Raw genomic sequence first — 70,826 nt, 5'->3', positions numbered from 1 at the left:
CAGAGTGGACTGTCGGTGGTTATAGCTGTGTCTGCTCTGCAGAGTCCTCCTAAGAAAGCAAACACAAAGTCTCTGATTCATCATTTACCTGGGCTTTGTTTCAGCATGTCCACTGAAGCTCTGCTGAAACTTAAACTGTTGTTCGAGACCATGGCAGGGTTTGAGAGTGGAGCCTAGCTCTGGGTGAGGTTCCTCAAGGTGTGGTGAGCTAATCTAGCAGCTGCTGCTGCTGCCAGAAGGGACAGGACCACACAGGGAATGGGAAGCAGGAGCCAGCCCTCTCTCTTTCTGTGTAACCAGCTCTTACATCAGCTCAGCTATGTGTGGGACTGCAGCCTCAAACGATGGGTCACATCTAACTGAGGCTGCTGGATAGCAATTTCCTGGTGATAAGTGAAGGCAAATGGAGTCATAATTTGAGCTGCTATTGTGTTTTCTAGCTTTCATTCACCACCAAGACTTGTCATCAAGATTAATTTCATTAAAAGTAAGATCCTTTAGATTGTGCAATAGCCTTCTGCTCCAGAGCTGTCTTTTTTATGTATTAAAAGTAAACAATGGAAGGAGATTAGATGAAGTTCTGAGCAAGAGAAACAAACTATTTGATGGAAAGGGTGGAGTTGTGTCTAATTATGGCAGGAGATCTACAGACTGTCCACCCAGAAGCACCTGGTACAATAAAATGTCTTGCCCAGAGATCAGTAGGAGACTTTTACTCTTAAGGTCATGGCTAATGTTGGAAAGTTTTTCACTGCACTTGATGCTTCATAAGTGGCCACATTTAGCTCATACCTCAGGTTAAACTCTAGCAGTTGTTCTATCACCTGATAGAACAAGTCTCTATCTCCCAGCAGAGAAGGCAGATTGGGAAAAGGAGAGAAGGTCTATGGGTTAAAATGAAAACAGATCTAATGAGACAGCAAAACTGAACCCAATGCCAGCATAAAATGTATAAAATTATACTCAGCCCAGCAAACTGGAGCAGGCACACAAATGGGAGAGCACTCCTGTGGAACAGGAGAAGGGACAGATGCAGGGTCAGGAGGAGTCCAAGCAAAAGCAGGAGCCTAAGCAGGAGACTCCCCCCTCCTCAGCAAACTTCCCCCTTTATACTGAGCATAGATTCATAGAATGGTTTGGCTTGGAAGGGACCTTAAACATCATCAAGTTCCAACACCCCTGCCATGGGCAGGGACACCTCCCACCAGCACAGGTTGCTCAGTGCTCTATCCAACCTGTCCTTGAATACCTCCAGGGAAGGGGCATCTACAGCCTCCCTGGGTGACCTGTTCCAGTGTCTCACTACTCTCACTTGTAAAGAATTTCTTCCTAATATCCAGTCTAAATCTCCCCTCCTTATGACATTCCTGGTATGAGATACAACTCTAGCCAACTGGGGTCAGTTGTCCTGGCTGACTCCAAACAGTTAATGGCCTGCAGCCCATGGCTGGCCTGGGATTCTGTCCCAGCAAAACCAGGTCAATAAGGAAATCTCTTTATTCCCTCCCCCAACTCATCATTTAAGACCCATGCCTACCTTCCTTCCTCATATCCTTTCCCCTGTTTCTTTTCCACTTCCCTATCTCATCTTTTTGTTCTCCATTTTGTATCCCCTTGTCAGCCCAGCATGTGACCAGCTTGGACAATAAAGTGATGGAGAAGGACTCAGCTCTGTAAGGTTCACTGGGGTCAGTGCCCACAGCGACTGTCCAAGGCTGCCAGAAGCTTTGGGAAGATACTTAGTTTGTAAGTAGCAAATCATCAACATTGCCAGGGTATAAAAAAGAAAAAAGGGAAGGAGCAGCCCAGGATGTGGGGTTGGTCAGAGTTTATCTACTGGAAATACTGATCCAAACCCATACAGAAAATAAATCCTGTAGGTCAAGTCCTGCTTGCATCCTTTTGTTCAGGAAGCATTTGACTGTCCTGGGGGAGGTGGGATAGGTTTGGCTGGTTTTGCTCCCCAAGATGTAGTGGGTTTGGATTTTTTTCTCTTCTTCTAGATCAGAACAGGAGGAATCCAAATTCCATCTCCTGTTTTACTGTGGTGTTAATGAGGTCATGTAATGGGTGCATTCAGCACTTTGGACTCTCCAGTCCAAGCTATCATAGGAATGGCACACGGAGTATTTGCGATTCATCCAAATGGAATGCAAAGGCTTGGGGCTGCCTATGGAGGATCCATGCTATGTGCCAGCTGGATCTGTGGAATGCCAGTGCCTGTGCAGCTTTGCAGTGCCTGCAGGGAGCTAACCATAGCCACAAGGCTTAGAATCCCAGGATCACGGAATCGTTTAGGTTGGAAAAGACCTTTAAGAACATCAAGTTCAGCTGCTGACCCAGCACTGCCAAGCTTCTGTGCCTGCTGAGTGTGAGGCTGTGCAAAACCACTGCAGAGATGGAGATGTAAAACACATTGCACATAGCTTAGGTTATCTGAGTCTTTTCAGCTTCTCCTTGGGGAGGTTCAGAAAGAACTCATGATGGTTTTACTTACAGTAATGAAGCACTGGAGCAGGGTGCCCAGAGAGGTTGTGGAGTCTGGTTTTGACAGTCCTCTCGGTCAAGTCTCAGCTTTGAGGTCCTTTGTACCCCTGAGGACAAGGAGCTATCACAGGAACCAGTGCAGAGGAGCTGGCTGGAGTGTCATGGAGGTGACTCCTATGCAAAGCAAAGGACCAGTGCAAGCTGCTTCACATTTCCCCCCAGCATGTTACTATGAATCATGGATTTGGCTCCTGGGCTTCTCCGTGGTCTTCTCCATGCAGTTTCTTGCTGTGACTGAACTGCTGATAGGTTTACATTCTTCATTTCTTCAGAAGCTGGCTTATTAAAATGCTGTTTACCTGTGAGAAGGTTCTTCACATTAGCATAATGAGAGGGTTTGTGGAGCTCTGGTCTCTTAGGTCAATTGGCAATTCCTTCCCTTCCTCCCCTTTATGGCAACTCATAGAATCATTTCAGTTGGAAAAAAACCTTTAAGATCATCAATTCTCTAGCTCTACCAAGTCTGATGCTTAAACCATGTGCCTCAGAACCATATCTCTGCAGCTGTAACCACCTCTATGGATGGTTCATGGCAATCCATCGATTTTTTGTCCTTTACATTAAAATCTTCATGATGTGCATCTGACCAGTTGAAGGCTTCACTCACAAAATGGCAGGAAATGGAAATTTTCAGGTAAGATTTTGGAAACATTAGATACCTACTCAAAAACACTAAAAAAATGTTATATCTCTACATGAAAATAGACTGTTTGATACTACACAGAATGATGGTGGAGGGAAGAGATGTGAGAGGATGAATTCCTTGCTGCAAACCAGCCTGCAAAACAGACTGTAACCATCTACTTCTCTGCAGTCTTCTTTTCCTTGCAATGGTACAAATGGTATCAAACATTGCCCATGCTGAACTTCCATCCTTTAAAGGATGGAAATCATCCTTTAAACCAGCAGCTCTTAATTCTGTAGATGGTGTTGGCCTTTTTCCTCATACTTTGAGATTGTAGGAATTCAGTGAAAAATACACTAAAATCTGCTTTGGTGTGAGGGGGCTGGAGGCTGGGAGCAGGCTGCCCAGAGAGGTTGTGAAGTGTTCTCTGGATAGGTTCCAAACCCACCTAGATGTTGTGATCCTGGGCAAGCTGCTATGGGCATCCCTGATTTAGCAAGGGAGGTTGGACAGGATGATCTCCAGATGTCCCTTCCAATCCCCACCATGCTCTCTGAATTCTCCTTTTTTCTCAGGTATTTGCCCTTTTCCAAAGGGATCAATAATCCAATTTGTCTCTCTGAGCTGTGTGTTCCTGTTTGGGGAAAGGCATCTCTGTTTGCAGGCTGCAGAGGCATCAAGCTGAATTTGTTGGCTTTGTTTTTAAATTGTTTCCATTTCTCCAACAGAGCCAGGACCCTGCCAGGGCACAGCAAAACCAGAGGTTACTGCACCAGCTCCCATGGGGCTGATGGGGGAAGAGGAGGACAGTGTGAGCTTGGTTTCCTGGAGAACTGAGGTTCATGCACATGCTCTTTCTGTCAGTACTCTGCAATAATTTTTAAGCTCACTGTGTGTCTCAGCCAAGTTTGAGCTGGGCTGACGGCTGCAAGTTCCAGGAAAAGCCCTTGTGCTGAGTAGAAGATTCCAGTAATTGCCCCACCTAGGAAAGAACCCTGCCTTGGCTCATCATCACATGGATACTGCCAGGCAGGGGTCTTAGAGCTGAAGGATGTGAGAATGAAGGCAAAAACCTTTCCACATCTGCAGCAGAATAAGGGTTCTGCTGCTCATGGAACAGCTTGATTAAGGCTCTTATCTTGGCATTGTCCAGGATAGTCTGTACAAGGATATTGACCTTGGACTCTTCCCTGAACTAAAAACTTCAAAGAGTGGAGATTCAGCAATCTCTGTTTAATGGATGTGGTGGGGAGGGTTGGGAGCAGCCACCAGGCAAGAAGTGACAGTGGTTCCCCAGGGTCTGCTGTGAGATGCTTGGAGTGCAGATGGAACCCATGATGGCTTGGTGGTGTCCACTTTGGCAGCCCCTGCTAGCTCATGTCCTCAGCAGCTTGGTGATGTCCTCTTCAGCAGCCCTTTCTCACTGATGTCTTTGGCAGCTCAGTGATGTCCACTTTGGCAGCCTCTGCTAGGTCCTGTCCTTGGCAGCTGGGGACTTGGCGTGTCCTGATCTCCCACGCCAGCATGGCCTCTCACTGCTCTCATGACATCACCTTGGCATGGGAACCACACTTGACTGGCTCAGCAGATCAGCCACCCTTGGCTTACAGTAATGTTTGGGTCCATTTCAGGAAAGAAGTTTGCTCTTGGAGAAGAATTAAGACTTTTTCTCTGCAAATCCTTCTGACAACAAACTTCTCCTGAAGAGCCAATAGCAGATAGCTCAGGCTCAGCCTGGAATCAAGCAGAGCCAAGCTCTCTCCAGCAGTATTGTTCATCCCTTCTATCGGATTGCCAGCACCAAAGCTGGTGGAAGAAGAGATGGAACTATACCAGCAATCCTGGAATTACAGCTGGTAGGGAATTGGGATGTGTGGAGAGAGGAGAAGGGTACAGTTAAGCTGCAGTTCTGGGGATTTTTATCAGCCTTTGAGCCTCTTCTTGACTTTTTCTGTTCTCAAAATAGGCAGCCTGCCTGATGCCTCCAGGAATTCTGTTGTTCTGAACAAAAAGCAACTTTTTGGTTATTGCTTCTGAGCATTTTCAGGTAGATGCACTACCCACCCATGCCCAAAGTGTTGCAATGGGTCATTCCTAATTTTGTAGCTAATTCTTGCAAATTAGTTGCCCTTGCTTTCTGAAATGCTGTAGAAGTTTTAATGTCCTAACTTAGCACTTCTGATATATTTCTTGGTCGCTAATTAAACCAATCTGCTGCATTCCAACAGGTGACAGGCAGGCACTTCCATTTTTCTCAGATGTGTCTGTGTCACAGACTGGCTTGGGTGGGAAGGGACCTTTCAAACTCATCCAGTCCAATCTGCAACTAGTACAGGCTACTCACAGCCCCAACCAACCTGACCTGCAATGGTGCCAGGCACGGGGCATCTTCCACCTCTTCGGCAACCTAGACCACTGTCTCACCACCCTCAGTGTCAAACATTTCTCCCTTCTCTGCAATCTGAATCTGCCTCTTTTATTTTCAAACCATCACCTCTTGTCCTGTCACAATAGGTCCTGCTTAAAAGTCTGTCCCCAGCTTTCTTCTCATCCCCTTTAAACCCTGAAAATGGAGCCTTCTCTTCTCCTGGCTGAACAATCCTAACTCTCTGAGCCTGGCCTCATAGGAGAAGAATGAAATGAAGCTTCAAAGAAAACATTTCATTATTACTCTTCAGCACTTTGCTGACATTGATATTGTCTGCACCAGCAGACATGTTGCTGAGGGACATGGTTTAGTGGTGACCTGGCGGTGCTGGGTTAACAGTTGGACTTGATGATCTGAAAAGTCTCTTCCAACCAAAATGATTCTATGATTCTACGACATAACATGGTGCCTGCCCATTATTTCTTCCTCAGTACCTTTCTAAGCCACAACTAAATCCCAGTAAAAATATAGTGGTATCCTCCCCAGCCCTGTTTCTATAGCCCTTTACTGAAATCCTGAAGAATAGATGAATGTATTCACTTTGTGCTGAGGAGCCATGAGAACTGTGGACTTAGATGCAGTTAGCACTCAAGAAAAACAATCGACTCAGTTCTATTTTCTGTAGATCAGCCACAGAGGGTTGATGCAATAATATCAGTACAGCGAGGTGAGCTGCAATTGCACTGAAGCAGAAGCATTTAACTGTGCCAGCAACATGCATCACAAGGCTTCACCATGCCCTCATCTGGAGAATTATCTCATGGCACAAACTGCCTGGTGTGAAGAGCTGCAGGTGAGTCCATGGACTGTGTATATGCAACATTCAGTCCTCATTTTGGGGCAAAACATGGACTTAAGTGATGGATGCTCTCCACAACTCCCTGACAGGATGTTGGAGGAAGGTGGGAGTTGGTCTCTTCTCCCTAGTGTCAGGTGATAGAATGAGAGGAAATGGCTTGAAACTGTACCAGGGAAGGTTTAGGTTGGGTATTGGAGAAAAAAAATGCACTCCTGTAAGAGTGGTGAGGCACTGGAACAGGCTACCCAGGGAGGTGGTAGAAGCACCATCTCTGGAAGCATTCAAGAAACCTGTGGCTATGGCACTTGGGGACATGGTTTAATGGCCATGGTGTTCTTAGTTTGACAATTGGACTTGATGATCTTAAAGGTCTTTTCCAGCCAAAACAATTCTATGATCCTTTGTGTACAGATCCTGAGCTCTGGGCTAACTCCCTTATGGTGTGAAGAGTGCCTTCTGCTGCTGGGCATTGTGTGGTTTCTGGATGTGCAAAAACCAGCAAGGTTCTGAACTCTGCAGCTCCTGGCTGCTAAATTCTAGCAGTGATACAATGGCTCATAGGAATATCTAATTCCAAATTTTCTGTAAGGTATTCCAGTGAGGTCTTCTTATATTTAGTTTCATTTCTTCCATTTACACTCCTGTTGCTTCCAAGTAATTTCTAAAGGGAATTCACATTTTAAGCTGCAGTGGTAGAGGATTTTAGTGAGCGTTACTGTGCAGAGTTGCTTACAGTAGAGGAAACTGAGTCCTGGAAGCTTCATACCTTTTGTATTGAAAGACAGGAAAAACTGAAAGCTCAGATGGTGTTGAGTAATTCTCAAACCACATATGCTTCCCTGCATTGTTTTGGACAGTGGCTTCATGCCAAGCTCCTTGCAGCTCTGTTCAAAACAGGGTAATACAAACCCCACAAAAAGCACAATTTCCAAATCATGTTGGCTGTCCTGCAGCAGCCTTGGTTCAAGATCAAGTGTGAATCCTGACTGTTGGCACCATCAAAATTCTCCACTGCAAACTTCAGAGATTTATTTATTTATTTGGCTTGGTCTGCAAAGTTTTGAATCTTTCCTTCCAACCCCTGTGACTCTGCAGAGCTGAGCACCAGGGGACAGCTCAGACGTCAGTATGTCAGCATTCAAATTATGGGTCTTCATGTTGCAAAACAAAAATCCGGCTGAGAGGAAGTCCAGAAGATCCTGATCTCTTTCCCTTATAGCTGTGTGGTGCTGTAACTCTGCTCCCTCGTGTACACAGGGCTCCTGTGTTTAGCCAAACCCAAATCCATGGACACAGGCTGTGAAGTGACCAAGCACGTACTTTATGGCCAAGGACTCCACCTATACCTCTAAAACAACCCACAGAAGTTAGAGATCAAAGACTCATCTGTAATCATGTGTTGGGAGGCAGCTTGACGTTCTCACCTGACCTAGTTGTGACAACTCCACCTGTTTTATGCATAAAGCAACTTTTTGATGTCTTCCCCAGCTGGTGGTTGGATGTTCTCCTGCAGAATCCCTGGCAGCTCCCCCTCTGTGTTGAATTAGAGGATACAGATCCCAACAGGCAGATGGTACAAAGTGTACATAACCACCACCAGTGCTGCACTAGTGACATGGGGCTGTGGTGCATAAATGGCTGCAGAAAGCAGCTGAGGAACATCACGAGTCATGTAGAGAGAGGCAGAAGCTGTTCTTGGGGCCATGCCCCGTGGTGTGTCACACTGTGCAGGAAGCCAGGAGGAAGGACCAGATAAACCAGTTATGTGTGGCCATTGTCTGAAGGCATTTGTTCTGCTTTAAAAATTAATGCCAGGTCAATGGCATCCTGGGGTGCACGAAGAAGAATGTGGCCAGCAGGTCAAGGGAGGCTCTCCTCCCCCTCTACTCTGCCCTGGTGAGGCCGAATCTGGAGTATTGTGTCCAGCTCTAGCTCCCCAGTTCAAGAGACAGGGAACTACTGGAGAGAGTCCAGTGGAGACTTCGAAAATGTTGAGAGGCCTGGAGCATCTCTGTGAGGAGGAAAGGCTGAGAGCCCTGGAGCTGTTGAGCCTGGAGAAGAGCAGCCTGAGAAGGGATCTGCTCAGTGTTCAGCAAGTGCCAAAACATTAGGGGGTAAGAGGCTGGGGCCAGACTCTTGTCAGTGGTGCCCAATGACAGGACAAGGGCCAACGGGCACAAGTTGGAACCCAGGAGTTTCCATCTGAACGGAAGACAGTGTACTCTGACGGACAGAGTTAAAAAAGCTGCGTCCTGGAATCAAAGCCAGAGCAGACAGGGCTCATGCTCCGGCTGCAGCCAGTGGCTGTGGCTCCCCCTGCCGGCTGTCCCGGCTTTGACTCAGGCACAGCGCGGCCAGCAGCACTGCAGCAGGGATCAGCAGCCAGTACTGGGCATTGGTGAGGCTACACCTCCAACACTGGGGTCAGTTTTGGCCCTTCACTCCAAGGACATTAGGGGCTGGAGCAGGTCCAGAGAAGGGCAACGAAGCTGGTGAAGGGACTGGAGAACAGGGCTGGTGAGGAGCAACTGAGGGACCCGGGGGTTGTTCAGCTTGGACAAATGGAGGCTGAGGGGAGACCTCATCTCTCTCTACAGCTCCCTGAAAGGAGGCTGGAGCCAGGCTGGGTTTGTTCTCTTCTCCCAAGGAACAAGTGAGAGGACAAGAGGAAACGGCCTCAAGTTGCAGTTGGGGAGGTTTAGGTTGGCCATGAGGAACAACTTCTTCCCCTTGAGGGTTGTTAAAGCCTGGCTGAGGGAAGTGGTGGAGTGCTCATCCCTGCAGGCGTTTTAAAGCCGCGTAGATGTGGTGCCGAGGGCCATGGTTCAGTGGTGACCTGGCAGCGCTGCGGTAGCCGTTGGCCCCGGTGACCATTTCAGTCCCTTCCCGCCCAAACGCTCCCAGCGCTTTATGACCCCAGGGACCCTCGCCCGCGCGACTCTGACGCCACAGCCGCGGCGTCTCCCGCCGCAACGCGCGCCGCGCGCGCCACCCGCACAACCGCCCGCGCGTCCCGCGCGCCCGCCTGCCATGATGCCGCCGCCGGAGGTGCCGCCGGCGCCGCTCCTCCCCGCGGAGGACGAGCGGGGGCGGCCCCGGCAGCGCTGGGGCGTGGCCGCCGAGCACAGCTCGAGCTCCAGTGGCACCCCCAGTGGCGGCGGCGGGGCTGCGGCTGTGAAGGTGCCGAAGCCGCCGAAGCCGCGCATGCTCCGGCCGCCGCTGCTCGGCGTGGCGCAGGGGGTGGGTGGAGAGCGCATGCGCGGGGAGTACCCGCGGCTCCCGGCTCTGGCGGCCATGGAGCGGAAAGGTGAGCACCGTGTGGCCCCCTCTTATCCCCCCGTCATCCTCGGGGCTGTGCGCATCGCTCTGTGCCGTTTCTCACGTCTCTGTCCCCTTCTCTCCTTCAGTGCTGGCGCTGCAGGCGCGGAAGAAGCGAACTAAAGCTAAGAAGGACAAGGCCCAGAGGAAGTAAGTGCAGCCCCCCCGGGCTCCCCCTCAGGCAGCAGCTCCCGCCGGCACCGCCACCGCTTTGTTAATCCCCGGCCCTCCCCGCGGGGACGGGGCTGCGAGCCCTGCGGCGAAGGAGCGTGCGGAGGCCTGGGGCTCGGCGGGTTTGGGAGGCGGGTTTAATTGGAGGCACGTTTGGCGGCACAGGCGGGAGCTGGCGCTGCCGCTGGCCCGGGGCGGCGGGTTTTGTGCCGTCTCGCTCCTCGCCGGGGCTGCTTGTCACTCTTTCTCGCCGTCCGCGGTCGCGGTTCCGTTGGCGGGGGAGTGGAGCCGTCTGGGGGTGTGAGAAGCCTCTGGATCCCCTCCATTCGCCCCCAGACTCCATGGTGGAGCTGCAGCCTTGCGCCGTGTGGTGCCATGCCCTTGCAGCCTCCTTCCCCCGGCCCTAGGACGTGCCAGTGGGAATTTCTGGCGTCCCTTCTCCTTTCTGGATCTTTCAGAGCAGCCTTTGGGAACCACCTTCTCTTGGCTCTCTTCCTCCTCATTACTTTTTCAAAAATTGATTTGAATCTTGCCGTCAGAAGCCTGCGATGTGTTGTTTGCCTCCTTCTCTGATGCTCTTGTGTGGCTTCTCTCCTACCGCAGGAATGTCCCAAGCCTTTATATGTGGTGAGCTTTTGGCTGCAGATACTAAGATCTCCAGTAAATACTAAACAATGGCCCCCAATAGGCTGCATTCAGGGCTGCTTGGGGGGGTTCCCTTCCATTGAAAGATGATGTAAATCCTAGAGCTGGTTCTGTGTGCTCAGTAAAATGCTGCTGATTTGTGTAAAATCCCTGCTACCTCAGGAGGTTTTCCACTTGCTGGTGCCTAGGAGCCAAAGGGATTTAGTGAGTAAAGCTATAGGGATGGGAATTTGAGGGATTTCTCCTTAGGCCTAGACTAATGCTTTCTTAGTCACTTCCTCAGACAAATCACAAAGACTTTAAAATATTTACTTGTTGTCTCCTGAAGAGATTAATTTGTTTTGAGAGGAGGCTTCTGAAGGGTGAGGACCATTAACTAAACTCTTTGGGACATGTGTGCTGTGTTTCTGTGCTCTCTTGTATGTGCTCATAAAGGTCTTTTCCAACCAAAATGATTCTAAGATCATCAAGTCCAACCATTATTTAACTCTACCAAGGCTGGTGCTAAACCATGTCCCTCAGCACCACATGTCTGCCTCTTTCAAGCATCTCCAGGGATGGGAATTTAATTACCTCCCTGGAGAAGCCTGTTCCAGTGTTTGAGAACCCTTTCAGTGAAGAAATTTCTTCTCATGGCCAACCCAGACCTCCCCTGGTGCAGCTTGGAGCTGTTTTCTTTTGTCCTTTCACTTGTACCCTGGATGAAGAGACCAACCCTCACCTGGGGCCGGTCTCCTTTCAGGGAGTTGTAGAGAGCAATGAGGTCTCCCCTCAGCCTCTTTTTCTCCAGGTTGAACACCCCCAGTTCCCTCAGCAGCTCCTGCCCAGCCCTGTTCTCTGAACCTGCTTCAGTCCCTCAATGTCAGAGTGAGGGCCCAGAAACTGAACCCAGGATTTTGAGGTGTGGCCTCACCAGTGCAATGTTCTGGTATTTCTCAAGGACAGCATGAGTACAATTTTTGAAGAGCTCTCCTCTTTCCCTAGTGTTGTTTGCATCCTAATTTCTGAATGAATAATCCTTTGTTTAATTCTATACCAGTTACTTTTTCTTGTCCAGCTGCAGACAAACAATACTGACTCTGCCAGTAGAGCCCACAGTTGGAAAGGGAATTCTGTGTGAATTCTGAGGTTGCTGAATGGTAACTCTCAGTGCTGGCATGTTTGCTTGGGGGTTTCTTGTGTGTTTTAAAACCTTTTGAATAATTTCTTTTTAGGTAGAATGGGTTAACTGCTTTGCTGGTTAGCTCTTGATTTTGCCACTAAGGTTGATTTGAGTGCTAGTTAGCTCTTGGCTTTTGTCACCTAATTCATAAAATGCTAAGTTTTATCTTCTAAAACTCCAATTTTCAACTCTTTTCTGGTGCTGTAGGTTTAGTAGACCTTGCCTCAGCAATTAAATATATTCTATGCTTTGTTATACAGCAAAAAGAACCCAGGCTTGGCACCTAACTTTAAGTGTAGTTCCATGACATTTGTGCTATTTAAATACAAAGCTGCTCTAGTTAAATCTTCTAAAATAAGCTTAACTGGGTTGTTGCAAGACTTTCTCCATTAAATCTAAACCTGAAACCACATAAAATGTCCTTTTAACATCTAATAGTCCATGGTAGTTGATCAGATCACACACATGTAATATTTTTTTCCTCTCTCTATGGAGGGCAGTAAAAAGCATGAAACAATTGATTTTTAAAAGGTTAAGGTTGGTAAGGATTGGGAGTGATCTTATTATGGGTAAGTATAAAAATGCAGAGAATGTGCTGCAGGGATTTAAAACAATTCATTGTGTCTTTCACTTTAGAAATGAACCAGCCATGCCTGCTGTAGGTTTCCCTATCAACCCAATCGGATTCAAAACAATTAAAAGCACTTGGAAAGATTAAAATAATCCAAATGGGTCATGTGTAGCACAAAGCAGGGAAGTTACTGCTGGTTTTTCATCACTCAGTTGCTAAAATTGCTGCTGTTGAGGTTCAGACAGGACCAGCCTAAACTGGTTATTCACAGAAACCTCTTGTAAATACTAATCACAGTTCTGAGACTTATTTTTCTTTTCTAGGAAGGTGAGCCAAGTTCTTCCCTTTCCACAAGTGCAGGATGTTCCTATTTCTTCCCATCCTTCCTATTTGATATCAATATCAAGGTGAAGGAGGGAGTGTGTTTATCTCTTGCAGAAAGAGAGCAGGCAAAGTTTCTTGGTACTACCAAGGTGTGAGGTACATCTGTCTTCTCACCCCTGTAGAACTAACCCAAGTCTTTTAGCAGCCTGGAAGAATCCTTAAGCCAACTGTCCCAAATCTTTGCTTAGGAAGCTTCTGCTTGCTCAGCCTGTTTCTTGGTTCCATTGTGGAGTTGTGTGGTAGCTGTGTACCTTTGCCTAGCTCCTATTTCCCTGAGAATTGAGGAGGAGGAGGAAGGGCAGGGAGGGTGACAGCTGAATGCCTCAGAGGGACAAAAAACAAACCCAGATAGAGGGAAGATCCTGACTTTGTGTTGACTTCCACTGTGGCCTTGAATGAAGCATTGCTTTTTTGCAGCCTCTTCTACCCCAAAAAAAAAAAAAGGCAAGGAAATACAACTTCAATTGCTTCAATCTAAATTATTTTTAGGAAATGAGAGGCAAGCTTCTGCTTGGCCTTTTCCTCAATATTAGGAATCTGTCAGGAAATCCACACGTCAAAGCTGCTAATATAACCCAGGGAGTTTGGTACGTAGGCTACTGCAGAGGGTGTGCCTGCCAAGATAGAGCTTTGCTGAAAGCTCTCTGGAAGTATGTGATGTATTAATTTTATCATTTCATGAGGTGTGAACATCTCAGGCACTAACAGTCAGTTGATCTGCAAAGGCGCTCAAAAAAAAGGCCTGCCTTTAAAGAAGGAACTCGTGGGCTCCCAAGCTTTTCCTTCTTACTAAAACTTCAATAACTTAGCCTGAAGTAGGCAGCTCTATCTGCTGACGTACATCTGGGTGGTTATTTTGGCCCAGTTGTCAAAATTGCAGATTTTTTGGAAGTTGTTTGAAGCATTTTTGAATACTGGGTTCAGTTTTGGGCCACTCACCACAGAGGACGTTGAGAGGCTGGAATGGGTCCAGAGAAGGGCAAAGAAGCTGGTGAAGGGTCTGGAGAACAGGGCTGGGGAGGAGCAGCTGAGGGACCTGGGGGTATTCAGCCTGGAGAAAAGGAGGCTGAGGGAAGACCAACTGGCTCTCTACAACTCCCTGAAAGGAGGCTAGAGTGAGGTGGGAGTTGGTCTCTTCTCTCTAGGACCAGGTGAATAGAAAAGAAGAAATAGCTTGAAATTGTGCCAGGGGAGGTTTAGCTTGGAGATGAGGAAAAACTTGTTTGCTGCAAGAGTGGTCAGGCATTGGAACAGACCAGCCAGGGAGGCGGTGGAGTCGTCATCCCTGGAGGTGTTCAAGAGGAAATGTGTGGACATGGCACCTGGGGACATGGTTTAATAGTCATGGTGGTCTTAGGTTGACAGTTGGTCTTGATGATCTTAGAGGTCTTTTCCACCCAAACCAGTTCTGTGGCTCTGTGATTCACTAATACCTTTGGAGTTCAGCACTGGCAGATAAATGTGTGCAGGGTGTTGTTGCCCTGGTCCTTAGGAAGGCATGATGATGCATGAGGCTTTCCTGAGGCCAGGTCCTGTCCTCGTTCTTGTATGATGACATAGAAAACTGAAAGCAGAGTTGGGGTGTCCTGGTGGTTCCTGAGCAGTGCTGAGTAGAGATGTCCATGGTTCAGCTTTTCATCGACCACAAGGTGGCTGCTTCCTACTTCTCATGTCCCACGCACAGACCAAGGCATGGGTGTGTTTGCAATGCTGTGGTGCAGTCAGTGTCTGTTCAGGAAGCTGTGCAAGCAAAGTGCAGATGCAAAGTTTGACTTTTTGAAGGCTCCACATACTGGGGTGCCCAGAACTGGGCCCAGGACTCCAGATGTTATGTCACCAGGGCCAGTTAGAGGGGGAGGAGAACCTCCCTTGACCTGGTAGCCACACTCTTCTCCAGGAGGCCATTTACCTTCTTGGCCACGAGGGCATGTTACTGGCTCGTGAGGCACTCGTCCACCAGCACTCCCAGGTGCTTCTTCACAGAGATTTTCCAGCAGGTCAGCCTCTCCCATGTACTGGTGCAGGAGGCTTTTCCTCCCCACGTCCAGATGATCATAGTGGTCCATCAATTCCAGTGCCTTTTGTATTTCAGGAGAAGTTGGGCTGCTTCTGCACAGCCCCAGCAGTTCTGTGTGAGGAGAGTTGAGCTGTTGTGTCTCAGAGCATCAATAACTGCAGAGCTTGTGGCAGCTGTTCAGTTACAGTGTGTGGCTTGTTCTGAAACATGCACATGAGCTGAAGTACTGCTGGGTTTGTCCTTGGTGGTGATCTTAGTTAATCCTTTCTTAAAGGCTTTCCTGAGAGGAGGGGATTCTTTCCCAGGGTTTTCAATAGTTTCTCCAGCTTAGTGTGCTCCTGCAGGGAAGGCAGTGGCAGAGCTGAGCTGGCACAGTACCTTTGTCTTGCTTCCTCTCCCCCTTCCCAGATGCCCTCAATAATCAGTATTTTCAAGAAGCTGCTTTACAATTGTCTGGAATTTTCTAGGCAAACTCTTAACAGGCAGTGAAAGCTCCCTTCTTTCTTCCTCCTCACTAGAATTGCTGTGAAGATAGAGGAGGAAATTGGTTAATTTTCTATCTATACACACTGGGGAGCAGAAAATTCCTAGTGGAGCCTGATACTTTCCAGTTCGTTATTGCACGTCTTGCTGCTTCCATTTTCCTGCTGGTTTTGAGGAGCCCTGGGGTTCTGGCAATTCTTTCCTCAACTCCCTTGTTCAAAATTTTGCCTGGAATCAGGATCTTGGGTGATGTTTTTCTTCAAGTTATGTTTTCCATCGTCAATACCAGGACTGCATCTTCCCTAAGTATTTTGAACAGAAGTTTCAGGTAGCTTCAGAACACATCACTCATGGGATGTTTTCATTCAAATACTTCTGTATTTGACAGACTGTGACAAGACACAGCTGAAGATCTGTTGGTTTCCATGGAAGTCCCATGGTGTGTAATAGCTGGAATAGCAGACAGTTCTACAAACAGCTCATTAAGTGCTGGTATGGGGGAGTGGGTCTAGGGAGCAAGAAACTTGATTGCCTCTGTTATTTGGGCATTAGTACCATCCTCCTGAGACATCATTATTGCTTCTCTTCAAACTGAACTCCCACAGATTTGCTCAACCAAAGTATATCTTGGTGCCTCTGAGGGCTGATCTGTCAAAACTAAATGTTAGACCATCTCCAGCCCTCTTGAAGCTCTCAACAGGAGTGTTTCTGTAGCTCTGTGATGGCTGTTGTACAGCAGCAGGTGCTGTGGATCCCTCACTGACAGAAATACCTGTTATTCATTCACTTTCAGCCCTATTTTTCTGAACAAAGCACAAAATAATGTGGGTTATGGACTTGTAAGTCTCCCACAATTTAGAATTCCTCCAAATCCCCTCAAATACTGAATTTCTTGAGCAGAAAAGTGCAGTGCATACAAGCAGGGAAGTAGTTTTAGTATTTCAAACATGAATTCCTATTCAAGTTTCAGTCTAACACTGATGGATGGTGGCTTTGCCAGCAGATCTACACATGAGCATGGTGGAGGCTGGCACCAGCAGCAGGCCCTCTGCCTAGATGTGCCTTAACATGATCTAGAAATTACAGGCAGGCTAAGGAGCAGTAATGAGATGCAATGAGATGCAGTCTGGCAAGCAGACTCCCCTTAAAGAGACATTGTCTTGGTGCATGGGTGTGAAAATGGGAGAGAGGTTTGAAATCCTGGCTTCTCACCATGCCATATGGAGTGTGGTTTTCCCCCTCTTCCCAGAGGAAAACAAGGAATCCTTTGCAGCACTTGAAGGTATAGCTGGCTGCAGTTGGTGTTTCACTCTGGAAACACCCACTCTGGTGGCTGGTTAAGGTGGAAAGCACCAGAGAATCACAGAATGATGAGGATTGGAAGGCACATGTGGAGATCATCCAGTCCAACCCCCCTGCTAAAACAGGGCACTCACAGCAGCTTGCCCAGGATCACAATGGCCAGGGGTGGTTGGAATCTCTCCAGAGAAGGAGACTGCACAACCTCTCTGGGCAGCCTGCTCCAGGGCTCCAGCACCCTCACAGCGGTTTTTCCTGTGTTGCGGTTTCTATCAGGTGCCCCTCATTCTGTCACTGGGCACCACTGAAAAGAGACTGCCCTATCTTCTTGACACTCACCTTTAAGTTACTTGTAATCATTGAGCAGATCCCCCCTTGGGATGTTCTTCTCCAGACTAAACAGCTCCAGGTTCCTCACAGAGGTGTTCCAGTCCAGCATTCTTGTAGCCTCTGTTGGGCTCTCTCCAGTAGGTGCCTGTCTGTCTTGAACTGGACACACAACTCCAGCTGTGGCCTGACTAGGGCAGAGTAGAGGAGGAGGTGAGCCCCTTCAGCCAGAGTCCCAGGGTTTGTTGGAATAGTCTTACCTGCATCTCCTGCACCCTGAGCTGGATTAGTCATTTGTTTTACACCTGCTGAATTGGGTACTGTTTGGGGATGTTTCCTCTATGTAATTTGGGCTCTCAAATCAGGACTGACTGCTCATAAAGGTTGTGCTGCAGGCAGCTTAAAAACCATTTAGGAAAGCAATTTCCTACAGACAGGCATCATCTCTGTGAGGATGAAGGGACTGACAGACTGAGGTGACGAGGAGAAAGGAGAGATCTTTTTAGTTAGCATGTGTGTAAGAATGAGAGGAATGAGAAGGGACTAGGACAAAATGTGTGCTGCCTCCCTTGCTGGGAGGGGTCTGCTTTGGTATCTGTGTGAAGCAGGTTGGTAGGTAGCAGGTTGCTGGGCAGCATTTCTCCTGGTTTGGGCACAAGGGAAAATAGTAATTTCCTTTACAAAATAAGAGTTTGGAAGAAGTTGCCAACACTCCTCAACAGGAGAACCAAAGACCTGGCCAAGTGATTTGTTATGTAAGTTGCTGGGGTGGAGGAAACCAGTTCTGAGTTTTGCTGGTGAAGCTGCATGTGGAGACTTGGCTGTTGTGGTGGCTTGGCTGGTGAGTTACAGAGAGCAGTGAAGGAGCCCAGGCTGGTGCTACTCCACAGCACAAAGGACACTGCTTTGCACTGCACTGTCTGTCCTAACGGTCTCCCATCTTCTGGTCCTCCTGGTGCTGTTGGACCTACCTCAGCACAAGTCTGTAAGGACATGGAGCAACTGAGGCCTCTTGATCCCTTTTTTACCTTACTTTTACTGTGTGACCCAGAAAAGTGATTCTGTGGGAAATGGGCAAGAGGGCACAAAAAGTTTTTATTCCAAACTCTTTGAACACTTCTGTAGGCCACAAATGAGTGACTGAAACTGAGCTCCTGCAGATAACTGTTCCTGTCCCTGCCTTGCAGAGGTGAGCAGAGCTGTCAGTTGATGGGTTCAATGGATGTGGAGCAAAATCTTGTCTGCAGTGGAAAATTTTGCACGTTGTCAACACCTAATGTGAGGTTTGGCAACACTGAAGTGTTAACAGGATGTTCAAACTTGATCGAGCTTTTGAGGTGAAAATATTTTTAGTTAGACAGTCTGAGTGCAATTCTTTAAACCCTTTGGTTGAAAGCTGGGGAGTCAGCTTCAGAGCTTTCACTACCAAGCAGCCCTCCCTGGCAGAGAAAAATCTCCAGTGGTTCTTTGTTCTGTCACGTTGTTGCTGACTTGTTTCCCTATCACTTACATAAACCAGCAGGATAAACAGGCACAGGAAATGACTGGTAATTCTTCTGCATCATCAGAGCCTGATGTTAAGTGCCTGCTGCTGGGGAAAATGCTCAGTTCACCTTCTTAAAGAAGATTTTACTCCTCCTCCTGCATTTTTTGGTTACTTGTAGGCATAAAGGCAAAATTTTTCTTGTCACTCTGGATGGGGAGGTTTGGAATTACTTCAGAAAACTCTTCCTTTGAACACCCTGTGCTAGTGTTCTGGTATCAAAAGGCTTGGACTGTAGGCAATTACCATCAGCCTTGTCTTCACCTGAGCTTTGAATCCAGTGGAGTATTGAATAGGCAAATAAAACCGGCTGGTTCAGGAAGATGGAACAAAGTATCTGACTGAATTCCTAATTTCATTAGAGGGAAGATTGAGACAGGTAAACATCAAGAGGAGGAGATGAATCTCGTTATGCTCAGCCCCCTAACCTGAGTGGATTTGCAGGAGGATGTGCTGAGAGCAGCCCCAGCCTTGCTGCAAGGCCCTGTACCTGCAATGCAGTGCAGTGCAGCTGGGTGGTGGAGGCAAAGCCCTCTTCTCCCTCACCCTCTCACAAAGCTGTGCTGCGTTCCAGAAGAACCAGCCCCTCCACTGCCACCCATGTCCCCCCACTTCCCCCCCACTCTGGCACCTGGATTTTAATGGCTCTTTCGAAAACTGCTGGGCTGTCCTCGCTGATATCCTTACCCATGGGCGGCCGTGCTTCCTGCAGGTAAGTTGCCCTCTTCTCTTCTTTTTGTCTTGAGAATTGGCAGTCCTTCAGGCATTCCCCAGAGGGTCAGGACTTTTGGGAGGGTCTCTGGATGTGGATTCCCACGAATTCTATAGGTCTAGTGTTTTGCTTTAGCCTTGCTGTGCCACATTGTTGTCCCTTAAGTGAAACAGTTGTGGAGAAAGACCCTGCAAATCCAGTTAATTCTGCTGGCTAATTAGCACATTGAGAGAGCAAAAGTGAAAGGTGATCAAGGTGGTGTTAAGTAGAACGGAGGTGGCTACAGAAAAATAAGTACCCTGGAACGCTTGCTTTTGTTTTTTTAATGTGCAAACTCTTCACCAGTTTTTCCCAGGGTCCTTCTGTATTTTCTCTGCCTCTTGCAGTGTTGCAGACAGCTGTCCCAGCTGTCATCTTTAAACACAGAGTATGGATTTTTCTGCTGTCTTTAGCAGTCTTTTGTGCCTTTTAGAGTACTGTCTGTGAGAGAGGAGCAGACAGAGGAGGGTTATGGGTTTGTCTATCAGTTTTTCTTTGGTATTAAGACCTGTTCTGCAGTGATTAAGTCTCTTTTAATCCCTGTCTGCAGCTGATGTAGTCACTCTGGGGATAGAAGGTGGTGGGATGCAATGAGTTTTTGCAGGAGGGTGCAGGGATGAGCTATGTTTTGGGGGTGATTTTGTAAGGAAAACAGCCCTGTAGAAATGGACGTGACCTGAATACAGCTCCCTGCCACACTACTTGGTGGAACAGATGATAATGTAGAAGGGAAATGCTTTTGGATCCCCAGGACAGACTGGGATGCAGACTACAGGGTGTGTCGTGGAGCAGGCTGTCAGCAGCATGACTCGTCAGCCCCTTCTTGGGGGCAGAAAGGGCTGTAGAAAGCTACCAAGAGAATGGGCTTTATTTAGTGCTTCCAGTAACTTCTTCCTTGATGCATGAAATGACTATTATTAAAAAGCACTGGCACTGCAGGATGGCGTGAGCCTGCTGTCTGCATCACTGCCTCTTAAGCTGAATTTCCTTTTGAACCCCTTCTAATCCCCTGCAGCTTGTGCAGGGACACAAATGACAATCTTGAAGCAGTGCTGGGGAGGACTCTATAGGACTTACACTATGGGTGTGGCTGCTACCCTTAAATTCTCCTTTCTGTCTAGTTCTCTTGACCCTGTCTGTAGGATTTGTTAGATTTGAGCATCCATTCTCCCCTTCAGCCATTCCCTCCATGACCCTTTCTGGCCTTTGCTGCCTGCTCTTCATTTGGGGATCATCTGTGACTTTGTCTGCAGCTCAGCTGTCCCCAAAGGAATGCAGCAGTTTTAAAGTAGCCTTTTGACCTCCAAGACTTTCTTTCTCCTTCCCTTGGTTTCCTTGTTTTTTCCTTCTTCCTACCCCTGACTTGCAATTCTATGCTGCATGAAGGGGGAAGAGTCTTAATATCTTGGTGCTGGTTCAAGCTGCAAGGTTGTTAATAAATGTCTCATTAGCCTGGCAGCAGTGCACTGTCTGACAGTCTTGTTTTGTGCTTCAGGACCACTAATGTGCATTACTTGTTCTGTTCTTGAATGAAAAGGATCAGCAGAGCAGGTTCTGTTGTGCCCAGGGTGACCTTTACAGCTCCTGTTTAACAAACTTCCATTCCGGAGTATAAATGCTGCAAGTTTAGTCATGATCAGACTGGAACGTGCAATTTCTTCCTTTTCATGCTTCATAGATACCTCAGGTGGCTGGAGCTGGCATGTGTAGTGATGTAGTTGATGCATGAAGGCTCAGCAGAATCAGGCTACCCAGGGAGGTTGTGGAGTCTCTTTCTCTGGAGACTTTCAAACCCAATTGGATGCATTCCTGTGACCTGCCCTAATTGATCTTGCTTTGGCAGGGTGGTTGGACTCTTATCTCCAGAGGTTCCTTCCAACCCCTAACATTCAGTGATTCTGTGATGTGTAAATGTTGAAAGTTAATTTTGATGTAGAACTGCTCAAAACTCCTTCCAAGCCTACAAGAAGGGACTGTTTACAAGGGCTTGTAGTGATAGGATGAGGGGGAATTCTTTAGAGTGAGGATGGGGAGGCACTGGAACAGGTTGCCCAGGGAGGTTGTGGATGCCCCCTCTGTGGAAGCATTCAAGGCCAGGTTGGATGAAGCCTTGAGCAACCCGGGCTGGTGGGAGGTGCCCCTGCCCATGGCAGGGGGTTGAAACTAGATGGTTTTTAAGGGCCTTTCCATCCCAATCCATTCTATGAATATGACAATGGAAATACCAGCTTGATCTCGTGGATTAAGATCATGGCCATGATACGATGCACAGAACCCCAGCTGGTAAGCTGTAAAAATTGCCCCTGAAGGTGGACTTGCCTCAGGATATCCACTGCCATAAGCAGCCACTCTCTCAGCAGTTCTGCCTTTTGAGCAGAAGGGGTTGGATTTGGAACAGGGTGGTGGGAAGGCATTGGTGGGATCTGCTGCTTCGCTGGAACAATAGTTTGAGTACAAAACACTTCCGCTAATTCACCCTGACAGGGAAGCTCATTGTAAAGAATCTTATCTGCTGCCTGGACGTCATGGCTGGAAAGAAATTGTTGCCCACTTCTTTGGAGCACTCTTAATGTCTTACACTTCTAAGAAAAGAAAGTTAAAGTTAATATCCTGCACTATCTGGCCATGAAGCCCTGCCCCAGTGGAGAGGGGCTATAGGCAGTGTTTTAGTTAGAGATGTTTGCTTTGTACAGAGGGGAATTGAAGATTAAACTATGTAGAGGTTTAACCATTCCCTGTTGTGTTTTGTAAAGGCAGTAACCAACCCCCTGTGTTACTGCCATGTCTGATTGTAAGCAGGGAGATGCCCTGAAGGAGTTGGAGTACAGAGGAATCATAGAATCCTAGAAGGGCTTGGGTTGGAAGGGACCTTAAAGATAATCTACTTCCAATTCTCCTGCCATGGGGTCTCTGGGGAGACCTTAGAGTAGCCTCCCAGTGCCTGAAGGGGCTACAGGAGAGCTGGGGGGAGGGACTTTTGACAAGGGTTAGTAGTGACAGGACAAGGGGCAGTGGCTTTGAGCTGGGAGAGGGGAGATTGGGAATAAATTCTTTAGAGTGAAGGTGGTGAGACTCTGGAACAGGTTGCCCAGGGAGGTTGTGGATGCCCCCTCCGTGGAAGTGTTCAAGGCCAGGTTGGATGAGGCCTTGAGCAACCTGGGCTGGTGGGAGGTGTCCCTGCCCATGGCAGGGGCCTTGGAGCTGGATGATCTTTGAGGTTCCTTCCAGCCCAAACTATTCTGTGATTCTATAGGAAATCCTCACTGAATGAAAGGCTGAGAAGTGGGTCCAAGAGAGGAGTGTTTGGGTGGGATCACTAAGCGTTTAGGTCACTCTCTTATATGGTCTTTATTTCACTCTAAAAGTGAATCTAGAGCGTGAAGTTATATTTCTTACTAGGTTATAAAGAATTTTGCAATCTACTTTAATACTGCCTTGGGAGTGGGGGAAAAAAAATATTGAAGTGTGAGAGTAGTTTTTGTGAAGGCTGAGTCTTGTCTGCTGTGTTATCAGCAATCCCCCATGTGAGATGCAAGCTGCTGAACTGGAGTAACGTGTGTGAGACATGCAGTGTGTTCTCTTCCAGACCCGACACTCAGCACCGGGGCCCTGCTGCTCAGACAGAGAATGAGCTCCCAGAGCAAGAGGAGGAGATCCTGGGGTCCGATGACGACGAACAGGAGGATCCAAACGATTACTGTAAAGGTGAGAGCTTGCCTGTTCAAGGTGCAGAGTTCTCAGTGTAGTCAAGAAATGGAAGCTTGAGGAAGGGAGATTTAGGCTGGAGATTAGGAAGAGATTCTTTAGAGTGTGGGTGGTGAGACACTGGTAGGGGTTGAGCAGGGGGGTTGTGGATGATGGTTGTGATGATGATGGAACACCTGTCTGAGGGTTTTCAAGGCCAGATTGGATGAGGCCTTGAGCAACCTGGGCTGGTGGGAGGTGTCCCTGCCCATGGCAGGGGGGGTGGAGCTGGATGATCTTAAGGTCCCTTCCAACCCAAACCATTCTATGCTCAGTATAAAGGGGGAAGTTTGCTAAGGAGAGAGAAGTCTCCTGAAATTCCCTCAGTTTCCCCTCTATTATAGAGAATCAAAATAGGTTCCCCTCTTCTTTTTGTGTTGTTTTTTTTCAAACTGCATGATGATAATAATATCTCTTAAGATAGCCTGAAATGAAGAAGGTATTCTCCAAGCTTCCTTTTGTTATCAGTCAAGATTTGAGTTGGAGAGCTGCTTTTAATGCATGTGCTTAAAGCTTTTAGCTTCTCCTCTATGCCAGAGGGCTTTCAAAATGGGCAAAACATTCAATTTCTTTCTGATTGTCATCAGAAAAAGGACACATTAGAGAGGGAGGATAACCTCCCTTGACCTGCTGGCCACATTCTCCATCCACCACAGGATGCCATTGGCCTTCTTAGCCATCAGGGCATCTTGCTGGCCCTTGGTGAGATTGTTGTCTACCAGCACTCCCAGGTCCTTCTCCACATTCCAGTTAACAATCACAGATTTTCTTCCTTCCATTCTCTGCCATTTCCCTTGTATCTGTGTCTGGCTTTTTGTGCCTTTACTTCCAAGCTGCTGATTACAGCAGCAGTCCATGATGGGAGTCACTCAAGGTACAGAGAAGAGACTTTCCTGATTTTGGTGGTGATGTTAAATGGCCAAGTGCCTTTCAGTCGTGAGAGTAATTGCAAGGGAAGCTCTGTGGGTAAATGGCTGCAGAGCTTTTTCATGTTACCCAGCATGCAAAAGCAGCGCTGGGATTTAGCAGCAAGCTTCTGTTCCAGAACACCATAAGCTCTGTTTTCCAGCCTAGCAGACTTGCTTTCACTGAGGGAAATAATTCTTTTATGGTGCTGCAGTGATGACCTACATTGAACAGAAGTCAGTCACTCTAGTTCAATTAGATGAGAACTCCTCAATCAAGCAGAGGGCTGCTCACAGCTCTTCCTCTCACCTTGCTGCATATTGTAGCAAGGTCCAATTAGAGAAGTATTTGCATTTGGTTGTATGATTAAAATTTTGAACACATCAAATAAGTCTGCCTCAGGTTGTGATGCTTGTTCACATACCTGCTCTTCAGCACTTGTGTGATTTCTTGATGCAACTCTTCCCACTGTGTCTCCAGGTGGTTATCATCTTGTGAAAATAGGAGACCTCTTCAACGGCCGCTACCATGTGATTCGGAAGCTGGGATGGGGACACTTCTCCACTGTGTGGCTGGCTTGGGACATCCAGTAAGTCCTTCTCTCCTGGCACAGCATTGCACAAACACGAGCAGAAAGTATCTTTAGACTTGCAGGTTAAAATACAAACCATACCTATCCACATCCTAACACAGAAGCTGCTTTTCATACTGTGCATGCCAGTGTGGGAGGGAGTTAGCAGGACAAACCACATCTGTGGAAAGAGGGCTCTTGTGTTCAGCAGCCTATGACCTATTATTTCATTTTATGAGCAATGACTAATGTGGGCACTTTTACAAAAGAGACCCAGAAACAATCTTTAGGAGTGTTTAAACATCATTTTTCCATGATGCCTTTAAGTAGTTCTCTTGTATGCAAAAGAATTAGGGTAATCCTGGAGTATAAGTTCTTTGAGTTAATAGTTTCCAATTTGCTTACCCTTCATGCACAGAGGGAGGAGATTTGTGGCAATGAAGGTGGTGAAGAGTGCAGAGCATTACACAGAAACAGCACTGGATGAGATCAAGCTGCTAAAATCGGTGAGTGGAGTGGAGTGGGGCTCCAGTTTTGTTTTGATGTTTGTAAATTCATTCTGGGGATTCACATCAGTCATGCATTTGATAACTCTTCCTTATGAGGGGGGTGAGGCACTGGGACAGGTTGCCCAGGGAAGTTGTGGAGGCTTCTTGCCTGGAAATGTTGAAAGCCAAGCTGGATGGGGCCTTGAGCAACCTGATCTAGTAAGAGGTATCCCCTGGCAGGAGGGTTGGAGCTAGATGATCTTTAAGGCCATTTCCAGCCCAATGATTTCTGGATCATCGAGCTGCAGTAGTGCAGCTCTGACTTCAGAATATTCTCTTGCCCAGTAACTGCCTCAAGGAACACAAAATGAATCCTTTTTTTCTCTGCAGGTCCGCAACAGTGATCCAAATGATCCCAGTAAAGAGAGAGTTGTGCAGTTATTAGATGACTTCAAGATTTCAGGAGTTAATGGTTCACGTATCCTTTTGTGGAACAGAGACCGAGAATGACCTAAAGCTGGGAGTCACTGGGCAGCTGTCATATCAGGGTGCTGAGCAATGCCCAGGCATCCATTTCCCTGCCTGAGGAACCTGCTGTAGAATCACCTGCCTCAAAGCTGCCCCCTGAGCTCAGCTCCAGAGTGATCATCCAGCCTACATTATGTGTGCAGTCATGGAGACAACGCTGCTTAGTCATGCTTTAACCTGAGAGGTGAGCTGGCTGCATCTGATTTGGGAATCAGGACAGAATGGCTTTGTGGCTGAGGTAGCTGTGGTGAGAGCCTGCCTGTCACAGCTCCTCCATTTGCACACCCTGGAAGTCAAGCAGCACAAGGTGATTTTTATCAGTAGCTAAAACCAGCAAACCCATGCAGTTTCTGACTTGATAGTAAGGTTGTTTCTTGGGCACCTTGGACTTTCTCACCATTGTTGGGATGTTTAAAGTGTATTGCTCTGAAAATCTCCTGTAGTTCTGATAACAGCCTTCTGACAGGCAGTGATTTGTCTCAGGTCTTAATAATGCACCTTTCCAGTTTGAAAGGTGAAGTGCATGTTTCTGCTTTGTGGGACCTTGAATTTCATTTCAGGGAGAATTCCTGGGCTGTTTGGGAGAATCAAGCTGTAGGTTATAAACACCCTAATGCTTTTAGCCCTGTAATTTCTTCATTCACTTTTTTCTTCTATTGACTGCTTTTAGGTTTGTTTTAGTTTTTTAACCAAGGAATGGTATCCAGAGGGACCTGGACAGGCTGGAGAGGTGGGCCCATGCCAACCTCCTGAAGTTCAGGGAGAACTTAGAACAGGCTTCCAGTACTGAAGGGAGCTACAGGAGAGCTGAGGAAGGACTTTAGACAAGGGCTGGGAGTGACAGGATGAGGGACAATGGCTTTGAGCTGGAAGAGGGGAGATTGAGACTGGAGATGAGGAAGAAATTCTTCAGAGTGAACGTGGGGAGACACTGGAGCAGGTTGCCCAGGGAGGTTGTGGATGCCTCCTCCTTGGAGGTGCTCAAGGCCAGATGGGATGAGGCCTTGAGCAACCTGGGCTGGTGGGAGGTGTCCCTGCCCATGGCAGGGGGTTGGAACTAGATGGGATGGTCCAACCCAAACCATTCTGATTTTTCTGCTACCTAGTACCAGCTTCATCTTTGCATTTCTTTTGCTCTTGTAAAACACACTTTCAGCCAGTGTAGAAGAGAAGCAGCTTTGTAAACTCCTGGAGCTCTGGTTCCTAGAGCAAAGGCACAACACTGAGTAGGTCATCAGAGTGTCTGCAGCAATTGAGATCTTTTAGACAAAAAGCAGAGAATGTCAATATTGTTGAACTCCAGGAGTGTCAAAAGTTTGTTTTGCTGGTAAAGAGGCAAAGGAGGGTGGAGAAAGTAACTGTAATTGTTCTGAAGATGACTTAAGAGATGGAAATTTTACTATCTTTTCATGTAATGTGGTACAGAGAGATCTGGCATCAAGTGTTGTCTGGGGAAGGAGCCTAGGCTGGTCCAAAACACACAGTGTTGGCTGGAAGCTGTTTCAGGCCTAGCAGCAAATACTAATGCACACTTGCTGGGGTAACTGACTCCCACTCAAAGCAGGAGGAGATTGCTACAGCTGCATTAGGACCTTTGTCCTAACCAATTCCATCCTGCATTTTAGGCTTTACATTCCAGCACTGATGTGTAGGGTAGGATGGTGTAAAGGAAGGTGGCCTCTCTAAGCTGTGTCAGAAGGATGAGGATTCTTCCATATAAACCACTTAACTGCTAGGGATTTCTTTTGATTCTCAGTCCTTGGAATTCAGGTCTCCTCAGGCTGGGATGTCCATCTTTTTCCTTGACTGAGTTCCAGATATCTGTATGGTGTTTGAAGTTCTAGGACATCATCTCCTGAAGTGGATCATCAAATCAAATTATCAGGGGCTTCCACTCCCTTGTGTCAAAAAGATCATCAAACAGGTGAGTTCCAGTTCTGACTGGGTGTTCCCCTCAACCCAGTGAGAACTCTTGCACTAACCTTCCTCAGATCTAAGAAAACAAGGGTTAAAAAATCAGTGGTGTATTTCTCAGGCCACAAAATCATTCTTGTATTAGTATTTCCTTTCTCTACTGGAAAAACCTTCTGCCACAGATATTTATCTTCTGACACTTAAACCAGGGTATGAGGCCAGCTTTGCCTTTAACCTCTTCTCACCCTGGTTATTCCTCTTAAGTGCAACTAGTTTCTTAAAACCCTCTCGCAGTAACAGTGCTTGGTGATGATGAGAACAAGACAAACCTGTTCTTCCTCCTGGGTGGTTGCCCAAGTGGAAACACCTTTCTGCATGTGAGCTGGAGGGCTGGAGGAAAGCATGATTTTGTTGTAGGGTGTGAAGGGTAGATTTTCAGCTGTGGCAAGTTGTAGAATCAAAATCATTTCAGTTGGAAAAGATCAAGTCCAACCTCCATTCTCAAGCCTGGTGCCAAACCATGTCACACCATGTCCCTCAGCACCACATCTCTCTGGCTTTTGAGCACTTCTGGTGATGGGGATTCAACCACCTCCCTGGAGAAGTCTGTTCCAGTGTTTCAGTGAAGTTTCTTCTAAGATCCAATTACATTCTAATATTCTCCCCTGGTGCAACTTGGGGCTGTTTCCTATTGCCCTGTCACTTCTTCCTGGGAGAAGAGACAAACCCCCACCTGGCTTCAACCTCCTTTCAGGGAGTTGTAGGGAGTCAGAAGGTCTCCCCTCAGCTGCCTTTTAACCCCAGGCTGAACACCCCTAGTTCCCTCAGCTGCTGCTCACCACACCTCTTCTCCAGACCCATCCCCAGCTTCACTGCCTTTCTCAGGACCTGCTCCAGCCCTGCCACGACTTCCTTGCAGAGAATAGATTATTTAAAATTCATAGCTAAACCCTGGATCTGAATCTGGTTTCTGGAGCTGAATAGTAACCACTGACTACATTATCTCTGATCTGGAGTAGTGCTCTCAAGCATGGGGGCCCTTCAGCTTCACCGATTGTCACCCTAGGAACTTGTGCATTTTCTCTGTTTTCAATTTGCTCATCCTTTGCTTTTTCTGATGGTCTCTTCCCTGCTGTCCTGTGTGCAGGTTCTCCAGGGTCTTGACTACTTGCACACCAAGTGTCGGATCATCCATACAGACATCAAGCCTGAGAACATTCTGCTGTGTGTCAACGATCAGTACATCCGCAGGCTGGCTGCAGAAGCCACAGAGTGGCAGAGATCTGGAGCTCCTCCACCATCTGGCTCTGCAGGTGCTTGTCTCCTGAAAACTTGCTGTTATTTCCCACCACCCCACTACACCCCAAATCCTAAGTGAGTCCTAAGTAAGTCCAGTGGAGCACTAATGCAAGGACCCAGCCAAATGAATTGTGGAGTTAATAACTGAAATATGATCGGGAGGCAGTTATTTGGGTATGAACAACAGAGGGAGGATACCTGCATGCTGGCACCTGCTAGGCTGGCACTGATACAGTGGTAGGGCAGTGAGTCTTTATAGCACACACTGCCCAAGTGCTGGTGCTCTCAGCAGAGTGCTGGAGTGAAATCATGGTGAGGAATCTCTCACTTTTTCTTCTGGAAGTTTATTTCCTTGCACTGCAGGAGGCTGGAAATGCATTTTGTGAAGGTCTCCAGATGATTTACTACTTGTCAGTTTGCAGAGGTTTGAAATACTTGGAGCAGAAACAGCTTCCTTGACCTACTAACACCTGTAGAAATCTCTTGTTCCTAGGTCATCATGAATATCCACAGCCACCTGTGTGTAGTTTCCAAGAACCAGTGTGTATCCAGTATGAAGTGAAGGGCTCTGTCAGTCAGAATCTCACACCACCAATATTTAGCTGAACCCTGCACAGTGTAGTTTAGGGAAGCTCCCTTAACCTCAGTATTTTAATGTTTTGCTTTGCATTTTCTCTTCAGTGAGATAATTTACTGCATAATATATGTAGTGGATGAAGCTGCATGACAGGGAGCTTAAGACTTTGATAGCAGTCAAGCAAGTCTACTCTGGAATTTTAATGGGACGTTTACTCCATGTTTTTCCTCATTTGTTTTGTTCTTGCTGTGCTTCTGTAGAGAAATGGAGCCTTCAAAATATCATTTGCTGAAGAGTTTAGAATGTTGTTGCCAAACCATGTAGGAAAAAGCTTACTTGAAGATTATGATGCAGCTGGAGGTTCTGAATATAAACATAACTAATCTGATCTTCCTTTCCCTTTCAGTGAGCACTGCACCACAGCCTAAACCAGTAAGTGTCATGGTTTTCATGCTTAAGTATCTACTGCAGTGTTTGCTTCAGAATGCAGGCAGCATTAAGGGAATGCAACTTTATAACAGAAGAAAAAGTTTGATTTGTGTTTGTCATAGTGTGGTAGTTTCAACCCAGCACACATAGACATAGGCATCAGGTTCAATGCTCTCTTGGAGTTGTTGACTCATACATCACCACAACAGACAGCCCTCTTGGAGGGCTCAAGGCCTATGTGAAGGTGACTGAGCAGTCTGAGATCCTTCATTTGGACAACACTGTAAAGTTTCTCAGGTCAGGACAGAAATGCACTGATAAGAGCCAGAGACAATTGCTCCAAAAACCTTGATAACTGCTTTTACTTGGGAGGAGAACTGTCTCCAGGGTTATCATGCCAGACTGCTTCCTCGGCTCTAAATTAAAACTTGACATGTTTTAGATGGATTGAAATATGAAATGCTAAGCCAGATTTCTCTGCTTGCTCCTGTGTAGGCTGACAAAATGTCAAAGAATAAGAAGAAGAAGTTGAAAAAGAAGCAGAAACGACAGGCTGAGTTGTTAGAGAAGAGAATGCAAGAGATAGAGGAGATGGAGAAAGAAGCAAGTCCTGGGCAGACACAGCCTGAAGAGGAAGAAGAAGCTCAGAGCCCTCTGGAAATGCTCATAAAAGTTAGCCCACCAGAGGAAAATGTCAGCAAGAAGACAGGTATGGACTTGAAGTATTGCAGAAGTAGCATATTGTTGCCCTTTTCATGCTGGGTGAATCAAGTGAACACCTTTAGCAGAGGCAGCCAGTGTGATTTATTTGGGTTTATTGGGTTCTGCCCCTCTGAAGAGACTTGGAAGTCTCCTTTTGTAAACTGAATTGTGTGCAACTGCACTTCTGAGGGCTGTTGCTTTGTTTAGATACCTTGGGCAGCAAAGGTGAGGGGTTTGGAGAGCAGATCTTACGTGCAGAGGCTGAGGGAGCTGGGCTTGTTTAGCCTGAAGAGAAGGCTGAGACGAGACTCCTTTGCTCTTTACAGCTACCTGAAAGGAGGCTGGCGTGAGGCCAGTCTTGGCCCCTTCTCCCACATAACTAACAGGACAAGAGGAAATGGTCTCTAGTTGTGCCAGGGGAGGTCTAGGTTGGAGATTAGGAGAACTTTGCAGCAGGAGTGGTCAGGCTGGCTGGGGAGATGGAGTCACAGTCCCTGGAGGTGTCCAAAAAAACGAGTATCTGTGGCACTTGGAGATACGGTCTAGTGGTGATGGAGGTGTTGGGTAGAAGGTTGGACACGATGATCTTGGAGCTCTTTTCCAACCTCAGTGATTCTATGATGCTATTCTGTGTTTCTGCTGTCCTCTCCTGTTGCACCCTGTAGCCGAGGTCGCTGCCCAGGAGCAGTCGATGATGGAAAGCAGCGTGGAGAAATGCGCAACGGAAATCAACTGCAACGGAGTGCTAGCGACGACAGACTTCCCAGACCCCAGCAACCAAGGCTCTGTGCGGCTGGAGGATGACCTTCACAACGCCAATGACTGTGGTGAGCACCCTGCCACGCAGCAGCAGGAGAACTTCCACAGCTGTAACTACAGCCAGCGTAACGGCGAGGCGGAGGGCAGGCCTCAGGAGGCAATGTCGGACTCCTTCGTGCCCTTAGCCTCAGAAGACTCCATGGTGTGCCAGCCCACGTCCAATGAGGAGCAGGAGATGAACCATTTGCAGGAGAGCATCCGGACAGAGACCCCCTCAGAGGACGAGAATGAGAATAACAGCCCTGCAGACAACAAAGGTAGAAGTGGTCTAGATGTAGTCTTGGGCAGCCTGAGCAGGTGGCCCTGCTCAAACAAAAAAGTGGAGGGGGGCAATCTCTTTTCAGTGGTGTGCAGGAATAAGACAAGGAACACTGGATACAAACTTGAACATAGAAGGTTTCACCTCAGCATGATAGGAACTACTTCTCATTGAGGGTGACAGAGCCTTGGAATGGCTGCCCAAAGAGGTTGTGGAGTCTCCTTCTCTGGAGACTTTCCAAACCCACCTGGATGCATTCCTGTGTGGATTACCCTGGGTGATGTTGCTTTGGCAGAGGGGTTGGACTGGATGATCTCTGGAGGTCCCTTCCAACCTCTAAGGTTCTGTGATTCTATGAAGAGGAACCCTGGGAGCAAAGGCTTTCCTCTGGGTGTGGGGGAGTCATGTTGCAGCCCTTCAGCAGGGTGTTAGTGGCAACCAGCATTTTGTAGGCTGAAGTGCTCAGAACCACCTGTTTGAGCCTTTCTGTGCCTGGAGTAGTTAACCTGCCAGCCCTACTCTGGAACACAAGCTGGTTGTAGCTTCCAGTTGTAGCTTGGTTTTTGTCTATGGGATGCAGAAGGATTTCCACCTTTCAGAAGTAGCTGTGCAGTTGTTTTCCACTGCAGGAACGTTCCCTCCTCTCTAGCAGATGTTTGTGTGGGTTTTTTTGCATTATAGTTTAGAACTACAAATTGTCCCAGGCTGTTAAATGATGGATGAGGAGAGTTCAGTGTTCTTACCATGGAGCACAGGAAATTTCTCTTGGTTACTGAAGATGAGTAAATGCTTTCCCAGAAGTGGAAATGGAGTCTGGCTGAAAGAAGCTGACACAGTGTAGGAAGAAACCTCTTCAGTGCTTGTGTTCAAATGTGATTTGTTCCAGGGGGCAAAAGAACCTGTGAGTCTTGTAGGTTTAGGAGAACATTAAGCACAAATGGGGTGCAGCTTTTAAACACACTCCAGGTGTGAATCAGCTTGAGTTGGGTGATAAAACTGCCCTTGTGTGCCTCTTCTGAGTCCAAAAGGTCAGGTGAAGTGTATCTGCTGGGAGGAGGAGGGAGAAACTTAACACTGGTACTTAAAAAAATAATCATTCTGCAGATTTTTGGAGGAGTTCTGTGGATGAAAAGCAGCAAATGACAAAATACAAGGACCTGGAATCACAAACTGTGTGTAGAGGGATGCCCTAATTAGGCATCCCACTGCCAAACCAGGTTAGGTGACTAGGGGTAGTTTGCTCCGTGCAGCTCTCTCACCCAAATTGCTTTAGAGCTGCAGCAGGATGTAGTTCAGTGGCTTAGTTTTTTGCTGTCTGTTGTGGCATTGAGGTTATCCCAATATTTACTTTAGCTGTCAAAACTGCATCTGTTGGAGCAGAGAGTGATGGAGGTGTCAAAGAGATTCTTTTAATAGTGGATTCTTCAAAATCTTAAGACTTTAGGGCTGAGGTTTGTTTCTGGCAGTGTCCTCATTTAAGAAGCCTGTACAGAGTGTTGTGAAACTGTCACTCTTCCATGGCCTTCTGCTTTGGAATGCCAGTTGTGTCCCTGGAGGGAGGTCTGTTCACAGTGCAGAGTGATGTTGATTTTTATACCTAGGCTTTGGGGAGGGAAAAGTTCAAGAAGGACAGGTTGTAGAGTCTCCTTCTCTGGAGACATTCAAAACCCACCTGGATACTTTCCTGTGTGCCCTAGGTGATCCTGCTCTGGGACTCCATGATCTTTTGAGGTCCCTTCCAACTCCTAACATTCTGTGTGAAAAGTTCTGATCCATAAGCAAAACCCTCCCTGGGTGGGGAGAGGGCAGTAGGATTTGGATGACAGATGGTGACAGTGTCCATGTAGCTCTAATCAGCTGTTGTACATGTTGCCTCTAGGAAAATCAACTGCTGGGAATTTCCTTCTTAATCCTCTTGAGCCCAAGAATGCAGATAAGCTCAAAGTGAAGATAGCTGACCTAGGAAATGCCTGCTGGGTGGTAAGTTTAGAATCTCTTCACACTGCCTCTTTAAACCTGCTAATTCATTCACAAGATGCCAAGATGGAAAAGAATCTGTAAACCAGAGTCTATCTTAGCCCTGCTTGTGGAAGCTGTGACAGATGGAAACTGTTGGGGAGAAAAGAGAAGGCAGCAGGGACAGAAAGCAGTGGTCCTTTAGCACAGGGTTTCAGCCTGATCTGGCTGCCTGCCTGGTTGTTAGATTAATAGTAATTATGAGCAGGAATTGTGACATGGCCTATGAAGTGTCAGCCACAATGTGTAGAAGTCTGCATCTGAAACTCCTGAAGGAGTGTCTAGCTGTCCTGAGAGAGCTCTGCTCAGACTGGATGTGAAGAAGAAATTCTTTCCCATGAGGGTGGTGAGACACTGGCACAGGTTGCCCGGGGAGCTGGTGGAGGCCTCATCCCTGGAGGTTTTTAAGGCCTGGCTGGATGTGACCCTGAGCAACCTGATGTAGTGTGAGGTGTCCCTGCCCATGGCTGGACTGTTTTACTTGGTGTCTCACATGGAGCATTTAAACAGTACTGGTAGGAAATATCTAATGAGGATGTAAAATGGAGATGAAATCTAATGGGAATGAGCTTTGAATTGCTCTGGCCTATCTTGGTGTTTCTCCTCTTAAACCATCTCTACCTGCTCAGTAAAACCTTTCTTCTCTTTAGCACAAGCACTTCACTGAAGACATCCAGACCAGGCAGTACAGATCTTTGGAGGTGTTGATAGGGTCAGGGTACAACACTCCTGCTGACATCTGGAGCACAGCCTGTATGGTGAGTGGGGTCAGCTGGGTGGGGCCTTAAACAATTGCTGTGGAGCATTTGGGGAAACTCAGGCGTGCAAAAAAACCTTTGTGGGGGTGTTTAGCCAACTTCTGGCCTTGCTGAATAGCATCTTTCCATCCCAAAGCTGTTGCTTCCCAACTTTCCTTTGGAAACTTAGTTTCCTTGCTCAGCCCCAGAAGATTCCAGCATCATGCTTTGTGGATAGACAACTCTGCAATTGTGGAGACCAAAATCTGGTTATATCAGGAGCCTTTCTGCTGCTCCAGCACTGTCACAGATGCCTTCAGCATAAATTCTTACTTTAATCATAGACAGCCTCTACATGTTTGGAATAATTTGCCATCTGAGTAATGCTGAGAGGAGGCTGAAGCTGTTCCTGTTGTAGCTGACATTACAAAATGTGAAGATTGAAAACATAATCAGTCCAGTCAGTTACTGCATGGAGCTCCTTGGTGTCTCCATTCTGTCTTTTCTACACATCAAAGCTTAGATTTTATTTTTCTTAAGCTTGGAAAGTGAAGGCATCCTGGCTGTCTTGGGAAACAAGCTGTGATTGCTGATGAATGTGGTAGGGTCGTGTGCAGGAGGAGAATGTGTGGCCAAAATGAGGCAGTGGTTATTCCCAAGTGCCTAATTCAGTAGTCAGACTACAGCAGGTCTTAAAGCAAACTAAATACTGAAGGTCAGAGATGCCTTTTTGAGTAAAAGTGACTGTGTAAAGGGGAAATGTGTCACAAAATTTAGAAGTGGTGAGACCTCACCTGGAGTGCTGTGGCCAGCTATAGGACCCCCAACACAAGAGACCTGGACCTGCTGGAGTGGGTCCAGAAGGGGCCACAAAGATAAGAGGGCTGGAGAACCTCACCTGTGGGGACAGGCTGAGAGAGTTGTGGCTGTTCAGCCTGGAGAAGAGAAGGCTCCAGGGAGACATCAGAGCAGCATTTCAGTATCTGAAAGGGGCTACAGGGAGGCTGGGGAGGGGCTGTTTAGAAGGGCCTGTGGTGGGTAGGACAAGGGGCAGCGATTTGAAACTGGAGCAGGGGAGATTTAGGTTGGACCTGAGGAGGAAGTTCTGCACGATGAGAGTGGTGAGACACTGGCAGAGGCTGTCCAGGGAGGTGGTTGAGGCTCCATCCCTGGAGACATTAAAGATCAGACTTGATGTGGCCCTGGGCAGCCTGATGTAGTTGGAGATGTCCCTGCTGACTGCAGAGGGGGTTGGGCAAGATGACCTTTGAGGCTCCCTTCCAACCCACTTCAATCTGTGAAATGCACACAGATGTTTACTCAGTTACAAGATGTTTTTTATCTAGAGAAGGAAACTGTATGAAATATGCCTGGCACTTAGGACATGGTGTAATGGCCACAGTGGTGTTGGGTTGACAGTTGGCCTTGATGATCTCAGAGGGCTTCTGAAATGGAAACAGTTTCATGATTCTGTATCATCATCATATGGAGGGAGGGAAGAACCTCTGTACAGAAATCCTAGAGTCTGAACATGCTGTTGAGGCAGATGGGAAGGGAGGCAGAAGGGAGCATGTGAAATGCCTTAGTTCTGTACAACCCCACACCAGCATGCTGCTTGGTGCTGTGATCAGGAACTCAGCATAAATACACCTGGGATGGTTTTGTGCAGCTGTTAATGTCACAGAATAATTACACACCCTAAGATGGTGATGGTGCAGCTGGAGTTCTGCAGGGGCTTCCTCCCACTGCTTTGCTGCTGGCTCACAGACAAGATTGCAGAACTGACCTGCAGCACATCTGACTGTGTGAAGTGCACTGCAGTGCTCTAACCTGCTCCTCTCTGTTTGTTTAGGCCTTTGAGCTAGCAACAGGAGACTACCTGTTCGAGCCTCACTCTGGGGAGGATTACTCACGGGATGAAGGTTTGTTTGTCCAAGTCTTGACTTTGTATCATGGGATGTAAATGCAGTGGATGCTGCTTCAGAAGCAGCCCTCACTTAGGAGTTAGTCATGCCAAGACTTACTTGCAGAGAGAGTTCCCCAAATCAGTGGTGCTAGGGAGTGGTTGAATCCCCATGCCTGGAGTGACAGGATGAGGGGTGATGGCTTTAAACTGGAAGAAGGTTCCCTTTAGACATCAGGTTGAACTTCTTGGCCATGAGGGTAGTGAGGCACTGGAACAGATTGCCCAGGGAAGTTATGGAGGCTCCAAGCTTAGAATTGTTCAAAGGCAGGTTGGACAGGACCTTAAGCAACCTGGTCTGGAGGGAGGTGTCCCTGCCTGTGGCATGGGGTTGGAACTGGATGGTATTTAAGGTCCCTTCCAACTTAGACCATCCGATGACTGTCCGAGAGAAGGCCACTGGAACAGAGCTGTGTGGTGTGGATGTGTCTCATTGTCTTTCTCTTCCAAACCCACAGATCACATTGCATTGATCATAGAACTTCTGGGGAAGATACCTCGCAAGCTCATTCTGGCAGGAAAATATTCCAAGGAGTTTTTCACCAAAAAAGGTGAGAGGAGACAAAGCAACTGTCACTTATCCCTTCATCCCCTGCCCCAAATACACAAGAGTGCCTTGCTGGAAATGCCAATTAGCAGCAGATGCCAGCAGAGATGTCTTTTAAGTCCTCCTTTAGCTTTGTGAAAGCATTTCTCAGTAAAACTGGAGCTAAATATAAGGCATCCTTGTCTAGCTGCTGAAAGTATCCCACATCCTAGTGTTTGACATCTTGGTGCAGATCAAATACAGCAGGTAGGAAACCAACAATGCAGATAATTCTTCAGATTTCATTTGGCCTGATTGAGCTGATCTTTGTCACAATCTTTTGAGAAGACACCTTTCAAGTCTTCTCTAGACAGCTTTGTTCCATTTCTAGTGTGCTCCAGTCACATGAATAGTTCCTTGCATCCTGAGCCACGTTGCTCAGGACACAGATACCATTATCACAAAGCCCTCACTCAGTACCCCAGAAATGTACTGAGACCCAGGAAGAAATTTTGGACCTAGTTTAATCCTCCTTTTTATAAACCAACCCTTTTTTTTTGTGCTGGTGGATTGCTTCTCAATGCTGCACTTGTTCCAGAGCCAGCAGCACGGTGTCTGTCTGTGATGCCAGCTGGGGTCATGGGTGCTTGGATGAAGTTAAACAATAATTGCTGATGGGGGATCAGAAATAGAAGCCTTTAAGGAAGTACATTTCTAGAGCAGTCTTAAAAACAGACAGAAAAGGGGGTTAGTATCATTTCTTTTTTCCTTAAGCTATCATTTTGTACTCCCTACACCCAGCTACTCAGAGCAGTTGCTGGGTTCTGGAGGCCTGCCTGGATGTGTTCCTGTGTGATCTACTTCAGGTGATCCTTCTCTGCTAGGGGTGTTGGACTGGGTGATCTTCAGAGGTCCCTTCCAGCCCTCACCATGCTGGGATTCTGTGTAATTCAACCTGCCTTGTTCAGCTCTTCAGCCTGTTCTGTTCTGCCTTGCTTCACCACCTTGTCTTGGTTTCCAGGTGATCTGAAGCACATCACCAAACTGAAACCTTGGGGCCTTTTTGAAGTCTTGGTGGAAAAATACGAGTGGTCCCAAGAGGAGGCAGCTGCATTCACAGACTTCTTATTACCTATGCTGGAGCTGATCCCAGAGAAACGAGCTACAGCAGCAGAGTGTCTCAGGCACCCCTGGCTCAACTCCTAGAGGCTTCGCCCCAGCACCACCGCAGCACTACTCTGGTTTACAGCATAGCCTCCATGCACCCAGCTGCCCCTCCCCACATCCATTCCTCCCTTGTTCATTTTCAGTGTGAAGTTCTTCCTCCAAGGCTTCCAAGGTTTTTAGATAAATCTAACCTGTTCTGCTGAGATGGCTTGTGTGACTCCATGGGGACTCTCCTCAGCCGGTGGGCGTCATCTGTGTTTTGCCTTGATGGGGCTTCTCCAAAGACTAACTGCCTAGGACATGATGTTATCCCCGAGTTTCCTCACTGTTCTGCTCCTTGTAATCCAGGTGGGAGCTCACCTGGGCTCAGATAAGCTCCCATAGCTCAATTTCATCTCCACAAGGGGGATCTGAAGATCCAAACACCTCTTTATCTCACTGACTCAGGAGCCAATTTCCTGCTGTTGTTCCAATAGCTAGAATGAGGTGAGAATAACAGATGGCACCAAGGTGGTGTTAGTTCCCTGTAGAGCAATGACCTCCAATCCTCCATCATTTCCTAGGTGTCTACTGTATCCTTTGCTTTCCAGTCACATAACTTCTCTTTAGATCTAGCTGCTTGAATCCTTTGAGAAGAGCTATTGAAACCTAGGGTTTAGTATCCTTTCTTTCTCCCTCCAAAGTGTCCTGCCCCTTTTCCCTTCCCTGTGCCCAGATAGCCAGAATAGCTTCTGAACTTGGTGACCTTTTCTACTTCAATGCCTGTGCCTGGAAGGGGACAAGCAACACAAGCAAAAGGTGGCACTGATTCCACACACACCCTGCAGTGCAGAGGGAGTGCACCCTGTGGCTGCAGAGAGGTGGCCTTATTGCAGGCAACTCTTAACCTGTTAGGGAGCTCTGAGCTTTTTGGTTTATCCCTTACTGGCACTTTTTTTTGCCTTGCTTGAGGCAGTTGCTGTATGAGTGAAAGCTTGGCTTTTACTGATGCAGTCTACTGTGGCTTTTAACTTTGGATCCCTTGCTTTCTCCCAAGGAAAGGGTGGCAGCCTCTCTGTCACCACCACGCTAGAGCCCTTGGCTTTCAAAAGCAGCATTTGAAGGCCCAGTGTAAAGATTTCTTTTCCTTTTAACTTGCTTCAGGTGCTGGCCTTCCCAGGATGGGACTGCCTTTTGTTTTCTGGGCCATGAGCACAAGGAGAGCTAGCAGAAGTGGAAGAGAAGTGACTTTTCCACGTAGATACTGGATTAGAAGCTGTTTCTAGAGTTACCCTGAGTAAAAAACGTTCTGTGGGGTTTCTATATGAACTTCTCAGAGGGGCTTGGATGTAATGAGTTAATTTTAATTGAATCACTGTGGCATTTGATAGTTTTATGATGGCTTCTTCTAGACTTGCCTGTCCTACTACAGATTAAGTACATCCTGCTTTAGTCTAAAGCAAAATTTGGCAGTGTTGAGACTTCAGAGGCACTTCCTTACCCTGGACCAAACAGGCCTTTGGATTCATGGTGGCTCTCAGAGGACAGAAGTTGTTGGAGGCCACACAGATGTTTCCCAAGACAAAGACCTCGCCAAAGCTGCCAAGACCACTTTCTGTGTCACTCTGTGTGTGTGTGTTTGGAACTCCTGGTGCGTAAGGGTTGCTCATTCATAAACCTTGGTGTCATTTAGTCCACTTGAAAAGGGTTTCTCCAGCCCAGGGCCTGATGGGGCTTATTAATGCAAGTCATGCTGCATGTTCTTTAGGGGTAGATCAGGTTCTCTATGCATATAGTCTAAGATTAAAGGAAGGTACCACACCAAAAGAGCTTGACACTGCTGATTTGAATTTTCCTTTCCCTTTCTCTGGAGCTTTCTGTTGTGTGTCACTTCCATATCTGTTACAGAGGATTGTGGACAGGACTGGGTTCCAAAACCACTGACTGTCCGTGTACTGTGAAGATACATTGGCAGGGCAAACAATTTCTGTTGTCTTGAGAGCTCACTTGGTCCTGTGTGCTTGAGACTGGCTGATTAAAGAGTTTCTCCTAGAAGGGGTCTGCACACTTCAACTCTGAGTGCTCTTTCCCATCCTTCCCTTCCCTCCACCACCCTTGACTGGAGGAGGAGATGTTCTGCTGTGATAACCACAGCTTGAGTCAGCTTGTGAGTTGAAGACCCACGGAAGCAGCTGTCAGGGTTCAGTCTTGTCCCGTGTGCTCCTTCACTTGGGGTTTGTTACCTTTCCAAATTGCCGTAAAGTGCTCACACTAAAGGATTTGTACTTGCTGTGTCAGTCAAAAACCTGAAGGAAAATACATTTTTATTCTTTCTACTTGGGTGCTTTGTCTTTTTTCTTTGTGAAAGCCGTAAAATAAAGAGATTATTTAATAACTCAGCATGACCCTTCATATGTTCCCTCTCTTCAGTCTCTTCTTTCTGAGCCCCTGGCCTATGGACTGAGTTTTCTCTGGTAGTGAGCATTCGGCATTTGACTTCCAGAGTTCACTTTTGATTTCCAGATGCAGGGAGATGCTGTAAGTGAAGATTTTTGTAGCTGGTGTCATGATCCATTTTAAAAGGAGTAGTCAAGGGCAGGACAGCTCTGCTAGAGTTTTTCCCATTCTAAAACTGTTTTTCACCAAGTCTGTCACATCTCTGCTGTGTTCTTCTTGCAAAGAGTCTTAGCAAAGCCTTTTTTAAAGGGAAATGTGAAACTTGGAAGGTGCTTCTTACAACCAAGTGTAACTGACTATCAGGAACCAACAGTGCAGCAGGTAGGAAGGGAAATCGTCATACAGGCTGCCTGGGTTATGAGCAGTAGGAACTTGGTGCAATGATGTCCTGTGTTGTCTTCTGCAGAACTGCACTTTGCTGCAGGTGGGTTTGGATGTGATGAGAAATGGCTAAACCAAATTACTTGGGTGGTGCAGGGAGTTGGTGTTGACTGGGCCCAGCTCCTGCAGTTTCTGGCCAGTTGTAGCCCTCTTTACTACAGCAGATTTATTTGTTTTTATTCCCCAGAGAAGTGCCCTTTTAAAAAGGCTGCATTTGGGTATGGAAAGCTGGATGTGAGCCAACACCAGGAACTTACCCCCAAGGCTGATCTCCAGCAGGGCAAGAGGGGGGATTCTGTCCCTCTGCTGAGACCCCCCCTACAGTGCTGAGGGAGCTCTGGAGTCCTCAGCACAGATAGGGCCAGAGTCAACAGCAATGCTGGGAGGGCTGAAGTCCTCTGCTGTGAGGCCAGGCTGAGAGAGTTGGGGTTGTGCAGCCTTGAGAAGAGAAGGCTCCAGGCTTCTTGTGACAAGACAAGGTGTCATTGTTTGAAAGTAAAAAGAGGCAGATTTAGACTGGAGAGAAGGGAGGAAATGTTTAATGCTGGGGGCAGGGGTGAGACTGTCCTAGATTCCCCAGAGAGAGGGGAGCTGCTCCAACCCTGGAACCACTGCAGGTCAGGTTGGTTGGGGCTCTGAGCAACCTGCTCTAATTGCAAATGCCTCACAGCCCCCTAACCTTAACCCCTCGGTTGGGCTGAGCCTGGCTGCGGCTCTACAGCGCATGCATCGCTGCCATGGCAATGTGCAGGGCTGCAGCGCATGCCCAGGGCCCATAACCAGAGCCTCTGTGGTGCATGTGCTGTCTCCCAGCAACGAGAGGATCTATGGCACAGGCACCTACCCCTTAGCAGCAGAGGTCTGTTATCTAAAATCCTTTTTTTCCTATAGTAGGTACAGGCTTTTCATCTTTAAATCCTCTCTTAGCTACAACTGAATATATAAAACCAAGCGATTTTATCTATCTCCTCACACTAATCTACATCACGGGTTAAGTATTTTTTTTACACACACTCACCCCCGCCAACAATTTTCAGGCATTTCGAGCATTCAGGGCGTTTAGACGGGAGGACGCACCACCACCTCTGGCAAAACTGCAGTGCTGACAACCACTGGGCGGCAGCACTGAGCACTGACGACGCCACAAGCCGCTGTGGAACTGCAGTGCTGACAATTAACCGCAGGGGGGCAGCACTAACAGGACATCTGCCCCTATGCGTGGGGAGCAGCTCAGCTCCTTTGCTGCCCCATTCGGCTCCTTCAGACAATCACAGGAATGCTCATCTACAGCTCCAGTCGGGAGGGGGGAAAAGGAGAAGGGGGGCTTTTGAAAGCCTTTTTCTCTCTTGCATAGAGAGATAGGTAGAGGAGGGTATGTGTGTGTCAAGGCTTTAAAGCATAGAATGACTTAGGTTGGAAGAGACCTTGGAGATCATCCACTCCAACCTCCCCACCCCAGGCAGGGAAGCCTCTCAACTAGACTCAGCTGCTCAAGGCCTCATCCAACCTGCCTTGAACCTCCACAGGGAGAAGGTATCCACAATGTCCCTGGGGAGCCTACTCCAGTGTCTCACCTTTGTACTTAGGAACTTCCTCCTAAGATCTGGTCCAAATCTTTTCTGTAATATAGTAGAGAGAAAGTCACATTTGATTATTTTTAATAGCTAGATAAGCACAAGTTTTCAATATATATATAAAAATGAAAGACTTTATTTCAACAGCTCACACCCATTCTTACAGTTTAAGATGTTTTTTAACATCCCTTCAACCCCAGGAATTTTCAGGCATTTCAAGCATTCATGGATGTAGGCATATCCCTCACTCACCTGTTCCTCTGCTGCATCATCACCTCCCCCAGCAACTGCCATCATCACTCCATCCAGAACCTCCCCTTCCTTTTTATTCACTTAAAAAAATAAAGAGGCACAAACTGACAGAAACTGCCCTGGCATCAGCTCATTCCTTTTAACTCCAAGAGTTAGATATTTACACACCCCCAGAAAACCTTGGTGAAGCCACATCCTCAGTACTTTATGCCACCACATTCTCTGCATCTCATGAAGGACAAAGGTTGGAGTTGGGAAGGTACAAAGCTACCACCAAAGCTAGGGTAGGCTGCAGTTTCTAACACCCCTGACACTGGAGGGCATTAAAGGAATGGACTGCAGACAGGATTTCTGTGCTCCTCCTGAACAGCATCTCCCAATGTGTAGACTTGTGACAATAGCTCCAGCCCAAGCTGTTTTATATGTTTTTAGGATACATGGTAAAGAGAAGAATGAAATGGAAAAGTGTTTGTGTTTCACTTACCATGCCAGGCTCTGTTGTCTTGGGGACATTTTGCTCAGTCTCTTGGTGTCCAACCACAGCCTTCCTTCTCTACTGAAACAGTAAATGCCAATCCTGAAATGATTGAGAATGCCATCATCAGACTGCAGATGAAAACAGATCTGTCAGTTTTGGAGTCTCTAAACAGCATATAGCTCAGAATTAAAGATGACAATTTCATTTCCATGATGGTAGCAAAAGTCATTCCATGACTTCTATAAAGCACTGCATTCACACCATAGCAAAGCATTACACTTTTTAATTCACCACAACCAAATAGTTATGCATTACAAATAATGTGGTTTGTATGATGAACAATTTCATTCACAAAATCCTCTCTACCTCTCTACCATTAATGGCTTCCATAAACTACTGCCAGTAAAAATTCAGGACCTGATGGTCACCACAGTGACACAAGCATTTGTGACCACAACAACACTGCCACCCGTATTTAATATTAGTTTACTATCATAGAATGGTTTGAGTTGGAAGGGACCTCCAAAGGTCATCCAGTCCAACCCCCTGCAGTCAGCAGGAGCATCCTCCACTAGATCAGGTTGCCCTGAGCCCTGTTGAGCCTCATCTTGAGTATCTCCTGGGATGGGGCCTCAGCCACCTCCCTGGGTAACCTGTTGCAGTGTTCCAGCAGCCTCATGGTGCAGAACTTGTTCCTAACATCCAATCTAAATGGTCTCGAATATCAAACCATTGCTCCTGCAGGCCTTTGCAAACAGCCCCTCTTGTAGGCCCCCCCTTTAGCTACTGGAAGGCTGTTAGGAAGTTTCCCTGGAGCCTCCTCCAGGCTGAACAACCCCAGTTCCCTCAGCATGTCCTCGCAGCAGAGGTGCTCCAGCCCCCCGATCATATGCGTGGCCACCACCTGCCCAGCAAGTTACTCTTTGTATCTGATGTCTTTACTTTAAAAATCCAAAGTAACGGGCTGTCAGTGAGAGGGGACTGAAGGAGGCAGTCAGCAAGGACAGAAACTGGTCCCAGCAGCAGCTAAACGTTTAGACTAAACACATGAGTTCATTTCCTCTGAAGATGCAGCAATATAAACTCTGAGCGCCGCTGGGGTGATTCACAGCGGAAGCGCCAATTGCACTGCTTTGTTGTTGTCGTCGGTGTCGAGAGATTAGGAAAACTTTGTTAAACAAACAAACAAACAAACAAAGGGGCCAAAACCACAGGTGAGCTGCAAGCTCCGCCAAGGCAGCATAAACACAATTCACAGAGCTGAATGGGGGCAGCGCCCTCTGAACCACCAGTGCACAAATTCCACCGAGTTCCACGCAGAACAAGGCCCAGGAAGGGTACGGCGCTCCACGCTGCCCCGGACAGACCCACGGCCTGTCCCCCGCGACTCCCGGGGCAAGTACCGCCCCGGCCGCTATGCGACCGCTGCCGTCTCACCCAACGCAGCGACTGCGCCACGGCGGCAGGGGGCAGCAGAGACCAGGCGGTCGCCGTCCCCAGCGGAACACCGACGGAGAAAGGCTGTGCGGATGGTGACCGAGCACCGGGACGGGGTGGCGAGCACAAGCGTTACCTTACCTGCTACCGAAACACGGGGGAACTCGACAAACACGGCGAGCAGCGGCGTGTACGGCCCAGCCCGGACACTACATTACGCATGCCGGAGTCTGACGGCAGCTTTGCTGCGCCCGGCCGGAACACGCATGCGCTACGCGGGCGTCTACCCCAGCAGGGCTTAGCCAAGAGCAGCAGAACGCCGCAGGCCGCCGGACTCATGGGAAAAGCGGCTGGCTGCGATGCTGCGCGCTCCCGCGGGAAGGCAGCGGAGAGCGCGGCCGCGCGCACTGTGCTCATGGAAACCACACACCCCCCAGCTGCAGCGCGACCTGTAATCACGTGGCGCGGAGCGGGCCAATCAGATGCCACGCAGCATGCGCGGTGGGGCGGCCCGCAGCGGACACGCGCAGCTGCAAAGCGCCGGCGCCAGCGCAGCGCCTGCAGCACCCAGCCTTGAGCGCCAGGGGGCACTCGCGAGCGCCGAGGCTGCAGCGCCCCCGGCCGCGCTGTGCCACCTCCCCGTGCCTGCTGCTCCTGCAGGGGCCCGGGGACAGGCAGCCTGCTCCACGGAGCTGGCAAACACAGTCCCGGCATGGTGGGGTTGGAGGGATCTCTGGGATCATTCAGATTTTTTTGTGGGGAGAGGGTGGAGGTGGTGGGGTGGAAAGTGTGCAGAATAGGAGCTCCTGGCTGCACTGTGGTACTTCTGAGGAGTCTCACACATTATTAACATGCTTCATGTTTTACAGTTCCAAAGATTTTTTTCCTATCCTCAGTAAAGCCATTGAACAGCGCTTCATATGGTTAGCCTCAGGAAAAAAGGGCATCAAAACAATGCTGAATTACATGGGAGAAAATATTAACTCCAATCAAAAGTTACTTTGAGCATTCAGCTTCAGGAGGCTGATGAGTCAAAGACAAGACAGGGACTGACTGATAGCTGTTGCTGACCCGGATGGGTTTCAGGGCAGAACTGGGAGCGTAACCGCATAAGGGAGGAAAGATACTACAAGAGAATGTTTCTAACTACTCACAATTCCTTAGCTAGTGCTGTTGCAAACAGCTCTACAGGGTATGTAGAGAAAGCCAATGAGAACAATTCTATTGGCTATGCAGAGAACAACACTTAAAAATACTTGTACATAGAAGAAGCATTTCACTTTAGGGAAAAGGAAAATGCCAACACAACAGCTTTGATGATGTTCTGTAAGGTGACACTTTCTACATGAAGTTGACACAAAATATCTATGTCTTTATGTGCATATTTGCAATAGGTAATATGTCAAATTCAGTCTGATAAAAGAATTAAGTGAGGGGGCTTAGAATTAAGTGAGGACAGGCTTAGAAAAGTTTTCACAGTACTCCTGTATTACCAGAGACAGAGAAGTGGTATTGTGAGTAACATAAAAATCACATCCAAGTTACAACCAAGTCACACATCTGATGAAAGACAATTCTGGCTGACCCAGTAATTGTCTGATACTTCTGTCCCTCAACACAATTACTTCATTTTTCACGAAGCAGCAGCACCCAGCCTCAACAGCTAAACTCGACAAGCATTTCTGCCTCCTGGGGTTTTCCAGGGGTTATTTTGACAACTGATAAAGCCTTTAGTGTTATGAGATTGTCACATTAAATGTATTGAACAGAGAGCATTAATCTGGGCAAATTACTTCCAACCATTAGAAAACCATAGCAAAGTCAGACAAGAGCTTCCATTAGAGAACAGACAAATAATGCCATATATAACCTTTCTCTTCGACTCTGCAGCTGAAGGAAGGTTTTCCTTCTACTGTGATACAATTTAGAAAAGAGTTCTCCTATCTCTGGGAGCCTTCTTTATTCTTCAGTTATCCATTCTGCCTGGGGTGAGGGGTGAAAACACAACTTTTCTTTCAGAGAACTCTGAATTGCAGCTGAAGGGGAAGGTATAGGAAGAAGAGTGAAACACACAGCATTCTTTGTTTTGAGCAACTGTCACTGGAAGTTAAACCCAACTGGTTACATTCCTTATGCATATTTACAAGCTTTTTTTTTTTTTGCTTGAGATGGTTTCACCTGCAGCAACATCTGCACTGTGGGAAGGTTTGGAAGGAGTTACTGATTCTGCATTTTGGCTGGAGGTAATATGGAAATAGGAGAAGTTTCCACAGGTCAAAAGCTTCTGTTCTCCCCCCGTAACCTTTTGAGATTCAACTGTATTGAATATGTGCTTCTAGTCAATTGCTTCACACCACTGAGACACTGACTTCCCACCTAGTTTCATGTTCTCATTTTTCCCTGTTCCTGACACCTGATCACTTGGCTGAAAATGCATCTGCTGCCTTCCATGTTTTTAGCCATGATGATTCTCCTTCCTCTTCTGCATGTAAAATGGTTCTCTGTATTCTGCTAAAAATAGTTCCCTCATTTAATAAAAGATTCACCAGGCAGACATACAACCCTTGGTTACACAGTCCTTATGTGCCCCTCAGTTTAGGAAAGATGTTGAGTTGCTGGAAGGTGTCCAGAGAAGGGCAACAAAGCTGGGGAGGGGTTTGGAGCACAGCCCTGGGAGGAGAGGCTGAGGGAGCTGGGGTTGCTTAGCCTGCAGAAGAGGAGGCTCAGAGGAGACCTTATTGCTCTCTACAACTACCTGGAGGGAGGTTGTAGCCAGGTGGGGGTTGGGCTCTTCTCCCAGGCAACCAGCACCAGAACAAGAGGACACAGTCTCAAGCTGCACCAGGGGAGGTTTAGGTTGGATGTTAGGAAGAAATTCTTCCCAGAAAGAGGGATTGGCCATTGGAATGTGCTGCCCAGGGAGGTGGTGGAGTCACCATCACTGGAGGTGTTTAGGAAGAGCCTGGCTGAGGCACTTGGTGCCATGGTTTAGTTGATTAGATGATAGGTGATAGGTTGGACTTGATGATCTTGAAGGTCTTTTCCAGCCTGGTCTGGTCTATCCTATCCTATCCTATCCTATAATGACCACACTTTAGTGACTTAGAAAGTGAATTTCAGGGAGTATTTTCATTTCCAATTTTTACCATCAAAAGGCTTTGCCCTCCCCAGACTGAATCTATAGTGTGACAGAGTTAAAAAGGTAAAGACTCTGATTGTCCTTGTTATCTATGTCCCTTCAGTGTGCATTTCTCCACTGAGGTTTTCTGAATTACCAAGAACAGAGTTTAGCAGTTAAAAACATTTCCCTATTAGATCCTCTTGATCTGTGAACATATAAACCCAATCTGGATATCAGTGTGACCCAATAGCAGGTGTCACAACATGAAGCTAGTCCTCATCCCTTTTTCTTTGGTGTGTCAGTAAAACACAGCAATACTGAGCACTGCCACTCATCCTTGGACAAGCCTCCCTGTTTGCCCAGGGAGTATCCAACGTGATGGACCCAAGTATCCAAAAGAAAAGGGAAAAGTTATTTCTCTCTTACACATAGGATCAGAATAATCTTTCCAAAAGCATTATTGGTAAGGCACTTTCCTGCTGAGGAAAAAGCGAGTGGATTTATCTGCATGCTTCCAGTAAATGCTCAGCTCCAGCCACCAGTAAGCAATAATCCTAAACTGGCAGTCTGAGAAGAAAAAAATCTCTGTTATGATAGCATTTTTCATTCTGATCACCAGGAAGCTGAACGATGAGGACAAAGACAAAGCCTTCATTGAGGCAAATATGGAGAGTGCCTCATTCATGAGAGAAGGAGAAAATGAATTAGGAAGATAATTTGACATTTTGCAGGCATGCAAATCTCAGTGAATAGCAGCACAAGAGTACTTCTCTGGAATCTTATCCGTAGTAAATCGCCTGCACAGAGTCTATTCACAGATGTCTCTCCTCTGCCAATCTGAAGTAGGTATTCTCTCAGTAGTAAATACACACTGGTGACGCATCCAGATATCACTGACTGCATTCAAGTGTCCATCACACAAAAACGCTCTTGAGTTCAGCAAGACACTCTCAGGCACAGAAGATTTTTAGTTATAAAGGTCAGGAATTACAGCCTCATTTCACTGTTCTGTGCTGAGTTTTTGCATGCACAGCCTCTAAGAGTTGTCTGAGAGCAGGACGGGAGCAGCTCTCCCAGCTGTAGGAGTAAGGGTTTTAAGTCGGCAGAGCTCTGTCTGCTCAAAACCGATTGTGACATGGCCCTCAAATGAACAGAATCCACCTCAAAGAACTCCCTGGGTTATCTGTTCTGCTAAGACTAACTCTAACTAGAGTGTTGGAGCTGTCAGTGGAAAAATGCATTTACTGATAGGCCACTCTTCCATGTCTGAGTAATTTCAGAGTTACATCTAGCAATAATCACAAAAAGTGGTTCCAGCATGAGAAAAGCAAATATGCTTCAGAAATTCACTTATGATTCAGTGAGCCTGAGGCAAAGCAATCAGGAAAAGAAGAATGTGTCTCAGGCAGTGTCTCCAGTTCCCCAGCCTCCTAGCACAAAGGTATCTGAAAGTCTTTGCTTGAGCTTCTGCTGCATTTTTAAGTCAGTTCATTACATAGCAAATCCCTCCTGGAAATCAAGGCAAAGACAAAAGGCAGCCTGTGTGAAAGGCTTGAGAATGCTGTGTAACACTCTGCTGCCCAAGGCACTCGCACACCTTACAGCACAAACTTAACTTGAAAGACTGCAAAAGCTATTTTCACTTTCATTTTGCTCTACAGGAGCAAGTGGCACTATGTCTGTTTAAATAATGCTTTTATTCTCTCAAAAAGAAGTTCGACATCCACATAGATTGGCTAAAGCAACCTTAACCAAGGAGGCAGAACCGTGCATTCCTTCCCTTGGATGCTGCTTTTGCAAGTATCAAATCCTGTATCCAGGATTTCCTACTGGGGATGGTGACAAAGGAGCAACATCACTGGCAGAGTAAAACTTGAGCACCATAATGGCAACAGTGCTCTTTTCATTGCAAGCTTTGCCAAAAGTCAATCAAAGATACGCACTTAATTGTCCACAGCTCACAATATGTAAACCAGCATGCTGGCTAAGCCCAAATGATGAGACTAGTAAACTGGTAGGTTTTTCAGGTGGTCATCTTGACTGCAGCACACCAGATCAGCTTAGGTAGGATAGCATTTAAGAGGAGAGTAAAAAAAACCAACACAAAAAGCAACCAGTTAATTTGTCCTAAACTGCAATGACCTATTAATTAATGAGTCTATTAATTTGCACAACCAATATAGAATACCATGATAGTATTAGCACAGCCTCTGGAAAAAATTGTCTCATATGCACAATGGTGACCTTCTTTGCCAGTTATTTTTAGCAAGTCATATCTAATCTATAGTCTGACCTTAGCAAGCTGACTTGTAGCCTGTAACCAAAAACAAGGTTTGGTTACAAACCTGCCCAAGAATGTTTGCTTTTCCAAAGGTTGGCAGGCTTATTTCACATCAACATGTTTAACTAAGGCACTGTCCATATTCTCCTAGGATCCATACATGCATTATGATAAGGGAGGTTATCAGATGTTATTTCTACCCCTTACATTGAAAGTAGCCTGTGGCACAATTTGTCACAGCACAGAAATCAATACAAACTCATGCTCCTGTCTGTCGATCCCTGCTGATGCTCCCTGCTGTCCTGCCAGCACTGACCATAACAGGACAAAGTAGTGGCAATGCACTTGAGAGCCTGGAACAAGAGCACCCACAGGATTGCCGTCAGAGGTGGGCAACTGCCAAGGAATTTTCAGAGCAAGAGAAGCAGTATGCCCATTGATACACACCTACTGTATTCCCCTTGAATCCAGATGGACCTCAGGCACACTGCAGAGAGCTTCCCTTTCATTAAATAGAATAGAATAGAATTAACCAGGTTGGAAAAGACCTTTGAGATCATCAAGTCCAACCTATGACCCAACACCATCTCATCAACTAAACCATGGCACTAAGTGCCTCATCCAGTCTCCGCTTAAACACCTCCAGTGACAGTGACTGCACCACGTCCCAATGGCCAATCTCTCTTTCTGTGAAGAACTTCTTCCTCACCTCGAGCCTAACCCTCCCCTGGCACAGCTTGAGACTGTGTCCTCTTGTTCTGGTGCTGCTTGCCTGGGAGAAGAGACCAACCCCCACCTGGCTACAACCTCCCTTCAGGTAGTTGTACACTGCAATAAGGTCTCCTCTGAGCCTCCTCTTCTGCAGGCTAAGCAACCCCAGCTCCCTCAGCCTCTCCTCCCAGGGCTGTGCTCCAGACCCCTCCCCAGCTTTGTTGCCCTTCTCTGGACACCTTCCAGCAACTCAACATCCTTCCTAAACTGAGGGGCCCAGAACTGGACACAGTATATATATAAATAACCCTCTCAATTGACCACACTGCCACAAAAGCTTTCTGTAGCCACGCTCCACACTGCCTAGACTTAGGGACCGAGCTCAACTGGTCTCTCCCAAGCCCAGAAGTCTTCTTACTACATCTTCGTCCTAAGTCACACACCAAGCTCTTACAGCTCTGTTCTACACTTTAACCTTCCAAATACACTTCCCAGTGGGAAGGCCAGTGTTGCCCACAAAGACAGTTTTCTAGGACAAACCCAGCACAGCTCTGGGTTTACAAATGCACTTCAACTAATCCCAAGTTCCTGAGCACTTCCTCTCCAGAGGAGCAAGAGGTCTGCTGTCCACAGTTTACACTCCAGTATTCTAGTTATTAATAAGGGTCAAAAACACATGAAGCTTTGCTACTAAGAAACACTCACTCCTTCCATCAAGGTCCTTTCAATGCCTGTACCTGGAACTGCAGCCTCTCTGAGGGCTGTCTAGATTCAAATGTGCCACTCAGCCAGCTTCTATTCTGAATCAAAGAATGTTAAAAGTTGGAAGGGACCTCCAGAGACCACCCAAATCCAACCCCCCTGCCAAAGCAGGATCACCCAGGGTAGACCACACAGGAATGCATCCAGGTGGGTTTTGAAAGTCTCCAGAGAAGGAGACTCCAAGACCTCTCTGGGCAGCCTGCTCCATTGCTCTATCACCCACACTGTAAAGAAGTTTCTCCTCACGTTGAGGTGAAACCTTTTATGTTCAAGTTTGTATCCATTGTTCCTTGTCTTATTACTGCACACCACTGAAAAGGGATTGCCCCCCTCCACTGGACCCCCAGCCCTGAGATATTTATAGCCATTGAAATAGACATTGAATATGCCTTAAATATGTCTCCCAGCCAGACATCTCCAGGTGTGCCTGCTCTTGCCAGTTTGCAGTCATAAGGTACAACTGGAGCCATTCGGTGACTCAGCTGCAAATTTTGTTTCATTTTGTTTGTTTGTTTGTTTTTGTGGGAGGCATGCATTTAAAATGTGATGTCATTCATACATGCATGCTAAGTGAAAACACCAGCATGGTATTGCTCAGCTTACAGGACCTTCTATAAAGCCTGCTGCTAGACATAACAGACCTTAGAATAAACAAGCACAGAACAGAGGTGTAAAATTACCCCTGAAAGAAACATTGATTGAAAAGAAACACTGCTGAAAGCCTGGCCAGGGAAGCCCAAAGGGAAGGACAGCTACTTCTGTGTCCTAAGAGGCCTTTTTCTTTAAGTGCTGGTCTATTGCCTAGCTTGTGTCAGCCTGGTAGAATTCTCTGTGCCTTATATGGTTCATTCTGAAGCGGTTGGTTCTTTTAATGGCTTCACAGATGTTTTTTTCCTTCATCCTACAATCACATAAAGCCATCTTCACATAATTGTCTTCAGTAACTGAACTCATCAGTGTACATGAGAAATATCTTTCATCCAACTCCTCTGTAAAAACCTTCACATGGAATTATTACAAAGTGATTTTCCATTTTCTTTCAGTCTGTTTAGAAGGTAGGATGCCTTGCTCAGCACCCTCACATTGTTCTGCTGCCTTGCACTTCAATAACATGGGTTCCAGTTATAAGACTGCTGGTTTGATGCTGATTTTATGCTCTTCCTGGAGAAACACAGAGTTTAAACAAGCCTGGTCAAGGAACCAGACCCTGATAGGGTAGACAGAACTCCACACAGACACACACACAGACACACACCCTCCATCTGTTGTAGAATGGTGAAAAGAAACTCTGAACATCTTCTGCTTGTCTGGCAACTAACAGAAAAATATTTGTTTGCACTTAGCAACAGTCTTGATCAGAATTTTTTCATACAAAGTCAGCTTACACAGCCTATCCTGTTAGTCCAGGCTCTCTGCAAGAGTTTCACTCAGCTTCTTGCCTTTCACAAAGCTTCGGGGCTGAGATTTTTTTTCAGGGGACTCCGCTCAAGGAAAGAACTCCACAGCTTCCCGTCAGGGTACTGCTCTTTAAGAGTATCTTGCTTGGTTGGTTTTGATTCTGGGTTGTCTGGGGGTTTTTTTGGTGGCTTGGTTGTTTTGGTGTTTTTGTGTGGGTGGGTTTGGGTTTGGTTTTTTGTTAAAGGGTAATTGAAAGGAAAGACGGAGCACAACAAAAATACCTCCACAATTGTCATGGGGAAATGGAAATACTCCTATGGAAAATGACTGCAGCATGTTGGAGGTTTTCTGCCTTATGATAGAGAACAAAGTGAGCAAATTGCTCTTTTCAGTCTCCAATATCATACAGCAAGGATTTTTAAACTATTGGCTTTATAATTTTTAATAAGTGTACAAATTAAGCAAATGATGCATGCAGAAGTGGAGCATTTGTACCTTCTCAGAAGCATGGTTGCCCTCTAAACTTCCATCTGAATTTACAGTCTCTCATCTAGTGTAGCTCAAAATTAAAGCAAGGAAGTTGAGATCTGATGTTGCTTCAATTTAATAGAAAGACATTAACTGTGGAATCTGATGCTGAATATATTCTCTAACTCTCTGGAAACAGCTTGCCATATTAAAACACAAAGAATGGTAAAATAAACAGCTAGTAAAGCAGTTTCAAGGCAGCTGCCTGGCGTTTTTCATGGCAATTAGCTCAGTTAACAGACTTTAAAAGTATAAACAAGGCTCATTAAAGACAGGAATGACATTTTCTGCATCCATAAAACTATCTACCAGCGTTTGCAAGCCCTTATGAAAGCCCCTAGTCTTCATCCTAATCAGATATGCTACTTTAAAATCTAAGTAATGGGTGGGGTGAGCAGCTATTTACTGCTGATTTATCAGTTATGGCATTTTCTATTAGACTATGACGATGCATGTAGGCTTTGGAATACCTAATCCCAAAGCCAGTTCCTGTAGTTAGGAAAAAAGGGCTATGCTAACAACAAAGGCAGTTTGGTGTGCTGGTATTCCACTTGACTATCTCCTCAGTTTAAGGGATGTGGCCTGAGGCTACAGGCATATTAGGGCTATATATAACACGGGCAATAAAGCAAGTATAGGAATTGGGGGGTGAAAAAAATCCCATCTGCATACATGGATTAAGCTGGAATGATAAATCTACCTCATGAGTCTCATGCTGCACCTTTAGAAAGATCTTCAGCAGATAACTCAAACCTTAAGTTAAAAGTTCACCTCTGGTTTATCAAAGCATACATCAAAACAATTGTCTGCTTACTTACAAGAAACACTCCCGACGGTCCTTCAGTCACCAGAATGACTCCCTACGGGCCATGGGAATCCCAGGCTGAGTCCTGGCTGATTACAAGGAGCTGCACCCATCCACAACGAGACCTGCTGTTAAAGAGCAGCTTCCCGACAGAGAACAAAGTGCTGTGCTCACAGACATTTGGGCTTTGCCAAGCTCAGTCATCAGCTACATGACATTTACTACTTCTTTTTTTTTTCTTTTTGGTATCTAGAAGAATAATCTGGTGAGCAGGACCCATCAGACTGCGAACTGCCCATCTCCACGAGACAGAAATACACTTAACAGCTATCCTGAGAGAAGGCTGGACACAGCTTGGCACTCTGGCAACGCATCACTGCTGCTGAATTGCAGAACAGGAGTCCAGAACTGCTTTGCCCTGCTACTGGCAGGCAGAAAGCACAACCCTACAGGACAACTGCACAGTAATTCTCATTTCTAAAAGAAGCACTGAGAGCACTGGAAAAAAGAAAATATTAACAGCTCAATAAATTTTGAGCAAAAATGCTTATCCCTTCCCTATGAAGAGAGGCTGAGGGAGCTGGGGTTGCTTAGCCTGGAGAAGAGGAGGCTCAGGGCAGACCTTCTTGCTCTCTACAGCTCCCTTCAGGTGAAGGGAGGTTGGAGCCAGGTGGGGGTTGGTCTCTTTTCCCAGGCAACCAGCCCCAGAACAAGAGGACACAGTCTCAAGCTGCACCAGGGGAGGTTTAGGCTGGATGTTAGGAAGAAATTCTTCCCAGAAAGAGAGATTGGCCATTGGAATGTGCTGCCCAGGGAGGTGGTGGAGTCACCATCACTGGAGGTGTTTAGGAAGAGCCTGGATGAGGCACTTGGAGTCATGGTTTAGTTGATTAGATGATAGGTGATGGGTTGGACTTGATGATCTTGAAGGTCTTTTCCAACCTGGTCTGGTCTATTCTATTCTATTCTATTCCATGTCCTGGAACACACTACTGCAGAAAGGTCCAGCACAGCACAGGTGTGTTCATATCAGTGTGGTACTGAGTAGAAGTTTGTTTCAGCTCAGCTCCTCTGAAATCCTGTGCTCTGGTGAAGATGCTGTGCAGGCACATCTTGTCACTGGGGCTGATAAAACAACAGCATGACGTGGAGATTATCTCAATATTGGTATCTGATTTGAAGGGCTCACCAGGCAGCTCTAATTTCTCTCTGCTAGCTGCCATGTCATTTTAAGTTCTATTAGGATGACATTTGAACTATCAGTCCTCTGCATGAATTCCAGAAGCATCTTGTGGCAGTGGGAAGGGAGACAGAGCATCTGAATGACCGCAAGGGAGCTCGCTCAACATTGCAGCCCTGTGGTGTTTTTTTTCCTGAATGCTTGCTGTCCTCCTTTCGAATCTGGGAGGTTGCAGATTGACATATCTCTGGATTTTTTATGTTGTGATTCTTTTCTCCTAGGATCTATGCCCTGCTGGTTCTGGGAAACTTGTGACCTCTGCATTTTTAATTAGAACTCATAACTTTTTCCATAGCAACGTGTTTTGATGTCACAAATACAGAATCTGTCAAACCAAACAACTTCTGGTCAGATGAAGCCCAAATACATCTAAATGCTGAGCAGAAACAAGACAGATGATATGGCACAGTCAATAAAAGAAATAATATAGACAGCAAAAGAGGGATGGAAGCTTAGGCTTTGGTTAATTTGTAAGTTTGATCTTAGCAATTGAGTCAATAAAAGAATTGCATTGCATGCTGAACTGATTTGGAGGAAGAATTCTTGAGACTCTTTTCCTTGCAGGTGCTATCAGATACAGTCTGTCTGTCTGTCTGACTGGTGTGCCAGCAATCACATGGCACCAAGGAATTGAACTGTTGTCAGGAAATAGTCTAGGTGTGGACAAGGCTTATTTACAAGGATGAATTGTGTAAGCAGGCAGTGAAAGAGAAAGAAACCCTCTGCAAAAGAATACTCAGCTCAGATATTAACAGAGGCTGGAATGAGAAAAGGAATGTAGTGTAACAGAGCAGTTCGACATGTATTTGAAAACCCCCACCCCATTTCTGAGACATACCTTGCATGTACAAAAAAAATAATCACAGAATTACAACAGGTTGGGTTGGAAGGGGCCTTAAAGTTCATCTAGTTCCAACTCCACTGCCATGGGCAGAGGCATCTTCCACTAGATCAGGGTGCTCAATGCCCAGTCCACCCTGGCCTTGCACACATCCACAACCTCTCTGGACAACCTGTTTGAGTGCCTCATACCCTCACAGTGAATAACTTCTTATACTTCATTTAAATCTACCCTCTTTCAGTTTGAAACCATTACCCCTTGTCTTATCACTACTGCCTGCAGAAAAGGACTTGGGGGTGCTGATGGACAAGAGGCTGGACATGAGCAGACAGTGTGAACTTGCAGCCCAGAAGGCCAATGGCATCCTGGGCTGCATCAAAAGAACTGTGGCCAGCAGATCAAGTGAGTTGATTCTGCCACTTTGCTCTGCTCTGATGAAACCTCACCTGGACTACTGCATCCAGGTCTGCAGCCCTCAATACAGGAAGGACATGGACCTGATGGAGAGGGTCCAGAGGAGGGCCACAGAAATGATCAGGGGCTAGGACACCTCTGCTGCAAAGACAGGCTGAGGGAGTTTGGGTTATTCAGCTTGGAGAAGGGAAGGCTCTGGAGAGACCTAATAATAACCTTCCAGTAGCTGAAGGGGGCTACAAGAAGGATCATAGAATCATAGAATCAGTAAGGTTGGAAAAGACCTCTAAGATCATCAAGTCCAACCTATCACCACAGACCTCATGACTACTAAACCATGGCACCAAGTGCCACGTCCAGTCCCCTCTTGAACACCTCCAGGGATGGGGACTCCACCACCTCCCTGGGCAGCACATTCCAATGGCTAACAACTCTCTTTGTGAAGAACTTTCTCCTCACCTCAAGCCTAAACTTCCCCTGGTGCAGCTTGAGACTGTGTCCTCTTGTTCTGGTGCTGGTTGCCTGAGAGAAGAGACCAACCCCCTCCTGTCTACAACCTCCCTTGAGGTAGATGTAGACAGCAATGGATGGAGAGATGGATGGAGAAACTTCTTTGGTGTGAGGGTGCTGGAGCCCAGAGAGGTTGTGGAGTCTCTGAAGACATTCAAAACCCACCTGGATGTGTTCCTGTGTGGCCTGCCCTGGGTGATCCTGCTCTGCAGGGGGGTTGGACGGGATGAGCTTTCCAAGTCCCTTGCAACCCCTAACATGCTGTGGTTCTGTGAAAATGCAAACACCAACGAGGGAGTAAGTGCCCATTTAGTTGTTGGGTATTTTTTTAATCTCTGGTTAGCATTAGACACATCAATACTATCCCTTTGTCTGTTCCATCTGTTTCCACTTTCCATCAAAAACACTGGAATACTAAGTTCAACTCGGTGTGTTTTAACCTTACATTGCAAACAAGGCCTTCTTGGGATTCCTAATCATCCACTGTCACAGGCACCCTGCCTGAGTGTGTGTCAGGAGAGGGGAGCACAAAACCACAAACAAAATTTCCTAGCAGATATTTGGTATTTCCCCTCATCTGGCTCTGGCATAAAAGAAAACTGACAAAGTTCAACATTCCAGAAAAAGTCCTTCAGTAGTCTGCAAGACTGTCTAAACAGTGTGAGAATACATCACATTGCTTGGATCATTTAGATATTTAACTTGAAAATTAAATGCTCTATTCCTATAAACTTCCCCACAATTGTCAGAAGAGGTCCTTTCCCAAACTGAATGCTTCATGTCATAATTTAAGTAAAAAAAAAGCCAAAACACTGTTGTGAAACCTTTGATTTCCCCAAAACACCCACGATGGTTTTCAATTATCTTAAAACCAAGGTGGAACAATGTTACAAATCTGCTTGGATCTATAACATTGCATTTAAGCAACCTGGAGAGCAGAAGGCTCCAGGGAGACTTTAGAGCAGCATTTCAATATCTAAAGGGGACTTACAGGAAGGATTGTTTAGAAGGATTTGTAGTAACGGGATGAGTGGCAGTGGTTTGAAACTGGAGCAGGGGAGATGTAGGTTACAGAATCACAGAATCACCAAGGTTGGAAGAGACCTCAAAGATCATCAAGTCCAACCTGGCACCACAGACCTCATGACTAATCCATGGCACCAAGTGCCACATCCAATCCCCTCTTGAACACCTCCAGGGATGGGGACTCCACCACCTCCTTGGGCAGCACATTCCAGTGGCTAACGACTCTCTCAGTGAAGAACTTTCTTCCTAACATCCAGCCTAAACCTCCCCTGGTGCAGCTTGAGATTGTGTCCTCTTGTTCTGGTGCTGGTTGCCTGGGAGAAGAGACCAACCCCCACCTGGCTACAACCTCTACAAGTTGTAGAGAGCAAGAAGGTCTGCCCTGAGCCTCCTCTTCTCCAGGCTAAACAACCCCAGCTCCCTCAGCCTCTCCTTGTAGGGCTTGTGCTCGAGGCCTCTCCTCAGCCTTGTTGCCCTTCTCTGGACACATTCAAGTGTCTCAATGTCCTTCTTAAACTGAGGGGCTCAGACCTGGACACAGTACTCAAGGAGTGGCCTAACCAGTGCTGAGTACAGGGCACAATCAATTCCCTGCTCCTGCTGGCCACACTATTCTTCATGCGTGCCAGGATGCCATTGGCCTTCTTGGCCAGCAAGGTTGGACATCAGGAGGAAGTTCTGCACAATGAGAGTGGTGAAACACTGGAAACAGGTTGCCCAGGGATATGGTTGAGGCCCTGTCCCTGGAGACATTCAAGGTCAGACTTGATGTGACCCTGGGCAACCTGCTCTAGTTGGAGGTGTCCCTGCTGAGTGTAGGGGGTTGGGCCAGATGACCTTTGAGGGTCCCTTCCAACCTGATGCAATCTGTGAATCTGACAGCTAGTTTGCTGGTGTTACATAGGAGACACAGAAGGAGCATTGCTGTATTTGTGTCTGCCTCAAAAAGGACCATGTCTTTTTTCAGTAAAACCCAAAAGGTTTAGAGTTAGAGAAACAAATTGTCCAGGATTTTGTCTTCCAAGTACAGACCTTTGAAGCTGATGCCTGCAGCAGACCAGTGTGTCTTCAGTCTGGTGGCTTGTTGAAAGCATTTGAAACTGACATTGTTTTAGCACTCATTCACCTTCTGTGTTTGCAGTTTTCCCAGCTATTTCTATACACCCTGGCTGCCTCATGGGTCCTAAGGATGCCATAAACTTAAACAGTCTTATAAATCTAGAGGGGGGAAATGATCTGTCTCTCGTCATAAGCAGAGAGCCTAGGAGGATGTCTACAGGGCTTTACCAGCAAAGCTGCTGAAAAAAGAGCCAAGATTCAGGGGTCCCTGACCTTTCCCAGCCCTCCTCCACCAGTGTCAGCCTGCTCTGTAAAAGTCTCTTTTCACCCAGGGGGCAAAATTAGAAATCTCCTCCAGGGATACTCTCTTTCTTCCACCAAGCCACTCAGCAGTACAATGAGGCATGGAAACCAGAAAGAAGTGAGTTTAAAAAATGTGATGTCACTCACTTAGGGTTTCCCACAGCAGAGTAATTGCCCAGGCATGCACAGGAGTCTAACGCTGCCCCATCAGCAGAGCCTGAGCCCTCATGCTTGGGCCTTTGGTGTTGAGAGTGAGCTGTGACGGTGTAGAAGCAGTGCCAAGCACTTTCCTGGTGCTGCACACATCTCTGAAGCTGCATGTGTGAAGCTGTTTAAACTGAGCAACACCAGCATTTAAAAAGTGTTGCAATCATCTCACCCCCACTGCTCATCCAAACATGCACAGCATGGTGCAATTCCTCCAAATATTCTTGGACTCAGGACTGTTATGTAAGGGCTTTCTGAAGGCTAATAAGAACTGCATCGTTTCTTGGAAACAAATCCTGGTTAGCATCATGTCAGCTTTCCTGTAAGTTACCACAGATCAAGGTGAAATCCACAAATGCAGAGAATTTCCCCAATAAACTAAACCTCAGCTACTAAACAGCTGCACTGCCTTTTGCTGTTGCTCAGTTCGTTATTTGTCAGCTTATGATTAGCCTTTTTAAAGTGAAAACTAGAAACCAGTTTGTCTCTCCAAGTTTTGCAATCACTTCTAACTCTTGTCACAGGTTCTGCCGAGGGAGGATGTGAGGTTTAGAGAGATTTTGCACCACCTAGTGATGCCTGCATCAACAAGAGGAGCAGCAGCCACTTGCACCCTGCTTCAGGTGTGTTTTGAATCAGTAAAGTGCACTCTCAGCACAAAGTTCAGGGAAGGTTTAAGACACTGCTGTTCCAGACATACAGCTATGCTAATCTTCTTTCAGCAGCACAGTTCCAGCCTCCTCTGCTTTTAAACTACTTCTTGAAAGTACAAAATGCTGTGAGACCCACCGAGTGCTTGTATGGGGGGAGAGGCTGTAAGAAGCCACTACAGCAGCTACATTCTCTGCATGGAGGTCTGAAATTCTGACTTTACTGCACAAAAACGCACCCCAAAAGCCACAGTCTGCACAGTGTGGCTGTCACCCTCACAAAGGAAAAGCCCAGTCTCAAAGTGAGTGCAGCACAAGGTGTAAGACAAGCTTGCTCTGAGCTGGGATTGCATACAAGTCACAGTAATTTTCCTTGCACAATCACAGAATGTATCAAATTGAGAGGGACCTATAAGGATCATTGAGTCCAGCTCCCTGCTCCACACAGAACTAAATCATACAACTAAGAGCATTGCCTCTATAGATAATGATATAGGATATATCATATAATCTATGATCATACATATATATACATTATGTGTCATCATATAATATATATAGTGTGAGGGGAATGGAGCACAGCCCTATGAGGAGAGGTTGAGGGAGCTGGGGTTGCTTAGCCTGGAGAAGAGGAGGCTCAGGGGAGACCTTATTGCTCTCTACAACTACTTGAAGGGAGGTTGTAGCCAGGTGGGGGTTGGTCCGAGGCAACCAGCCCCAGAACAAGAGGACACAGTCTCAAGCTGCACCAGGGGAGGTTCAGGCTGGATGTTAGGAAAAAGTTCTTCACAGAGATTGGCCACTGGAATGTGCTGCCCAGGGAGGTGGTGGAGTCACTTTCACTGGAGGTGTGTAAGAAGAGGCTGGATGAGGCGCTTGGTGCCATGGTTTAGTTGATTAGATGGTGTTGGGTGATAGGTTGGACTTGATGATCTCAAAGGTCTTTTCCAACCTGGTTAATTCTATTCTAATATGTACCACAGTCTATATTCTGTGTGATCACCAGAATACAACAGCATGCCAAAGTGACTCTCTCACTCTCAGAAATCCTTGTACTACAGTAAGTGCCAGTATTCTTCCATACGCTTTTACTCTTTGGGGTTGTTTTGGTGCTGACTCTTGTCTTACACTGACAGTCACAGGTATCTCAGGGAGCCAACTGCTCTCTGCTCACAGCTCTGCTTGTCCAGAACTGAACAGTATAAAAGCCCCACGTCAACAGCAATAAAAAAGCAGAGTTTCCCCCTTCCACTCAGTGCTCTGAGGACAAAAGGCAAACCCTCTTGAATTTATGAAAGCTGTCACTTTCAACTGACTTGTTCAGTGTAAAAGCCACAAAACTTGGGATTGGATTTCCTTTCTCAATAAATTCCATACTATACTGTAACAAATGTAACAAGTAGCTAGCTTCCCTCTAGCACAAAGTGTCTTCTCACAAGTAGTAAATCAGAGCAAACATCTCTTTAGCCATGTACCTTGCTTCCTACAATAGTGTCTACGGGGTACCCATGGAAGTGTGTGAGTTTAGGACCCACATGAATTGAAGCACTCTAGAATATTCTCTCACTCTCCAGAAACTGAAATCAGAAGACCTCTCTGGATTTCTTATCCAGGAATGTGTTTGTTTTCCCTTGAAGCCATGCAGATTTCCCACATTCACATTTTCCTGCAATGGGAAGAAGTCATCTTCTCTTTGCTCTGACAGTGGCTTTTGTTGCCCCCTACTTCTCATGCTGCAGAAAGCAGACTTGTTACCTTTGCAGTGTGTCTCATGACTTAGAATTCTGTTAGATGTTTAGAATAGAATAGAATAGAATAGAATAGAATAGAATAGAATAGAATAGAATAGAATAGAATAGAATAGAATAGAATAGAATAGAATAGAACAGAATAGACCAGGTTGGTAGAGACCTTAAAGATCATTGTGTCCCTTCTCTCCCCTGCTTCCCATCATTTTATTGCTTTCCAGACTGATGTGTTCAATTTATCAGGCTGCTTCTGCATGAAATATGAACTTCCATACTCCTCATTGTCCTTCTCATCCTTCTTTTAAACTCTGCCAGTTCCACTGGTTTCCTTCTGAAGCAGTGGAGTCAGAACTGCATGTGTGCATGGGGAGTGTTTTAAAGGGACAGGATTTATTCTGCAAGTCACCTTGCTTGGTTCACCATTACAGACTAATTAAAAGCAAAACCCTCCAATGACTATTATAAGTATTTTCCTGATTTTTATTAGTCAGCTCAGAGCCAATTACCCCAAGTGTAAAACAATGTTTTGAGAAGTTGTTTGCTTGGGTTTTAATCCCAGTGCATCCCTTCACATTAGCTGTATTGACTTTCACCTTTCATTTAATTTGACACATAATGTAACAACATCCTTCTGTATTTCCTCAGGGGGAGGATATACACAACAGTCCATAGTGTTCTTGGACTTGAATTCCACGTCTGCAGTATGCTGAGGCAATCCTTCAATTGAAGGCAAAGCTGCAGAGCAGGGAATAAGCTACCTGCTTACTTTGCGTGTTTGGAGCACAAGTAAGTTATTGCTGAACTAAAGGAGTGTGGCCAGCAGGTCAAGAGAGGGGATTCTGCCCCTTTACTCTGCTCTTACAAGACCCCACCTCAAATTCTGCATCCAGTTCTGGTATCCCCATTGTAAGAAGGACACAGAGCTGTTGGAGCAAGTCCAGAGAAGGCCACAAAGATGTTGGATCATCCAAGGGCTGGAGCACCCAGCCACCCACCCAGCACCCCTGCTATGAGGACAGGCTGAGGGAGCCGGGGGTGTTCCACCTGGAGAAGAGAAGACCCCAGGGGGACCTTAGAGCTGTCTTCCAATACCTGAATGGATCCTATAAGAAGGCTGCAGAGGGACTTTTCCTGAGGGTGTCTAGCAATAGGACAAAGGGGAATGGTTTGAAGCTGAGAGACAGAAGATTTAGATGGGATTTAGGAAGAAGTTCTTCAGTATGAGGGTGGTGAGACTCTGGAGTAGGTTGCCCAAGGAGGCTGTGGATGTCTCCTCCCTGGGGATGTTCAAGGCCACGCTGGATGGGGCCTTCAGCAAGCAAGTCTAGTTGAGAGGCATCCCAGCCCATGGTGGGGAAGTTGGAGCAGATGATCTCTGAGGTCCCTTCCAACCTAAGCCATTCTGTGAGTCCACGATGGAGAAGCTCAGGGAAGACAAATTGCTTCATTTCAGAGCCTCCTGGCTCTCTCTACTGAACAGCTAAGCCTTCCCAAGACTGCTGCTTCTCTAGGGACTTAATTAACTTTACAATAAAGGAGTAAGCTGACAGCTGATGCTAGTGCAGTAGATATATAGAGGTTTTTCCACATCCCTATTTTAAAAATAGGTGAACAAACTTAGCCCTCTGATTTATTTTTGTTTTTGAACTTTGAATGTGGCTCTTTATGTGAAGTTTTTTGAACATGGAAGACCACATACAAATGTCACCTGTTATCTGGGCTGGATGGGAGGGGGTATTTTTGGTAGCATTACATTTTTATAGAACTCCTTTATGTCCAAGATTCCTTCCTATTTATTTGGTAGTTATGTGTCTGTGTCCTCTGGGAGTCTTGGTCTGAGAACTTTCTGCTGTGGTTTTGTTCGGTATTTGAATTAACATTTAGTTTCTTTTTTGTGTCATGGAGTCATGGCCCCTCATGGCCCCCAATTTGGGTTTCACTACCCCTCTTTGGAGAATTTCTTGTCTGGCATTAATTCACTGAGCCTGCAGATTCACCACCCTGACTTATTTAAAGCTTACAACTTGAAAACAATCAAACAGGCAATAAAGGTGAAACAGGAGATTATCTGAGAATAAATGGGATACAGTGATGGATCAGCTGGCAGCATTTAGAATCACAGAATCAGTCAGGGTTGGAAGGGACCACAGGATCATCTAGTTCCAATCCCCCTGCCATGGACAGGGACACCCCATACTAGATCAGGCTGGCCAGAGCCTCATCCAGCCTGGGCTTAAACACCTCCAGGGATGGGGCCTCAACCACCTCCCTGGACAACCCATTCCAGGGCTTCACCACTCTCATGCTGAAGAACTTACTCCTCACCTCCAGCCTGAATCTCCCCACCTTCAGCTTCATTCCATTCCCTCTAGTCCTATCACTACCCAAGATCCTGAGAAGTCCCTCCCCAGCCTTCTTGGAGCCCCCTTCAGATACTGGAAGGCCATGATTAGGTCAACTCGGAGTCTTCTTTTCCCCAGACTGCACAGCCCCAGCTCCTTCAGTCTGTCCTCACAGGAGAGGTGCTCCAGCCCTCTGCTCATCCTCGTGGCCCTGCTCTGGACACCTTCCAGCACCTCCAGATCCCTCTTGTCATAGGGGCCCCAGAACTGGAGGCAGTACTCCAGGTGGGGTCTCACCAGAGCTGAGTAGAGGGGGAGAATCACCTCCCTTGCCCTGCTGGCCACACTTCTCTTGCTGCAGCCCAGGATCTGATTGGCTTTCCAGGCTGCAAGTGCACACTGAGAGCTCCTGTTGACCTTCTCCTCCACCAGCACCCCCAAGTCTCTCTCCTCAGGGCTGCTTTCCAGCCAGTCACTGCCCAGTCTGGATTTGTGCCTGGGATTGCCTCGACCCAGATGCAGGACCCTGCACTTGGTCTTGTTGAACCTCATGAGTTTGGCTTGTGCCCACCTCTCCAGCCTGTCAAGGTCCCTCTGGATGGCATCCCTTCCCTCCAGTATATCTGCTGCACCACACAGTTTGGTGTCATCAGCAAACTTGCTGAGGGTGCACTCAATGCCACTGTGCATGGCACCGAGACAGATATTGAACAACCTGGTCCCAGGACTGATCCCTGAGGGACTCTGCTTGGCCCTGGCCTCCACTGGGACATGGACCCATTGACAGCCAGTTCTTTATCCATCTAGTGGTCCACCCATCAAACCCATGTTTCACCAGTTTGGAGACCAGGATGTGGTGTGGGACAGTGTTGAAGGATTTGCTCAGGTCCAGGTAAATGACATCAGTTGCTCACCCCTCATCTATTAATGTTGTCACTTGTTCATAGAAGGCCACCAGGTTTGTCAGGCAGGATCTATATGGAATTTGTTCTCATCTCCTAGAGGCAGTCAGTGAATCTTAATTTTGTTTTCTAGGGAATGACTGAATAGGTTTATTGGATAATACCATATCAAAACCTGACCCTTGTTATCTGCCACACTGCAGCTTAACTTTGTAGAAGGAAAGCCACTGTTCCTCAGGATAGTAACCCCTCAGAAATGACACTCCATACCTGTTTTTCTTCTTGCAGGTAAGGATGAGTGCAGACTTTAAGCAGAGGCAATCATCCTTTGTTTTACTAAGTGCAAGACAGTGCAGAAGTCCTTTCATCAAGCAGCATAAGCAAATAAGAAGCATGACTTCAGAGCATCCAGAAAAGGAACAGAAATCCACAGTTGCTATGTCTATAGCGTTGCAGACCACAGAACCACTTCCCCCACAATAAAAAGAAACCCACAATGAGAAAGAAAGAGACTCCAGCAACCTGTGACACACAAACATATCTTTAGGTTTCGATCAAATTAATTTTGAGGAGGCACAGGTACACTCTGGACAACAGACATCTCCTTTACCAGACACAGCATCTAAAGAAAACCAGAGAATGCTATACATCAGGTTTACTATTCTTAACTCCCTCATTTACTCTGTATTCTTTACCCCCTTATTTACTCTAAGTGCATCTGAGATTGCTCCATGTTTTACACTGCTTTCTCGTCTTACAAATTTCAAGGGCCAGCTGACTGCTGGGAACGTGATTGCAACTGTCATGAAAATAAAAGCAAAACATTGTCTTAAACATCTCTGTAACAGATGCTGATGCTTTGCCTTAAGGTTAAAATGGATGCTTTCAGCATCTGTTACTGAGTCACCACGACAGAGATTAGAACGTTATGTTTGTGTTTAGATTATCTGCTGTAAATGCATCCGGGTGACTGTTCTGGGATTAATTTGATGAAGGCTGACATTTGTGTACTGTCACCTTATTGTTCCTCACAGGGTTTGTTGGCCATTCCATAACTACCTCCCCCACCATCCACCAAAAGGAAGGGGGGAAAAAAAAGGAAATGGAAAAGTTCAGCCTCCTTAAGTAATCTTCACCATGTGTTTAACGTTTACGTCGCAATTACTCAACCAACTGTAAGCACAGGAACACACAACAAAGGCCAGCAGCTTTTTTTCCTTTGTGGTGCAAGCACCTTCTCACACAGAATCTGTCACTGATTCTTTTTCCAACTGTATGAGATTTTCCATTCTCTTCCAAGACATCAGCAGCCCAACCTTCAGCTACAGTTTGCTTAGACAACTGTATTTTACTTCTCTTGATGAAACTGTCGCATCACATTCTAAACACCTGCTCTTTGCACCATGGTAAAAGTTCAGGCAGAGAAACAGCAACTTGCTGGAGTAGATTTGGAGTGCTGGAGATGTGGATACAGGTTTTCAGCATCATGTCTACTAAATCACTAGGATACTGAGGTCTGAAAATGTTTAGCATTTGGTGTGATTCTGACTATATACCAAATACCACAGAATTGGAGAATGGCTTAGGTTGGAAGGGACCTCAGAGATCATCTACTCCAACCTCCCCACCTTGGGCAGGGATGCCAGCCTGGCCTTGAACACCCCCAGGGAGGATGCATCCACCACCTCCCTGGGCAACCTGTTCTAGAGTCTCATCACCCTCATACTGACAAACTTCTTCAGCCAATTCAGTCTAAACCTACTCTCCCTCAGCTTCAAACCATTCCACTGTGTTCTGTATCTAGACACCCTCATGAAAAGTCCTTCTGCAGCCTTCCTGTAGGATCCCTTCAGGTATTGGAAGGCAGCCCTAAGGTACCCCTGGAGTCTTCTCTTCTCTAGGTGGAACACCCCCAGCTCCCTCAGCCTATCCTCACAGCAGAGGTGCTCCAGCCTTTGGATCATGTTTGTGGCCCTCCTTTGTACTCACTCCTAAGCTTCCACTTTGCAACAGGAGGCTTTTAAACAGCTGTGTGTGTCAAGCAATCCATGGTACATTCAGGGCCTTTGTAACTGTGATGGTGCAGAGTGAATATTTCACTTCAGTGTCAGCTTTGTAGAACACAGTACCTGCATTACCTGTCCTTGCTCTTTCTTTTCCATAATAGTTTCCACTTTGGCCTACTGCCTTTAACAATCACATCACCAGCCACTTTCTAGGGGCACCAATTATCACTGCCTTCTGCAGTTTAACACAAAAGAAATACCTCAGGAAAAAAAAGAAGCAGGTTGTGAAGTCCACAAGAGCAAGTTTCAATAGAATGCATTAATAGCTTGTAATCTGCTTCTAGGGAGGACAATACGATTCCAGGAATGTGTTTGGCCCAAAGGTTTCAATGTCACTGAAATCATAATCTTTAGAAAACACTGTGGAAGATGAACTTTGGACTGTATAGAACTTTAAATAAAAATAGCATTTTTATTAATGTGCTCTTCCCAAGTGCCTGCTTCTTCCTAGTATGTTTCCCATCCTAGCACTGTATGTTTTTGCAGCTGGCAATTGACACTGCCAATGAGCCTTTATGTTCAATGTTATTCAATATATTCCCATCAGAAAGCTATTTTTACTATTCATTTTCAGGATCTTCTTGAAGTGTCTTGCATATAATGTTCATACTTTAATTTGCATTTTTTTCCCATAGGATAAGTAAAGAAAGATCCTAACAACAATATTGAAAGAGCTTAGGTTTGTTTGCAGAAAGAATTCTGTAAAATGGAAAAAAGAAAACCCACAACTTGCTTTGTTTTAACCACAAATAAAGGGGGGGGGGGGGGAAATAGCAGCTTCATGTTTCAGACAGGATAAGAGATACAGCACCATCGTAATGGGCCATTTGCATTTAATTGTATAGGCATGGTAAAATAACATACTGAGTTACCATTATCAATGGTAGGATGAATAATGCTCAATGTGTCCAGAGAAAGGCCATGAGGAGGATTAGAGGGCTGGAGCACCTCTCCTATGAGGACTGACTGAGAGAGTTGGGGCTGTTCAATCTGGACAAGAGAAGGCTCTGAGGAGACTTTATTGTGGCCTTCCAGTATCTGAAGGAGACTACAAGAAAGCTGGGGAGGGAGTTTTTAGGGTGTCAGGTAATGATAGGACTGGTGGGGATTCAGCAAAACTAGATGTGGGTAGATTCAGATTTGATGTTTGGAGGAAATTCTTCCCCATGAGGGTGGTGAGACACTGCAACAGGTTGCCCAGGGAGCTGGTGGAAGCCTCATCCCTGGAGGTTTTTAAGGCCAGGCTGGATGTGGCTCTGAGCAACCTGATCTAGTGTGAGGTGTCCCTGCCCATGGCAGAGGGGTCAGAACTGGATGATCCTTGAGGTCCCTTCCAACCCTGACAATTCTATGAAGTATTGTTCCATTCTCTAGAACAATTTCTTACACTGCTACAAATAGCCCTTCAAGAGGCAGGCTGTGTACATCTGTGTGCATGTGCCATTGTTCCATGAAACTGGCATTTCCTAGCCTAGCATTATGTGCTCTGCCCAAGCCCATGCCACCCAATCTTCCCTTTGTCTCAGCAGCACACTTGTGTGGAATCACACATCGTAGAATAGCATAGCATAGAATAGAATAGAATAGAATAGAATAGACCAGACCAGACCAGACCAGGTTGGAAAAGACCTTTGAGATCACCGAGTCCAACCTATCACCCAACATCATCTAATCAACTAAACCATGGCACCAAGTGCCCCATCCAGTCTCTTCCTAAACACCTCCAATGATGACGACTCCACCACCTCCCCAGGCAGCCCATTCCAATGGGCAATCACTCTCTCTGTGTAGAATTTCCTCCTAACATCCAGTCTGAACCTCCCCTAATGCAGCTTGAGACTGTGCAAGATAGAATCAGTTCCAGCTTAGAGGAGAGCAACAGCTCACACTACAAATAGTCCTTTCATTTACACTTCCAATGTATTTTGCTCACAAAAGTTGATTAGATGGAGTTGGAGGATGGGTTGGACACAATGATCTCGAAGGTCTCTTCCAACCTGGTTTATTCTATTCTATTCTATTCTATTCTATTCTATTCTATTCTATTCTAATCTACTCCATTCCATTCCATTCCATTCTGTAACTGGCATTGTGTCCACACTGCTCACAACAGCATGGGCTGACTGACAGACAGTGTCTGAAGAGCAGACATGATTTACATGTGTTTGCTCAGGACGTATCTGCCATTGCTCTACTACTGTAAGACACAACTTTCCTTTCTGCTATAGTCCCTTCCCCTGGACTGAGAAAATTTTTATTCACACACAACCAGTATAAAAATACTGTGACCTCTTTAGCAATCTTCAAGCCAATACTTTCTGCTGAATTGGAAAAATAATCTAATGTGGCTACAGAAATAATGTTTGTGTTTTATCAGTGCTGTTCCCGCCAAAGACTGGATTATCTGTTTCACATCCATTTAAACACAGGAAGGTTATAACAGGGCAGACAGCAATCTGGACTTTATTGGCTGGGAAAACTGACCTCATAAATCTGATTTGATACATCTGTCCTTTCGGCTGTCTGCATATATGCCCATGCATCCATTTGGCCATGTGCCTGCTCACTGGTAGATCAAGTTCTGTGGCTACCGCACAGAGGATTTTCCATCTCCCCCTCTCTGCTACAAAAATAAATACATTGAAAGAAGTGAGGGGACAGAACAGAAAAGACATGATTATGGTTGCTTGTAGGTGCTTAAAAGGGACAATGTACTTGTCAAGATGAACTGTCAGCAAGCCATTCAAACTACCTAGGGCCTAGGGCAATGCTGATTAGTCTGTCCATGACTTGTGTAAGCAAACACTGATACTAGTCTCATTGGCATACTTTCTGAGTGCACAGCAGTGTGTATGAATGGACTGCATCACTACACAGCGTTGCAAGCCATCTCACATCCTAAATACTTTACAACTTCCACTTCAACAGCAAAAATATTGCTATCTACCACTTGAACCCAGGTAAAAATACCAAACTTTCAAGGAGATGAAGTTTCAAGTAGGGAATGATCTAACAATGTATAAATAGAAAACAGGTCTGATGATGTAACACTGATGTCAGATGAATTTGCAAGTTGCATTTCCTAGAGTGAAAGGTTTCAGTTTGTTTACCACATGGACAGGCAGAGTCTGCTGATCTGCAGCACAGTGCAGTGCTTTTGAAGGGAGTCACCGGCAATCCCTTTTTCCTCCTGTCTGTTTCCACCTAAGAAGCCTGACATCTGTACTGATTTATGCTTGTTTCACAGGCACCGTTGTTTAACTTCATAGTGGGAGAGTAGAGGATTAAAAACCAGATTAGCCTCCATAGTGTGGATGGATTTGGCAGCCCAGCTGCTCAGGAGGAAAGCAAGGAAGAATAGGCTCATGCTATTGATCCAATTTTCTGCTATGTGCTGAGAGGATGCAGCAGTTTGATCTGATTTTACAAAGACTCCACTTCCCAACAGCTCTTCTAGTTGTGCAGGGTAAGATAAGAAGATCATGGGAACAGCAGCTGATAGAATAATCCACCCATTGATTTCTTCTCCCTGCTCACTCCCTGTGTTTTAATTGAATTTTGTGGTTCAGCATTGGTTTCAGTCTGTGCTTTCCAAGTCAACTGGAGTACAAAGTAAAGCAATGGGAAAAATCAAATTCT

General features: G+C 46.6%; 1 protein-coding gene across 2 annotated transcripts; it reads left to right on the top strand.

The window, feature by feature from the left end:
- The first annotated feature begins 18,208 nt into the window (after positions 1 to 18,208).
- On the top strand, positions 18,209 to 38,869 carry SRPK1 (SRSF protein kinase 1). 2 transcript variants are annotated; one of them, XM_054176542.1, is made up of 15 exons: positions 18,209 to 19,031; positions 22,642 to 22,775; positions 24,201 to 24,309; positions 24,710 to 24,797; positions 25,170 to 25,257; positions 27,125 to 27,231; positions 28,369 to 28,534; positions 29,504 to 29,529; positions 30,022 to 30,235; positions 30,894 to 31,304; positions 33,186 to 33,286; positions 33,973 to 34,080; positions 35,912 to 35,981; positions 36,481 to 36,573; positions 37,570 to 38,869. In XM_054176542.1, exons 1-15 carry the CDS (start codon positions 18,961 to 18,963, stop codon positions 37,752 to 37,754), a joined length of 1,971 nt encoding a protein of 656 aa, XP_054032517.1. In that variant the 5' UTR covers positions 18,209 to 18,960; the 3' UTR covers positions 37,755 to 38,869. The 2 variants fall into 2 exon arrangements, with proteins under 2 accessions (XP_054032517.1, XP_009900936.2); XM_009902634.2 differs by having other exon boundaries at positions 18,210 to 19,031; positions 22,657 to 22,775.
- The last annotated feature ends 31,957 nt before the right edge of the window (positions 38,870 to 70,826 follow it).

Source organism: Dryobates pubescens, chromosome 35, assembly GCF_014839835.1.
Source record: "Dryobates pubescens isolate bDryPub1 chromosome 35, bDryPub1.pri, whole genome shotgun sequence".
NCBI lineage: Eukaryota > Metazoa > Chordata > Aves > Piciformes > Picidae > Dryobates > Dryobates pubescens.
The sequence above is the reverse complement of the archived record's forward strand: the minus strand, read 5'-3'. Positions and strand labels throughout refer to the sequence as shown.

Bases quoted from the DNA above. Each gene is read 5' to 3' on its own strand.
- SRPK1 (XM_054176542.1), top strand. From the start codon at position 18,961: ATGGCTCTTTCGAAAACTGCTGGGCTGTCCTCGCTGATATCCTTACCC. The intron at 24,798-25,169 runs GTGAGTGGAGTG...TTTTCTCTGCAG, and splicing joins AGATCAAGCTGCTAAAATCG to GTCCGCAACAGTGATCCAAA. The intron at 25,258-27,124 runs GTATCCTTTTGT...ACTGAGTTCCAG, and splicing joins TTCAGGAGTTAATGGTTCAC to ATATCTGTATGGTGTTTGAA.